At 54.1% G+C, this 68,759-nt stretch overlaps 2 protein-coding genes across 4 annotated transcripts in view; both read left to right on the forward strand.

Moving 5' to 3' along the window:
- The first annotated feature begins 3,295 nt into the window (after positions 1-3,295).
- On the forward strand, positions 3,296-54,810 carry COL16A1 (collagen, type XVI, alpha 1). The gene is made up of 71 exons (XM_011955452.1): positions 3,296-3,629; positions 5,253-5,359; positions 7,330-7,404; positions 7,515-7,632; positions 8,846-8,969; positions 9,279-9,545; positions 10,125-10,205; positions 10,337-10,462; positions 11,283-11,336; positions 11,635-11,661; positions 12,204-12,239; positions 13,278-13,304; positions 14,286-14,348; positions 14,631-14,672; positions 14,798-14,842; positions 14,944-14,979; positions 15,364-15,426; positions 15,884-15,928; positions 16,014-16,109; positions 16,302-16,340; positions 16,962-17,006; positions 17,141-17,167; positions 17,681-17,791; positions 18,451-18,486; positions 18,565-18,675; positions 19,035-19,070; positions 21,208-21,243; positions 21,352-21,396; positions 21,716-21,847; positions 22,631-22,666; positions 22,855-22,962; positions 23,254-23,376; positions 23,482-23,535; positions 23,738-23,779; positions 24,117-24,152; positions 24,239-24,292; positions 24,484-24,552; positions 26,412-26,456; positions 26,548-26,574; positions 27,330-27,389; positions 27,581-27,628; positions 27,747-27,800; positions 32,061-32,114; positions 32,333-32,365; positions 34,531-34,647; positions 34,733-34,774; positions 34,868-34,954; positions 35,683-35,727; positions 36,694-36,738; positions 38,476-38,529; positions 39,103-39,156; positions 39,693-39,746; positions 41,255-41,299; positions 41,401-41,454; positions 41,718-41,753; positions 42,102-42,164; positions 44,620-44,691; positions 44,888-44,941; positions 45,572-45,616; positions 45,809-45,853; positions 46,149-46,202; positions 46,630-46,683; positions 48,303-48,353; positions 48,690-48,779; positions 50,209-50,244; positions 50,861-50,905; positions 51,845-52,033; positions 52,478-52,544; positions 53,291-53,467; positions 53,639-53,716; positions 54,461-54,810. Exons 2-71 carry the CDS (start codon positions 5,287-5,289, stop codon positions 54,661-54,663), a joined length of 4,815 nt encoding a protein of 1,604 aa, XP_011810842.1. The 5' UTR covers positions 3,296-3,629; positions 5,253-5,286; the 3' UTR covers positions 54,664-54,810.
- Positions 54,811-62,038: 7,228 nt separating this feature from the next.
- PEF1 (penta-EF-hand domain containing 1) overlaps positions 62,039-68,759 on the forward strand; it is a 15,346-nt gene continuing 8,625 nt past the window's right edge. For 2 of the 3 annotated variants that reach the window (XM_011955454.1, XM_011955455.1), the window contains exon 1: positions 62,039-62,434. In XM_011955454.1, the coding sequence (XP_011810844.1) occupies positions 62,411-62,434 (24 nt within the window). In that variant the 5' untranslated portion in view covers positions 62,039-62,410. The remainder of the gene's footprint in view (positions 62,435-68,759) is intronic. The other variant, XM_011955456.1, reaches the window with a different exon arrangement.

Genomic DNA, 68,759 nt, shown 5'->3' on the forward strand with positions numbered 1-68,759 from the left:
TCTCTACTAAAAATACAAAAATTAGCCAGGCGTCGTGGCGGGGACCTGTAATCCCAGCTACTTGGGAGGCTGACAGGAGAATCGCTTGAACCCAGGAGGCAGAGGTTGCAGTCAGCCGAGATCACGCCATTGCACTCCAGCCTGGGCAACAAGAGCAAAACTCTGTCTCAAAAAAAAAACAAAAGAAAGAAAGAAAAGTCTTACTGGCTGCTGGGTGGGAAGTAAGTGGGTGGTGGGGCCCCATGGCAGCAGGCAGATCAGTTGGGAGCTCTTGCAACAAACAGCCCAGCAGAAGATGATCGTGGCCTGGGTGAGGGTTGCAGCTGTGGAGGTGGAGAGGAGTGGATGGATGTGGGCTGTATTTGCGGGGTAGAACTGACAGGATTAGATGGGGGTGGTAGGGAAAAGGAAGGAGCCAAGGTTTTCAGGTTTTCACCTGAGCAACAGAATGAATTATGGTGGCATTTAAAGGGATGAGGAAGTCAGGAAGGGCATATCTGCGGAAGAGTAATCAATCATGTGTGATGTGTCTGCGTGTGAGCCCATATGCGCATATGCCAGGGCCCAGGTGTGCACGTGTACATGTGGGGGTTCTGGTCCACTGTTCAAGCCTCAGACCTTCACACCATCTCCGCATGAATGCATGGGGGCTCCTGGGCCTGTCCTGGGACCAGGCCCTGGGTTGGTTCTTCACCCTGTCCCAGCCCCAGGGGCTGCCCCTGCCATACGGGGATTCCCCAGTGGGGGGCGGAGGGCCCTTGGGCACTGCCAACATCTGGGCATACTACCCCAGGTCCAGAAAGCCTTGGTAGCCCCACCCAGCAGCAGCACGCAGGATCCAGGGCAGCTGGTAGTGATTAGCAGCATTGATTACCTCGTGGTGATGCCATCTGGGGTGAGGGCACTGAGCCCAGCCCCATGGGATACCCGGATTGCTGGTGTGCAGGGCTTTCTGGTGCTGAATGCATGTCAAAGTGTCAGCATAGCTGCATGTATGCGTATGTGTACATGTGTCATTGTGTGCATGTTTCAGCTGGTGTTTCTCTGGGAGCCGAGTCTGTGTGGCCATCTATGTCTGTGTGCACACATGTATGTGCTGCAGGTCTGCAGGCTTCTCTGCTTGCATATTTGAGTAATTATGCCCTGTGGGCACATGTATGTTTGCGTGCACACATGTCTGTGTGTACATGCATGTGTCTGTGTGTGCACATTCAAGTATATGCAGTGCTGTATGCGCGCATTCTGAGAATTATGCACCTGTGTTTGGATACGTCCAGGGATATATTTCTGTGGGGTAATCTGGGCTCTTACATGTGTCTCTGTGTATCTTTTATGTGGAGGCATATCCTGTGTGTCTACACATCTGTGTGTAACTGTTTCTAGGGCCAGGGTGTGTCTGTGTGAACATGAGTGCCTATACATGCACATGGAGTCTGCGTACCCAAGTGCTGTGCTAGAACTTTACCTGACTGCGTGTTTCTGGATGTGTGCACGTATGTGTGGAAGGGAGGAAGGGGCACGGGCACATTCCTAGACTGTGTCTATGATAGTGTTTCTAGGTGTAAGGTGTGTCCCAGGCTTAGCTGTTCCTGTGAGCACCCTTGGGGTGCTGTGGGAAGGCATCTGGCTCTCCCTTCTCAGGTTCCTCCATCCCCGGCCCAGTCACCGGCCCTGTCTGGGGCGCAGGTGGGAGCTGTCAGGTTGGCACGGTGGTTAAGAGCACGTGCTGAGTCTAGGCTGGCTGGACATGAGTCCTGCTCCACCACTGACTAGCTGTGGGATCCCGGGCAAGTTGTGTTTTTCCTGTGCTGCAGATTTGAGAATAAAAATGGAATTCTGCCTTAAGGTGTCGTTGTAAAGATCGAAGGAGTTAGCATATGTGAAGTTCTCAGCACAGAGCCTGACCTATGTGTGTTTCCCACCTCTCCCGAGTGCCCACTGCTGGGGCAGCACCCTCTGGCAGGGCAGCAGGCGGGGCTTGTGCCCACCCACCCCTCAAGCCAGAGTGCTCAGAAGGCCCCACCCCCTCCGCTTCCCGCCTGCTGAGCTCAGCACTTCCCAGGCCCCACCACTACCACCGCCACATCTGGGCCGGCTCCTCACTGGGCCCACAGTGGGGCGCCTCTGTGGCCTGGTTGGGGTTTCCGCTGACTCAGCGCCTCTGGGTCTGGAGACGGGAAATCCCAGGCCTGCCCCCCACAACCTCCCCCTGCGTTAGCGTTAGCTGGGGCCACAGGGCTGGGCGCGTGGCTTCCACAGGGCCCCCCTCAATTGGGGACGCTTAGTTTCTCCCTCTTCAGCCCAGCATCTCATGGCCTCTTCAACCTACTTTGTGGATCCTCAGCCTTGGTGCCAGTAAATTTGCTTTTGGTCTACAGGGGGAGGAGACCCTTGGTGGGGGGTTCACCTTCGTCTGGACAGAACTGGAAACATTACCAACTCCTTCCTCCCCAGAGCTCCAATCTTTCAGCCCAGCTCAACTCCTCTCGCGTCCTTGGACCGTGAATATAAAGCAGGTCCCTCCACAGTGCTGGTATAAAGGCTTGAAATTCAGTCCCGTCCCCTGCCAGGGATCACAGTAATAACGATAATAGCAGCAAATATTTACTGAGCTCCTCTTATGTGCCAGACCGTGTGCTAAGTGCTTACAGCCTTTGGCCCATTCCCTGCTGACAGCAAAGGTCTGTGAGGCATATACTCTCACGATCCCATCTTCCAGATGAGAAAAAGGAGTATGGTTACATAGCACATTTGGAACTGCAAAGCCAGAGCAGGGGCCAGGGATTTGAGCCCTTTCAACCTCATGGAGTAAGGAGGAATAGGGGGACTCCCTCAGTCTCGCTTCTCTGGGAGTCAGGCCAGAGCAGAGGGGGTTAATTTAGCACAGGGGAGGGAGGGGATTCCCCCCCCTCCTCCCAGTACAGACAGACTTAGGGACTGACTGACTGGGAATGTCAGGCAGAGGAACTGGAAAAAGCTGACCACCAAGGCTTGGGCGGCAGCCACATCATGGGTGCCACGCACTTGGGAGGAGGGTCTCTACCCTTCTCCCTCCACCCCTGTCCCTCCCCCGCACTCCCCGCCCCGCAGCCTTCTGGGGGCCCAGCCAGGGACATGGAAAGGGGGGTACTTCAAACTCCAGGCCTGGCTCTTAAAGGGCCCGCAGGAACCCCTTTCCAGGGCAGCTCTGGACACGCAGGGTCCCGCCTAGCTCGAGGCTCGCTCACCTGGCGGTGAGGCAGGAGGGGCGGGCCTGGGAGCTCGGCCAGACCTGGGGCGGGACTGTGCACCCCGCAGTCCAGCTGCCTCTGCTGCTGCTGGAGCCCCCTCTCGGCCCTCCTCCTCCTCCTCCCTGGCGGGCCAGTCCAGCTGTGTTCCATTAGTGTCCCTGGCAGGTCCCCAGCCCCCTAGAACCGCCCCTCTTCCCCCACCCGGAGTGGCCGGCAGTCCCGGCAGGCGTGCGCCGGGCAGCAGACAGCCAGGAGAGCTCCATAGAGTGTCAGGAAGCTGGGGACCCGTGGCTGTCAGGGAGAGATGAAGAACCCCTAGCGGGCCTTAGGAACCCAGGCTCTGCTTCCTCTGGCTGCTGCCTGCACTGCTCAGTGAGGTGGGGGGATCCCTGGCCACCGGTAAGTGGGGATACAGTGGGTGGCCTCAGGGCTCTGGGCTGAGAGACCCTTTCTGCCAGACTTGCTGTGTGACCTGGGGAAAGTGGTATTCCCTCTCTGGGCCTTGGTCATCTTCTCTAGAGCGAGATAGGCTCTAAACTCCAGCCTGGTTCTGACTGTCCCTGTGCCCAAATCTCTGCCTCTGTGTTGGGGTGAGCCATCTCCTTGGAAGCTTCTCTGGCTCTGTCCTTGTAGCCCTCCACTCTGGCTGGAGCCTGAGGAGTGGCGACCAGAGACTAGGAGCCAGAAGGGGACAGGATCACATCCATCCTCACGCCTCCACATGCACCCACATGGCGCCACAACTGGCAGCTCTTCTATTGGCTGGCAGGAGGAAGGCCAGGATAGGGTTTGAGAGCTGGGATGTGTATATCACTAGGATGGGGGATGAATAGGTTGGGGGCACAGTTCTGTCCCAGGGAGAAGGGGGCTGGAGTCCTATCCCAAATATATTGGGGTAAGGGGCCCTTTCTGTTTTCATTTCCTATCCATGATTGAGGGAAGGAAAATTGGATTCCATTAGAGTTGGAAGGAATGCAGTCAGACTTGCATTAGAACTTCCCAAAGGAAGACCTACAGGAGGGGTGGTCATAGGCTGGCTGTGCGCATGTGGGTATGTGCAAGCTGGTGTGTCTGGGTATATCAGCGAGCATATGTTTCTGTGAGCATGCCTGTGGGCGGATAGCTTTGTATGCACACTGGTACCACATATGTGTGTCCTTATGTACGTGTACCTGTGCATCTGCGTGTGCTGTGCTGACACATGCATGGCTCTGTGTTTGTGCACGTGAGCTGCCTGTCCTGGGGGAGGCCAGATGATGTATGGCTCTGCTGGCCGCTTGCTGAGCCTGTATTGATTTATCTGGGCTGATCCATCAGGGTTTAATAAAACTAAAAGACGAGCACCCATCAGCGGGTTGGGGGGGGTGGGCAGGAGGAGGTTGGCAATGAGGTCCTGAGCCCTAGAGACCTGCTCTCCTGCCCATTGTACCCATGGGGAAAGCTTCCTTGGCCCCCCCACAGCCCTGTGGAAGCCTGTGGCCCACAATCTCAGCCCAGTCACCAGCCCCTGACCCTGTGGGTGCCTGGCAGGGCTTCCCGGCCTGAGCTAGGTGCAGCTAGTAAAGTATCAGGCTGGTATAAATACCAGGACAGTGCACAAGGTGTTAGACTATTGAAATATTTCCACGTGTCTTGATAAATAGCCTCTGCTTTAAGCCCCCATCACTATTCCAACTTCTCTGGCCTTTTAAGAACTTCTAGACCTCTCTTGAATACAGCAAGTGTCCACTGGCGCAGCCGGATGCTGCCTGGACACTATTTCAGTGCAGTAGGCAGCTTTCTGCATTGCCTGAAAGCTGGTATCCGTGCCATACCGGTGGTTAAATATTTTGAATATCACCTCTGCTCAAATCCTAGCCCAAGGCCTGTGGCTGGGCCTCTGAGAGAGACTGTTGCCTGGCCAGACCTCCTGCCACCCCAATACCAGTGCCTGGGCCCCATGGGCGGGCCACGACTTGCCCACGTGTGGAGTTGTGCTGTGTGAACTCAGAAATCCGCCTTCCCGGTCTCTGTGGTTTTCAGGTGCTGTGGCTGTAGCCGACCTCTTTGGACCAGGATGTGGGTATCCTGGGCTCCTGGCCTGTGGCTGCTCGGTCTTTGGGCTACCTTCAGCCATGGGGCAAATACAGGTGAGATGACACAGGAGAGTCAGAGTCTCACAGGCCTGCAACTGGTTTCCTGGGGTGCTGGGGTCCTTGGACATATGTGACCATGTATGTGTGGTCATGTGGGCAATTATAGCAGAGTGTGGGCTCAGGGTGCTCTGAGGTGTTGGCGCCCTCGAGCCTGTGTGCGGTGAGCTGGAGAGTGTGTGCACGTGTGTCTTTGTACGTTTATGTCTCTGAGCATCTCTGTGTTTGTCTCTTAGACTGGCTCTGTGCATTCGTATGTATTCCTGTGTCTCTGTGTGTAGCAGAACAATCCCCCACCCCAATACGTAAGCCAATCCTGTGGACACATTGCTGGTAGGACCAGTGTGAGCTCTCCATGCACAAGGACGCCGCCTCCCCAGAGAACCCCAAGTCCCGCTGATCCTTTTCATGGTGGAGACTCCATCCCTCTAGCTCACGTGCTTCTCCTCCTCCACAGCTGGCCCTGAATTTCTAATAAAAGGCCCGCCCCGAGGCCCAGACTCTGGATGAGACAGAGGGTGCAGCTTTCCAGGGCCCAAAGCCAGGGGAAGTTGACCGGGCAACTTGCCTGGACTTGCTGGGTGCCCTCTGGGCTCAGTAGCTCAGCTGCCTAGCCAAGCAGGAACAGAACCTAGGACCCAAATCCAGCTAGGAAAAGCAAAAAAACCAAGAAGTTGAGGTGAAAGGGATTGTGGACCCGCGTGAGTGTGGCTGCCTGCCCCTTGTATGTGCACATATGTGCTTCTGCTTGTGTGTGCGTGAGCTTTGCTCCCTCTCCCTCACTGGGTCCCCTGGGGGGATGGGGCAGAGAATTTCAACATCTGTAAGGAATCTGGGCCCATTGCCAAGGGGTGAGTCACCCATTGCTGCTGTGATGCTGAAGACAGTGATGGTCTTTCTGACCAGACCTGGAGGAGGGAGAGTCCAGTGGGGTCACTGGGACCGGGCCCCTGGGCCCCAGGAGTTCTTCTTCCAGCCAGTCTAGCCAGGGAGTGCAAGGCCAGCTTCTAGGAGCTGTCTTCGCTGTCTTTTCCCACCTGTCCCTCTGCATTGATGAGAAGGCCTTTTTGATTCTGGCCTCTTTCCTGTTGTAGCACCTCCCCCAACACTTCTGCTCAGTCAACCCCAGGGAGAGGGAGGCCCATGGCTGCCCACCTGTTCTTTCAGGGCTTTGGAAACCTGAATTAAGCTATCTCCTTCTCTGGGAGCCCTTACCCATTAATATGCCCTTCCTGGAGCTCCAAGGCCCTGGTGGTACCCTTAAGCTTATGGTCCCCTCAGACCGTCAGTCTCTTCTCACTGTTTCACAAGGTGGTTATTCAGGTAAATATTCATTCTGTTGGCTCATACTTGTGTCTGGCCTGCTTGTCTGATTTGGACGTAGGAAGTTCCCGTTGCTGAGAGCACATGTGCCAGCTGCACATGTCATCCCTTGTGGCATGGGCACCTACAACTCCCACAGGTACAGACATGTACATATAATTGTACATAACACACAGTGTGCATGATTCTGACGTTTCCTTACCCCTAAAGAGCTCCTCTGTCCCCTACCTGGGTGTACGTCATGGAGGGGGCACATGTATAAACACACAGCTCCCCACTCCATCTGTGCTCGAGAGCCACCTAGAGTTTCGTGTATTCTCTCCCTTGCTGGCCTAGCTCCTGACCTGGGAGTGTTGGGAGATTTGGGTTCCTGGAGTTCTGGGCCTGCTCTGTTGTTGGCTCACTTAGTGAGCTTGGCCTGGCCCTCAGTCTCTGGGCCTCAGTCTTCCCAACCGTTCGCTGGGTTGGTGGGCCTCCAGCAACCAGGGGAGCCAGGGTCAGAAGGCAGGTGGTGAAGGCAGGATCTAGCTGATGGTCCAGAGTGAGGACTATAAACTTGCTCCCTCCCAGGTTCCCCAAGCGTCCAGCCATGCAGCAACCTTGGCCTGAGCGCACCTAATGTCCCCCTGCCCCTTCTCTTCCAGGTGCACATTGCCCACCTTCACAGCAGGAAGGACTCAAATTGGAACACAGTAGTAGCCTGCCAGCCAATGTGACTGGTGAGCGCCCATCCATCTCATCCTGCCGTCCCCGCGACCTTCCTCTGGGAGTGATCTGTACCCCTCTCCGCCTGCTCAGCTGAGCTCTTCACCTGATGTCTCCCCCAAAGGCTTCAACCTCATCCGCCGACTCAGCCTCATGAAGATGTCTGCCATCAAGAAGATCCGCAACCCCAAGGGGCCTCCCATCCTGCGCCTGGGGGCGGCCTCCGTGACCCAGCCTACGCGGTAAAGGCATCCATGCAACCACTGAGAATCAACACTGACCTCAGCCACACTCCTCAGCAACTCTGGATGTGGGGCTTAAGCCCAGGGGCCTCTCTGTGGGTCATTTCATCCCACCCCCTGCCAGGAGTCAACCTGGTCTCCACCCCTGGGCTTGCGGGGTGGGCTGAGAGGCGGTACCTGGCAGACCTAGCTTCTGTCTTTCCCCTGTCTCTGGCCAGCAGTGGGTGGGAACATGTCTGCATCCCATGGGCACTGTGAGAACACAGGATGTGGGCGGGAACCTGGCAAGAGTCATGTGCGTGTGTGTGTGCGCGTGCGCACATGCATGTGAGTGTGCGTACCACGTGTGTGAAGTCCAAACTCCCACAAGCCCCTGGGTGGTCTGGCCCCTGCTTACCTCTTCGACCTCAGCTCTCAAAAGGCTCTTTTTATCTCTTGCTGCTCTAGTCATGCTGAACCCTTTCCATCTTTGTTTCAGCATCTCTCCTTCCACCCTAGGCTCAGTTATTCACCCAGAGTATTCTGGGTTCACTGGAAGCACTTATTCAAATTGCAATGCAATAGCGAAATAGTCATTCCGGGGATTCTTTGCTCATGGCCTCCCTGCCCCCATCAGACTTGAAGGCTCCATGAAGGCAAGCATTGCCTCTGTATTTTCACCACTGTGTATGTTTTTGTTGTTGTTGTTGTTGTTTTTGGTTTTTGTTTGTTTGTTTGTTTGTTTTCGAGACCAAGTCTTACTCTGTTGCCCAGGCTGGAGTGCAGTGGCATGATCTTGGCTCACCATAACCTCCACCTCCTGGGTTCAAGCGATTCTCCTGCCTCAGCCTCCCAAGTAACTGGGATTACAGGAGCCTGCCACTACACCTAGCTAATTTTTGTACTTTTAGTAGAGATGGGGTTTCACCATGTTGCCCAGGCTGGTCTCCAACTCCTGGCCTCAGGTGATCCGCCCGCCTCGGCCTCCCACAGTGCCGGGATTATAGGTGTGAGCCACCGTGCCCGGCCTTCACCACTGTTATTCCCAGCAGCCAGACCCACACCTAGCTCACGGAAGGCACTCAGTAAAGGTGTGGAGAGTGAATGAACATATATGATGGAAGGTGTGTGCCTGTGGACGTCTTGGGTAGGCTCAGCAGTCCTGCGGGCCCAGAGTGGGCAGCAGGTGGGTCCTCACTGGAGCCTCAGGGCACCCTCCCTGCTCCATCTGCAGACGAGTATTCCCTCGGGGCCTCCCGGAGGAGTTTGCCCTGGTGCTGACACTACTGCTGAAGAAACACACCCACCAGAAGACGTGGTATCTGTTTCAAGTGACCGATGCAGATGGGTATCCACAGGTGAATTTCCCCCGTGCCCTGACTGCTTCTTAGGGCATTGGGTAGTACCAGGCCAGCCCAACTTTCATCCCGGCTTGTGATTTCTGGGATCTCCCTGCTTCATCCTGTGCCTACCCTCAAGCCTGCCCCCAGCCCACCAATACCTGCCTCATTCTTTCAGGATGTATAGCTCCTTGACCCCAGCCAGCTTTCTTCTCTTCCTGGGCCTCAGTTTCCCCTCCTGTGAAATGAGTTCGAGGTCCCTGAATGTGCCTGTGCTGCCTCTGGAGCTCTGAATCTCTGTCCTTTCCCTTTCCAAATTCTACCCAGATTTCCCTGGAAGTCAACAGCCAAGAGCGGAGCCTGGAGCTCAGGGCCCAGGGCCAGGATGGCGACTTTGTGTCCTGCATCTTCCCAGTGCCCCAGCTCTTCGACCTGCGTTGGCACAAGCTGATGCTGAGTGTGGCTGGACGTGTAGCCTCTGTGCACGTGGACTGCAGCTCAGCCTCCTCCCAGCCTCTGGGGCCCCGGGGACCCATGAGGCCTGTGGGCCATGTATTTCTAGGCTTGGATGCTGAGCAGGGCAAGCCTGTCTCGGTAAGTGCTAGGTCAAGCCCTGACCTCTGTTCCTGCCTTCTGGGAACCTGAGTGAGCTTCCTGGAATCTGTATCGGAGCAAGTCCTTCTGCTTAGAATCTTCCCCTGCTTTCCTGTTGCCCTCCAAATGCAGCGTAAACATACTTACCCGGCATTCAAGGTCCTTCATGATCTGGTCCTTATAAGTGTCTGCAGCATTGTCTTCCTTTACCTCTCTCCATGCAGCTCTGCTCTGATCAATTTCATCCTAGCCAACCAGCTTACCGAGTACTTTCACACTGCCGTGTCTTTGCCTACACTGTTACCTCCACCTGGAATGCCTTTCCTTGCATACTCATCTGCTGAGTAGCTACCAGCCCTTCAAAGCCCAGCATGAATGGAACCTCCCCCTCTTTTGTTCCTCTGGGCCTCCTCTCCCTCGTTCCTGTACGCGCAGTTTTGTTCTGCCTTTGGTGACAGCTCTATTTTTGATGTCTCCCAGGTCACATCCTGGGGCGGAGACATCTCTGTGCCTCCTGGGGGCGAGGACACAGAGCTATTTGATAAAATGAAGTGAAATTGATGTATGTGTCCCCTGCAGTTTGACCTTCAGCAGGTGCACATCTACTGTGACCCGGAGCTCGTGCTGGAGGAGGGCTGCTGTGAGATTTTACCAGCAGGGGTGAGTGGCCCGGCCCTTGGACTGCCCAGGGACACACTGTGCTGGAGATGAGGGTCTGGAAGGTGATGCCTGGAGGTCTTAGGAGGAGTTTGCTCCTGTACTGACCCGAGCCCTGCTCTTCCACTGAACAGTGCCCCCCAGAGACCTCCAAGGCCCGCCGGGACACCCAGAGCAATGAGCTCATTGAGATCAATCCACAGTCTGAAGGCAAGGTCTACACCCGCTGCTTCTGCCTGGAGGAACCTCAAAACAGCCAGGTGGGTGGGCAGGGCAGGAAGATGCCAGCACAGGCAGGCACACGTGAGATACCCCTCCCCTGAGCTGACTGACGTCTGCCACCAGGATCAGTTGGCCATGGGCCCATGGCAGGAGGGGCACTGGAAGCCCTCGCTATTTGTACACCACCCCTAAATGATTCAAGGAGGCAGAGACAGCCCACTGGCCACCACTGGGTGGCCCTGTGCCCACCTACCTATGCGTGTTGAGAGTGGTACCATCTACCTCTGGCACTGCCTAGACCCTCACGGATGCCCTCCAGACTCTTCTGATGAGGGCAGGACTAAGCTTGTCCCTCAAAGGCAGTGTCTTCAGGACAGAGGTACCTGGGATCAGAGGTCAGGTCGTACTGCTTCCCCGCAGGGATGGCTCACTCTCCTGGGCCCAGGGCCAGCCAGTGCCAGACTGGTTTTACACCCAGCACCATGGCCAGGTGCCCTGCCCACTCTCAGGTTCTTTAGAGGTGGCATGGAAACCTGATTCCTCTCTTAGCCCCACCCCCTGACTGGCAGTCTCCCTGCCCGCCTGGGCATCCTGCCCAGCCTTGGGCTGCAAGAACACAGGATCCCATTGATGCATGGTCCTGTTTGCTCTGACATCACAGAGGTGGGTGGGGGGGAAGGAGGGGGACCTGTTGGGGCAGCCACAGGGGCCTGAGCGGGCCCTCAATGCCCCAGGAGGTGCCAGATGCCAGGCTGAGGGCATACCTGGGGTCCATGCCCCCTGCCTGGGTGCCCCTTTCCAGCATGAGCCCCAGAACTTCCCCCTCCTCAAGGGTTTCTCTTTGCTCTGTCTGCCCAGGTGGATGCCCCGCTGATGGGAAGAATCAGCCAGAAGGCAGAAAGGAGAGCAAAGGTAGAGGTAGGGGTGTGGAGGACCCCCCGTGCCGTCAGTCTGCCCTCTGTGCCCCTGTAAACCCCAGGGATAAGGTGCTCCATTCCCACTCTCCTTGCGCCTTTCCCACCTCCTGGACAGAGCTTAGGACATGTAGGTGCCAGCTCTGATCAAGAAGGACGGATGGGGGTGAGACAGACGCAGTGCCTGGCACTCTCTAGAGTGCCCACTCCTGTTGGCTTGGGGGTAGGGGTGTTGGAAACAGTGCTCGGCCCCCTGAGCTCCCTGCCCATTCCCACACCCCACACCCTTCCCTCAGGTCCACCGGGAGACAGCAGCCGATGAGGTAAGCCTCCCAAGGGACTGGCAGCAGGGGAGGTGCCAGCGTGAACCCTTTGGACCAGGCTTTGGGCACGGAGCCTCAGCATAGGGGTGCTGGCTGACTACACAGCTCCTGGCATTCCTTGGGGGCCTGATGCTGGGCCCTGTCTGCCCACTGCCTCTCCTTGGGTTGGGGGTAGGTAGCCCTGGAGGACACTCCTGCTGAGTTGGCAGCAAATGGCCACAGGCATCATGGGGAGAGCCCAGCCTTCAGTCACGGTGCCCTTGGATTCTGGGCCGTACTCTGCCCCAGCATGCTGTGTGACCTGGGGTGTGTTGCTATTCCTCTCTGGGCTTCAGTTTCCCCTTCTGAAAAACGGCCGTGGGGCTGGGTGGGTGGGTGGGAAAGGAGGGGTGAGGCTTGTTTTATAGGATTCCTATTTTCAGGCTCCCCTCAGATTCCACTCAAGACATGTGTGATGTTCTGTGGGCCTGATGGTGATGGAGGTGGGGAGGGCTCACCCCAGGGGCTCAGAACTGACCTCTTGGCCTGCTCTTCCCTTTCAGTGTCCACCCTGTGTCCATGGTGCCCAGGACAGCAATGTGAGTGAATGGAGGGTGTGCAGGGTGGAGCGGGCAAGAGCCGGGAGTGGACGTTGCCTAGAGCTGGCTTGGCAGCCTCCTGGGTGAGGACAAGGGGGTCTTTGTACACTTTCATACTCACTCCCTGCCCATCTCCCAGAGCCGGACTTGACCCCCACTGCCATCCCCACCAAGCCAGGGCTGTGTGGAAGAGAGCCGGTGACCTGCCTTGTCATCTGCAGTGTGTTCGGGTTCAGGGCCTGGGCATGGGGTGGTGGCCGACAGGACTGGGGTGGTGGCTGGCAGGACCAGGGCCTTGGTTGCTGATTCCAGCTTTGCACTCCCCACAAGTTCTCCCCCTGCTCTGGTGGAGGCTCCCTGCGGTCTCCTAGAGGCCTAGAGAAGGGGAAGAGCTGGCTCAGCACGTGGCAAGGGCTCCCACAGCATTGGTTCGGGGCCTGCTATCCCTTCCTAGCTGGCCCTGGTCCAGCCTTCCTCTGGCGGTCCAGAAGGGCAAGGAGAGGGGCTCAGTGTGAGGCCACCTGGCACCCAACTGTGCCTCTTCCATAGGCAGCAAGAGTCACCATTTTTGTGTAGTCTAACGTTCTGAGTTGACCTGCCACATTGGTCCACCAAGGGCACAACCCCGGCTCCTCTCAGCTCCAAGGCCCCCTGACTTTGAGGGATACCAGGAGTACCTCCTCTGCTCCCCACCCCCCTTTCAATCCAGTCCCTCACCAAATCTGGTAAGGCTGATGGTCCCCAGATGTGCAGGGGTTACCATGGAAACCAAGCAGCCATGTTATCCCAGCAACTGGGAGGCAGAACTAACCAAAGCCAGGCAGGTTAGAGGAGGTAGGTTAGACCCTCTGCAAATGTTACAGGCTGAGGAAATGGAGTCGGCTCGCTAGTTTGCCTGGGAGGCAGAGCAGGGGCTGGGATACAGGCTGCTGGTCCTGCTACCATGCTGTGTGACCCTGTCTAAATTGCTTGACTTCTCTGGGCCCCTGGTTTTCTCTCTCTACCGGAAGTGTGATACCCTCTCCTCTGTCCCTTCAGGTGACACTTGCTCCCTCTGGCCCCAAGGTGAGTCCTAATGGAGAACAGGACATTCCTGCCCTCTTTGGCAACCCCAGCCATTCCCACAGCATGTGACCCTGTGGCTGTGTGTTTATATCAGGGCCACCTAAGCCTGTATGTGTGTAGGGTGATTAGGTGTATGCGTGGTAGAGAAAGCAGGGGGTTGTGTGTGTACAAAGATGCTAAGGACTGCCCTTTTCTGAGGCCCTTCTGTGCACCAGGCCCTAGGCCAGAGCTGTGCACATTTGTTACCCTTCTGAACCCTCTCAATACTCAGCCTACGGGGGGGTGCTATCATTTTACTTCAGGGGAAATTGAGGCCCAGCTGTGCCCACATATGTCTGACTAGGTGTGTTAGAATGATTGTGTATGGGTGTGGCTACATGCATCTTTGGGACACATGTTTGCATATGTGTGGCACACAAAGGCTGGAGTAGAACCCATGTACCTGTGGGCCTAATGAGGCCGCAGAGCTTGTGCGTGACGGGGAGGGAAGCTATGCAACTGTGAATTAGGCTTGTATGTGCTGGTCAATACCGTCTTATTGATGAAGAAACTGAGGCTCAGAAAGATGACATGACCTGCTCTGAGTGACATGCTAGCAAGTACAGGGTTTGAAGTCAGGCAGCCTGACACTCAGCCAGCATGGGTTTCTGCCACCGTGCGTGTGTGTGTCCACATGCCTCCAGCTGTGCTGTGTGCGAGCTGATGTGCTTGGGTACGAGTGTGGGGGATGGGATACCCTCCTTGAGACTGTAGATTTGCCATATATAGTCTCTTGGGGTAGGAGGGCATGTGGATGAATGGGTGTGGAATCCATATGCTTGTGTGTGGTGGGGGAGGGGCGGGGCAGGACACTGCTCACATGTGTGCGTATTTTCGTACCCATGTGTGGGGGATGGGTGGAGGGGGACGGGGTCGGGAGAGCTTCCTCGAGGCTCCCATGTGCCCCTCTGGTCCTAGCTTCCATTCTGGTTTCACTCTCAGGGAGGGAAAGGTGAGCGGGGCCTGCCTGGTCCACCAGGCTCCAAGGGAGAGAAGGGAGCACGGGTAAGTGTCTCAGCCCTGCCCGTGGCAGGACCTTTGCCAGCTGTGCCCTGGGGTGAGGTGGGATGTGAGCCATCATCTCATCATCCCAGCAGAAAGCCTGCAGCCTGGCCCAGATCAGGGGAGTGGGGTGAGGGCCAGGGTCTTTCTAGGGGTTCAGGTGTGGAAGCCCCTCTTTTCTAGGGATACTTAGGACTGTGGGGTTCCCAGGCCGATCCTCCTCACAACATGTCTGGGGGACTTCCCCAGAGTTCCCACCCCTGATCCCTTGTTCCCTACCCTCAGGGCAACGACTGTGTTCGAATCTCCCCGGATGCCCCACTTCAGGTAAGACTTGGAGGTGATGCCTGCTTCAGGGCCAATATGGGGCCAGCCCCTGGGGAGGGGCTGTGTGCTTGGCAGCCCATCAGGTAACCCTGTGTCCCCGCTCAACACCATGTTCCCCTGTTCAGTGTGCAGAAGGCCCAAAGGGAGAGAAGGGGGAGTCAGGAGCTCTGGTGAGTGTGGGACCGGGGATAGGGCAGGGGTGGTGGGTCCAGGGTCCAGCCTTACCCTCCCTTCCTTCCCTCCTTTCCTTTGTCTCCCCTCCTCATCTCAGGGACCCTCAGGACTCCCAGGCTCAACAGGCGAGAAGGTAACAAGCCTGGATTTGGAGGGGCGGGTTCCAGGGAGGTCTGCAGGCTCTACAGCCATGAGCAAGGAGGAATCGGGGTTCTCTTAGGAGAGGATGTCAGTGGGCACAGAGCTGGCAGGACCCTCCTCCCTTGCCCTAGTCATCCTGCCTTGTCCAAATACCCAACCGACCTGGAGGGAAATGCCACAGATTCCCCCAGTGAGTGGCCTGGCTGGTCTGGAAGTTCTTCCTGTTGTCTACCCTCCCGTGCTGATTGAAGCCATTCACTCTCAGGCCAGACAGAGACCAGGGGTCTAGAAGGCAGTTGCCCCTCCCCCAGATGGAGCTGCCCAGCTGTCCCAGGCCTTTCCCTCATCCTGGTCACTGTGCTTCTTCCTTCCCCAGGGCCAGAAAGGCGAGAAGGGCGACGGAGGCCTCAAGGGTGTGCCGGGAAAGCCAGGCCGGGACGTAGGTGCCTGGGACCCCCTTCCCCACCACAACCCCCAGCACGGGGTCTGAGAATGCTGGGATTTAACCTTTGGAATCCAGCCTCCACCCCTTGCTCACACAGGGTGGGGAGGGGCTGTGCCCCAGGAGGCACAAGCGGGGACAGAAAAGGACCTGAGCCCAGGCCTCCTTAATCCCAGCCTCAGAGCCCCGAACCTCTAACACCCTAAGGTTGACAATGTGCTGACCTCGGGGCACCAGGGTGGGCTCTGGTTTGGGGGAGGGGGCGGGGAGGGTGGGACAGGTGGGCATTCACCTCTCCCAGTGGGTGCACTGAAACATAATACTCACTAAACATAGTACTACTAACACAGCCCAAAAACTAACGACAACCTGATCCCGTAATCTCACATGATTAGCGTGCATGATAGCCAGGCCTCAGGGCTGTTTGTACACCCTCCCCCTTATCCCCCGACAGGGCCGGCCAGGAGAGATCTGTGTCATTGGGCCCAAAGGGCAGAAGGTGAGTTGTAGATGTTTGTGGGGTGGAGATGGGGTGGCAGGGCTGGGGTAGCAGGTCTCTGATGCCCACCTTATGTCTGTGCCAGGGAGACCCTGGCTTTGTTGGGCCTGAGGGGCTGGCAGGAGAGCCTGGACCCCCCGGCCTCCCTGGACCCCCTGGGATAGGACTGCCTGGGACCCCGGTGAGTACCTCCTTGCTTCTCCTGCTGCTGTGTTTTTCTCAGAGACCCCTCTCCCACTCTGGCCAGGGAATGAAGCGGGGAAGATAAGGCTCTGTCCCAGGAGTCCTGGCTGGAGGAGAGGGTGAGGGTAGAAGGTCTCGCTGTGGTGAGAGGTCCCTGGAAACTTCCACTTGACTCTGTTTCTGCCCTCAGGGGGATCCAGGTGGCCCACCAGGCCCTAAGGGAGACAAGGTAAGCATAGATGGGAGTGTGGTCACGTGGGGAGCTCCATGCTTGACAGAAGGAGACAGGAGAAGGGGCCGGGGCAGCTTCCCACAGGGGAAACAAGTCCCAGGGAGGAGGCTGGGCCTTTGGAGGAGGAGGCTGGGCTCGACTTGGCCAGGCCCCTTGGCGGGGAGTGTCCTGTCCCCATCCCGGTGCTCACTGAGGTCGAAACCTTAGCCTGTGTTCCAGGTATAGGGATGGGCAGGTCTAAGTGTTGTAAAGACCAAAGTGGACTTTGCTGGAGGGCCCAAGCTCGTTTTAGGGCCTTGTGCCTGGATGTGCAGAAAGTTCTGGAAATTTCTGTGTGTGATGCTGTGGTTTCCCTGAGGTGGCATGGATCACCTCCTAACCTGTGCACAGTGAAGGGGCACACAGAGGCCTCCTTTTCTCTCTTCCTTTGAAACCCAGAATGACTTGGGTTAGACATGGAGGGCAGGCAATAGGAACCGAGGACATGGGACAAATGGCGATGGGGAGATTTGGCAAAGAATGTTCTGCCATCACAGAGGGGCACGGGTGGGGAAAGGGGAATGCACCGAGGTCGCATTGGCCAGGAGGCAACCCCCTCATCCTTTCTTCTGACCACAGGGCAGCTCTGGGATCCCAGGAAAGGAAGGCCCTGGTGGGAAACCTGTGAGTGAGTTCAATCCAGTCGGGGAGGGTCGCTCTGCCAAGACCTCTGGAGGGAGGGGCTAGGTCCTCCAGCCCTCAGTTGGCACACCAGCCCTCTGCCCTGGCACTGATGCCCATTGCCTCTTTTCTAACAGGGGAAACCGGGTGTGAAGGGAGAGAAGGTGAGTCCCAGGCCTGGCTGCCCAGATCGGGGTGGGAATGGGACCCCCTCTCTAAAATGACAGTGACCATCAAGTCCCTAGGCCTAGGGGTGCTGGACATTCCTCAGGGGACTCCCACCCTTTCTTCCTCTGATGTCCATGTGCAACGAGTACATAAAGAACCTGGCTTGGGGGTGAGCTGGGTTCAAACCCTGCCTCCACCACACACATGGTTATGAAAGGGCCGAGTCAATTAGCTTGTCTATTAGCCCAAGTTTCCATGTCTGTCAGTGGGACACAGCCATGTTTCAAGGCTTATAGCGAGGATGTAGTTCTGTGCCGCCCTGGAATCTTGTGGTGAATGGATGAGTCAGTTGAACAGGAAGCCCCAGCGGCATTCCTGCTGTCCACTTTGATGTTGGGGGTGGGGTTCTGGCGGACCCAACGTCTAGGGCTGGTACGTGCAAGAGGCTCCTTGCCTTCCCCAGGGTCTCAGCCCCACCCTGTCCACTTATTGCCTTTCCGTTCTGCTAGGGTGACCCCTGTGAAGTGTGCCCAACACTGCCTGAAGGGTTCCAGAGCTTTATTGGACTCCCTGGAAAGCCAGGGCCCAAAGGGGAGCCTGGTGATCCTGTATCAGCCAGGGTAAGTGCCCAGGGTGACCACGGAGGGACCTCCCCCAACACATAAAGAAACCTGGGGGCATGATCATAGAGAGGAGTTGGGCAGAGGAACTGTGTACTTCTCGTGGCTACAGAGAGATTATGGGCAGAGAGTCTAGGCTCTTATGGTGTTAAGGGGTCTGAACCACAGAGCTCAGGGCTGGGCTAGAGTGCCACCTCAGGTCTCCATGGCAACCTCCCAGGGCTTTCCAGGAGACTCTAGGATGCCTTTTGGGCAAGCTGGGAGGGATCCCACCTTTATTGTGAGTGAGGCTGTGTCCTAGGATTGGGTGTGTTTTGGGGGTGCAGGAAAGGATTGAGCAGGACTGGGTGAGCCCCCTCTCTCACAGACCCCTTCTTTCAGGACCACCCGAAAGCTGTCGGACAAAAAGGCGATAGGGTACGTGCGGGAACTTTCCACTGGGGTAACTTAACCTGGCCTCATTCCCTCCCCCGCCATGCTCCTGCTTGTTATGTGGGTTGATGAACCCTGCCTCTGGGGTGCTGGCCTTGAACCCCGTGGGACCCCTAGGTGTTTGGACGGTTTGCGTGTGTGACATTGCTGTCCTTGCATATTGCCAGGGAGTTTGGGGGTGCCCCATCATGCCCTGTCTCAGCCCACAAACCTTTCTTTCCCTGCAGGGAGACCCTGGCATCCAAGGCATCAAAGGAGAGAAGGTGAGGGAACTCCGCTCTCCTGGTTGCCTTCCTCTGCCTACCTGGGAGTATTTCTGATCCTTCCTCTTCTTTACCCAGGGGGAGTCCTGCTTGTCCTGCAGCTCGATTGTAGGGGCCCAGCATCTTGCATCCTCCACAGGGGCCAGTGAAGATGTGGGCTCCCCTGGCTTTGGTCTGCCTGGCCTTCCGGTGAGTGACTACTTTCTCCCAGTCCAGCCCAGTTCAGCCCATCCTTGCCATACTGGTGATCTCCTTGGCTTTTCAGATCCCAAGTCTCAGGGCAGGGATCAGGAGGGAGGGGAAGAGGCAGGTGTCCCAGGCCTGTCTCCTCGTCCCTCCCTCCGTCCTTGTGCTGCCCCATGCTCCTTGCCCTGGAACTTCCTCTTAGCACCTCTGGCTTCAGTTGTCTAACTGAAGAAACTGTCCAGCTACCTGAAGGACACAATTCCTATCTTACCTTTCTCTTTCTGGTTGGACACTGGGACCCGGGGAGCCTTGGAGAGGTGGGAGTGGGGAGATGCTGAGACTCTGTCTTGGTTGTTTTTCAGGGGAGAGCTGGGTTGCCAGGCCTGAAAGGAGAGAAGGTGAGACCTGGGTTAGATGTCAGGGACACTGGGTTTCTAGGCAGGGAGGCAGGGGAGGAGCGGCGCGGGCGAGGAATAAGGGTAATATAAACAAGAGATTCAGACGGTAAATTCACAGTAAAATTAATTTACTAGTGTTTTGCAGACTGGAGTCAAAGAATTTATTTCTGAGAGCCCTCATGTTCTGTAAGAGAATTCCTTAGTGTAGGTGTGATGATATTCTAAAACTATTAAGCACATTCAAGATTACCTTATAATACTGACAATATGTAACACTTCTTTATTGCTTATTATGTGCCGGGCACTATTCCAAATCTTGTAAGTGTGTTCACTTGTTTTGTCCTCCCAGATTTTATGGGGTAGGTGCTCCCTTATTCCCATTTCACAGATGAGGAAACGGAGGCACAGAAAGGCCAAGTAAATTGCCCAAAGTTACACAGGTGATTGGATGCAGAGCTGGGATTGAACCCAGGAAGCCTGGCTCCAGAGACTGTAATCTTCATTACGCTGCTGGGTCAATTTCAGTGCCTGTGTTAACGTATCTATTTATGATTGCATTGGAGACAAACGGCAGGCTTGAACTTCTAATGCAGTGTTACCCAAATGAGGGGTTCTGTGGGTGTACGAATGTTCAAGTGTGAGAAACACTGAAGTATGTGTGCAGACTCAACCCTAACAGGGGAAGCCCACGTGTCACATCGCATGTGGGGCCTCTGCACCCCCACCCCGCCTGCCACCTCTTCCCAGCTTCCCCATCTCAGTCATCAGCTCACAGCCAGCCCCTCAAAGCCCACCCTTACGGTCGTCCTCAGGTCCTCCACTCCTGACACTGTCCCCTCTTCCCTCTAGCCCCCCAGGGAGCCCTGACAGTTCTGCCCATGAGGGTTCTCTCACTCCTCCACTTCTCTCCACGCCCACCACTGCCATGGTAATCTGCGTTCCCATGGCCTCTCTCCTGCATGGTGGAACCTCCTCTGGCCTGCCCATGGCCACTGCAGCCCTGCAGCAGTCCAGTTTTCATCTGGTAGTGTTTTTTTGAGACTGAGTCTCACTCTGTTGCCCAGGCTGGAGTGCAGTGGCATGATCTCTGCTCACTGCAACCTCCGCCTCCCAGTTTCAAGCGATTCTCCTGCCTCAGCCTCCCGATTTGCTGGGAATACAGCCGTGCACCACCACACTCAGCTAATTTTTGTAGTTTTCATAGAGATGGGGTTTTGTCATGTTGGCCAGGCTGGTCTCAAACTCCTGACCTCAAGTGATCTACCCTCCTTGGCCTCCCAAAGTGCTGGGATTACAGGTGTGAGCCATCGTGCCCAGCCTTCATCCGGTAGTTTAATGTGGCTTTGTAGAAGAATCAGTATTTCCCTCCTTACAGTCCCTCTGTGACTTACTTTCTACCATAGCTCTGCTGTGCCTCATGGGACCCCGGATGCCCCAGCCCCCATCCTTCCCACATTCATTCACTTCTTCCCCTTCTCTTCTGGTTTACCGTGCTTCAGCCATGTGGACCTTCTTTCCATCATGGAATATGTCTGGACTACTCCCACCTGTCAGATTTTGTACTTGTGGTTCCCACTAGAAACATCTAGAATGTTTTTCCTTTCTACCCTCCCCCTATTCTTTCATTGGATGACCTTATTCTCATTCTTCTGGTAATAATCAGGGTTAACACCTCTCTGACCACCTCCACTTACTCTGTCTCATCACCTTGTTGATTTCCTTCATAGTACTCACCACTATTTAAAATGATTTAGAAAGTTCTGCATGTGCAAGCTCAACAGGCATTACTGTTTGTGCTGCTCACTGCTGTCTACCCACTGCCTCAGCCCAGTGCTCCGTGTGTAAAGGTGTCCAATGAAAGGCTGTTGGAAAAATGCATTCATGAATTTTGTGTTCTGAGCCAGGGCTGAGGGTGGACTGGATTCCATGAGGTGAGGCTGGGGCCAGAAATAGGGCTTCTAGCCCCTGGCTGGTCACAGACTCCCTTGGGGACCTTGGAGAAAGCCCTCTTCCTCTCTGGACGTGAGAGGGTAGTCTGGACATCCGAAGGGGCTGCTTTTATAGTTTTGGGTTTGCGATTGCTTTGGCACCTAGACCGCATCCCCTCTTTAATCATGGCTTTTGTGCTTTCTCTCAGGGTAACTTCGGGGAGGCAGGGCCAGCTGGCAGTCCAGTAAGTATGTTTGGGATGGCAACAGCTTGGGAGAGGACAAGGCGGGAGGGGCTGACAGGCATGGCCCTGGCAGCTGCTGGGCATTACCTGGAGCGTCTTAACATGCAGGGGCCACCAGGACCAGTGGGACCAGTAGGCATCAAAGGGGCGAAGGTGAGTCTGGGGACATTCTCCGTGCTGCAGCCTGGGTGAGCTTCCTAGACAAACATTCGTCTTGCTCGACTTCAAACCCTCCGGGGCCCCTTGCTGTCTGTTAGGCAGAGTCTGACTCCTTGGCAAGGCACGAGACCCCTGATCATTCAGCCCCACCTTTGTTTCTTTCCTGTTCTCCCTTCATCTTTCCCGAGATAACCCCTCACCCAGCAGAGGTGCAGTGTCAGACCCAGCGACATTCCCCAGCCCTAGATTCCAAACCTGGCTCACGTGCACTAGGGCCCGGAGGACCCCCTAACCCAATGTCCTTGCCTGGCAGGGGGAGCCCTGTGAGCCGTGCCCAGCCCTGTCCAACCTTCAGGATGGGGATGTCCGTGTGGTGGCCTTGCCTGGCCCATCCGGAGAGAAGGGGGAACCTGGGCCTCCAGGCTCTGGCTTGCCAGGAAAACAGGTGAGGTGGGATATAGGCAGGGGCCTCTGGAGAGGGGATGCAGGCGGGGCTTAGGACAGGGGAGGGGTCCTGCCTGGGTCTCTTGACTCCCTGGGCAGTTGGGGGTAGTGGGGAGGGTGTGGCGGGGTCAGAGCCTCTGTCTCCAGAAGGAGCTGCCCTCACAGGTCTCTGCCCTTTATCCTGGGACAGAGTATGGCAGAGTGGGCAGAAAGAGTGCCATCCTAGGACCAGAGAGACCTGGGTTCCAATCTTAGCTTTGCCTCTTACTAAGTCTTTGACTTGAGCAAGTCACCTTCTCTCCACCTCGGTTTCTTGCACAGAGTAAAGCCTAGTAATGACGTGTGTGAAGTGCTTAGCAGCACACCATGGGCACTGGGGAAATGGCAGTTACCACTGTGGTTATAATCACTGTTACTGCTTTCATAGGAACGGCCAGCACTGCCACAGTGGACACTATGTGCCAGGCACTGCTGCACACAACATATTAGCTTGTCTAACCTCACAGGATCCCTATAGGGCGGAAGCCTATACTATTTTTATCATCCCCATTTGACAGCTGAAGAAACTGAGGTACAGAGATAGATGAGCTAATTTGCCCATGTCACCCAGGCAAGGAGTCTGGCACAAATCTCTCCTCTGACCCTGGGCAAGATGGCTTCACTAGCACGAAAGCAGAGATTTCGTTTTGTTTATTTACTGTTGTATGCCCCGGACTGATGTGGTGCCAGGCACTTCAGGGTGGCTGGTATGAGTGAGCAGGCGCTGGAAATTCTTTATCCTCAGGGCAAGGCTGGAGAACGTGGACTGAAGGGGCAGAAGGTGAGAGGGCCTCTGTGGGCATGGGGGTGGGCACAGCATCCTCTCAGATCCCCTCCTTGCCTCCTTTACCTCCTTCTCTAGCCCCCAACCCTCAGCCCCAGCAAAGGACCGTGAGTGCCTGCTGGTCCCGGGCGCAACTTGCCCCCGGCTGGGCCGGCCTTGCCTTCCTTGAACTCCGCTCCTAACAGGGTGATGCTGGGAATCCCGGAGACCCTGGAACGCCGGGAACCACAGGGCGGCCAGGACTGTCAGGAGAGCCTGGAGTTCGGGGCCCTGCAGGGCCAAAAGGAGAAAAGGTTAGTCAAGTGGGGTGGTTGGGGTCAGGGGAGTTTGCTGCATAAAAATACCAGGTGGCGCACCAGTGAGAGAAGGACTGCAGGGCCAGCTGGGGCCTTAACGGCTGTCAGAGTCACTGAGTGGAGGCTCCTCGGGGCTTCGCCTCTGCTAGGAGTGTCAGGGGCCTGTTTTGATTTCCCAGGCTGAGGTGGGAGCATTCAAGGGGCAGAGTGTTCAGAGGGGTGCAGGACGTCCTGGCCGGGGTGCCAGCGCTGGCTCCTGGGCTCCAGGCTGTACCCATCTCTGACCAGGGTGATGGCTGCACTGCCTGCCCCAGCCTGCAGGGGACAATGACAGACGTGGCAGGACGGCCTGGGCAGCCCGGCCCCAAAGGAGAACCGGGTCCCGAAGGCGTGGGCCGACCTGGTAAACCCGTGAGTTGCCTGCCCTCTGGCCCTTCCCTGCCTGGGCTTTGCCTCCTCTCCCTCCTGTTCCCCTTTCCCCTGCAGGGACTCCATGGGCCACCTTGTGCCTTTTAGGGCCAACCCGGTCTACCAGGAGTTCAAGGGCCCCCAGGTCTGAAGGGCATGCAGGTATGTGTGAGTCTTGAGGCCCTGGGCTGCAGCTACGTGAGGGCAGGGGGTAGGATAGACAGATCCATGGGGGCAGTGGGCCTGGAGGGGGAAATGGAGGCAGGGTGCAGGGCAGGGAGGAGCTGGGGGAGAAGGGGCTGGGGAGAAGGGTGAAGGGTGACTGGGGAACCTCGAGCCAGGGACTGTCCTTCTGCCTCTTCAGGGAGAACCAGGGCCTCTAGGAAGGGGAGTCCAGGGACCACAGGTAAGTCTCTAGTCTTGCCTTTGCCTGTCCCTTCAACACTTCTATTAACCAACTACCTAATTCCATCCACTCCCAAACTGCAGGGCTCTGCCTACCCCTAGATGCACAGGACTTAGTTCTGGGACCAGGAGTCAGGCCATAACCCTGGCCTGCTGTTGCTTCTGTCAGGGACTTGCCTTTGACCCCAGCCTCTCTGACCCTCAGGGTCTCCTTGGGGAGCTCTTCTGAATTTGGGCTGGTAGATGCCCCACCCAGACCAGGTCTGCCGGTGTGGCAGGGCCAGAGGAACAGGTTGGCAGTGGCTGCTGTGTGCTAGTCTGCCCTTTCTGACTTGCAGGGGGAGCCTGGAGCCCCGGGTTTGCCTGGCATTCAGGTACGTCTGCCTGAGTCCTGGAGGAGGATAGCAGGCGAGGGGGCCATTCTAGGATATGGGTTAACTAACTGTGCTTCCATCTGCAGGGACTTCCGGGACCTCGGGGACCACCTGGCCCCACTGGAGAGAAGGGTGCCCAGGTGAGCCTCTGCCTCCATGGGCATTGGGCCTGCAGTATTCCAGAGTGTCCCAGCAGCAGGCACAGGGGACACGGGGGCCAAGTGATGCCTATCAGAGGGCTGCCCAAGACCTGTCGGGATGTGTCTTACCTGTTGGGTTGTAGCTGGCTTCCAATTCTGCCCCTGCAACCTTTGTACCCTCTCTTACACAGGGATCTCCAGGGGTAAAAGGAGCCACCGGACCCGTGGGACCTCCTGGGGCCAGTGTCTCTGGGCCTCCGGTAAGTCTTCTCTGTGCTCCATTCTGGTGGTGTTGCTGAAACCAAGGATGTTTCTGCTGGGAAGAGGGCACGGAGCTGACCCTGCCCATCCCAGCAGCACAGAGGATGGGAGGAGAGAGGCCACAGCCCAGCCTCAGACAAGGAAGACCTCACTCCTTTAAGGGAATGCTTGAATAATACAATAATGTTCACCACCATTCTTTGAGCAGTGATCATGCTGAGGTCCTGTGCTAAGCTCTAAACACAGAAATTCATGTCATCCTCACATCAGCCCTGTAAGGGAACTCACTTCATAGATCAGGAAATGGAAGGTCAGAGGGTGAGGAGGCAGAGCCACGGACTTCAGCCTAGGCCTGTCAGACTCAAAGCCCATCCCTAGTCATTAGGGACACGTGAACCGGTGCTGCCCAGTACAGCTGTCTATGAGGATGGAAACGCTGTGTTCGGCACAACCACAGGTGGCTGTTGAGCGCACCTGAAATGCGGCTAGTGTGACTGAGGAACTCAATTTTAAGTGACATTTAATTTTAATTAATTTAAATTTAAATAGCCCCATGTGGCTATGGACTACGGTATCAGACAGCACAGATCCAGACCAGCAACTACTTCCAGTGTAATTGGAAAGACCTTCCCTTTGTACTATTCCCCCAGTGGCTCCCATGTTTTAAAAGACGTGTCTATTGAACAAATTGCACGGATTAAGTAATCATAAGTGCATTTTCTCATTTTTAGTCATCAAAGACCTGTATAGTCGTCAGCTTCTACTCCACATGAACCCGCTAGAATTTTACCAGATAATCTAATTGCAGCCTAAATCAAAGGCATGCTACCTTTCAGCCAGTCTGTTCCATGCCAGGTGGTGGGCAAATGCGTAATTTGTCTTGGGCTTTTGGTAATGTTAAAAATAGCCCAGTGAACTGTATCCTATTCTATCTTTGCGGATCCCTGGAGAAATTCTAGTTCCAGTTTGGGATTCACTGATAGGAGAGTGCACCAATGTCCAAAGCAGGCGGGGACTCGCGCAAGTCCACACAGCCAGTCTCTATTGCCCCGCAGAGCTGGACAGCCAGGATTCCTGCCTGTCCCAGGGAGCCCCAGGGCAGAAGGACAGACATAGGCCAGGTCCTCAGGGAGCTTCAAGTCCCAAGTGTGAAGGTGGAGGAGCCCACATGAAGGAGCTATGGGAACACCCTGTGTGGCCAGGCTGGCCTCTCCTGGCCTGAGCAGACTCCATGCCGTTGTCCAAGCTGCTTTCCTTTCCAGGAGAATGTTCCAGACCTCTCCTCATGCTGAATTCCATCCAGCAGTCTTCCGTCCTCAGCCGCACACTTGCTAGGGGTGTGACCTTAGGCAAGTGACAGCTTCTCAACGTCTCCAGTTTTTTGTGGATAAAAAAGGGGCTGAAATCCCCTTCTCCCAGTTAGGTCAACAGACACAACTTTTGTGATAGGGAGAAAGTGTATCAAGCACTAAAGAGAGAGAGGAGAGAGCAGAGACTTCAGGCTACACACGCCTGGCTGCAGCTGGCTGCTGGGTCTATCATGAAGTTTCTTTAAGGCTCAGTTTCCTCACCTGAAAACCAGAACAATACCGTCCTGCTGGACTGGGAGAGGGGATTCCATTCAATGTTCCCTGACGGGTACTTGGCCTGGTGGCTGGCACCCAGATGTGCTCAGGAAATGCCAGTCTTCTTCCTTGTCCGGCACCTCAGTCTCCTCCACTGGAACATGGGCCCTGGGCCCTGGGTGCCAGAGGAGCCTGGCGCTGCTTCTGTTTGTCCTACAGCCCTTTTCTGCAGCAGGCCAGATGGCTGGCCGCTGCCCAGTCTCACCCTCTGACTCTGGGCTCTCTCCCTTCAGGGCCGTGATGGGCAGCAAGGACAGACAGGACCCAGAGGGACACCAGTGAGTACAGTGTCTCGGGACAGCAGGAAGCCATGGCTGGCCCTGCCTCGGCACCTCTATCTGCTCACCTTTCTGTGTTTCTTCCCTGCAGGGTGAAAAGGGACCACAAGGAGAGAAGGTGAGTTCCAAGGGCCTGTGACCCATACTCTGGGGGGTTAGCAGCCCCTCCAGCCTTCCCACCACGAATCAGGGGAGACTGTGCACATGAAGCTGCCTTGGACTGGAGGAAGGGGGTGGAGGAGGCATCCTGGGCTCCTTGCTACCCCCAGATCCCTGGTTTCAGGGGCTCCACATATCTCTAACTTCACCTGGCTGCTGGCCTGGGACTCAACCAGGATTATGGGAGACTGGAAAACTCCAAGGCCCCCTTAGGAGGGCAGTTGCATTTTCAAATGGGGGCTGAGTCAGAGGATGGGGCAGGAAGCGAGCTGGGAAGGACTAGTTGTGAGAGGGCAGAGAGGTGAGGGGCCCCTGAGAGAAGGGCATAGAAGCCAGGCTGGGCCCAGAGGAGTGGGGCTGCAGTTGTACTGAAGGCAAGATTACCTGCGCAGCAGCAGACAAGGTTATAACTGATGACTGTAACAGCAGGACCATCATTTGCTGAATAATCTCCATGCGACAGGACCCCTGTATACACGAATCCATTTTGTCTTCCTGAGACTCCATGCGCCTGGAATTACCGTTCCCATTTTACAGGCGAGGAGGCCGAGGTGCAGAGAGGTTGCACAGGTTGCCCAAGGGCAACCTCATAAGAGGCAGATCCTGGATTGAAACCCTGGCCTCTCCGTCTCTAGAGCCCCGTGCCTCTCGGATGTCCGTTTCAAGAGGCCCTTTGTCTTCATCCATGTCTCACAAAGGCTCTTGTCTTTTCAGGGTGAGCCAGGGGAGTGCTCCTGCCCCTCTCGAGGAGACCTCGTCTTCTCTGGCATGCCGGTAAGTGGCACTGGGAGAGCCTTCCCCCAGCCCGGGGGAGAGGAGCAGCTTCAGCCTCGTCTGGTGCCCAGTGTGCAAGGGCTCTGCAGGGCCGCACACCCCAGCCATCCGCCTCCCCACGCAGCCCCGCGCTTGGTGTAGACGTTGCCTATAACCTCTCCCCTTCTTTTGCGACCCCCACTCCCACCCAGGGTGCTCCGGGACTTTGGATGGGCAGCTCCTGGCAGCCGGGCCCGCAGGTGTGTCGCTTGTCTCCTCTTGTCTGCCAGCACCCCACGGCTTGTCCACCCTAAACAGCTGCTCTCAGCCATGGAGCAGAGCTCTTTGCTGGCTCTGACTCTTTCTTCTCTCCCTCAGGGTCCACCAGGTATTCCTGGACCACCAGGCCCCCCTGGAGTACCCGGGCTGCAGGTAAAGGGGGAGAAGAGAAGGAGGAGTTTGGGTGGCAGAGCTCATGCAGTCAGGGTGGCTGCTCCAGGCTGGAGCAGACATGCCATTTCTCACTCCTCTGTTCACCTGCCTACCCGGGTGGCAAGGAGGGCCCACTGAGCCTCTCGGCCAGGCTCTGCACTCCCAGCACGGTTTCAAGGAATGCCCTGTTGCATCAGCTGTCAGGAACCCACAATCTGGGTCAGATAAAAATCCCTTACCCTGGTACAGAGCCCGGCCCACTGTTTTGGAGCAGCATTCAACACTCATTCATACAACACGTGTTTTTGCACATTTGCTATTTTCCCAGCACTGTTTTAAGTGCTGTGAATACAGTAGTGGCTAAAAATAAAAGCCCCTGCCCTCTTGGAGCTTATATTCAGTAGGAAAGACAGACAATAAGCAAGATAAATAAATAAAATATAGTGCGTTAGAAAGCGATATGTACGAAGGAGAAAGGTAAAGCAGGGAGTGAGAATAGAAAATGGGACGAGGGCAGGAGAAGTATTTGCAAAATGTACTGAAAAGAAGGTGACGTTTGAATCAAAACTTAAAGGAGATGCGGAGAGAAGCTGTGAGGGAGAGGCTCTGTGGCAGAGAAAGCAGCCAGTGCAAAGGCCCAGAGGTGGCAATGTGCCTGATGTGTTTGGGGAATTGCAAGGAAGCCAGAGATAGTGAGGGGAGAGCATTAGGAGCCAAGATCTGTGTGACGCTGTGAATAAAGGGTACATTCCAGAGCCAGGCAGCCTGAACTTGAATCCCGGTTCTGCCTTGTGCTAGCTGTGTGATGGCAGGCAAGTTCCTTAACCTCTCTGTGTCTCACTGCCCTCTTCTGCTAAGTGCACCTAACTCATAGGGCTTTTGTGAGTATTAAACAAGTTAATGCATGTGAAGCGTATAGAATTGTGCCCATGACTATTATATATTATTTATATGACAAATGCTTAGAAGGCATTAGCTATCATTATTATGATGACAAGTACTATTATTATTTTACATCCATTCTTTCATTCATTTGAGCCTTACATAAAAAGCCCCCAAAGGAAGGCAGTGTTATTATTCCTAAGTCACAGCTGGACAAGCTGAGGCTCTGAGAGATAGAGTATCTTGTCTAAGGCCACCCAATTAGGAATGGACAATGCTGGACTGGGGCTTCCCCATGCAAAGCGCTTTTTGCCTTCTTCTGATGCCTTTCAGGACAGTTCCCAGTGGTTTGCATACCAAGCCATGTTTTCCAGAGGTTCTAGGTGGCATAGACACCACCGTCTGTGTGTCTGGCTCCCAGCTCCTAAGAGAGTGATTCTTACCTGAAGAAGCAGGGCAGCATCACAGGGAAGCTTTTTACAAGCTACTCCTCCTTGCCCCAATGATTTGATACATTTCGTATCTTCCCTCCCCGCTCCCGCTACCTTGGCACACCTCCCCTGCCACCGTGGGCTGGGAGTCTGCTCTAGTGAGCCACTGTTGCTGATGGGAGTCTCTGCCAGGATCCCAATTCTCTCTACCCCATTGGAAGTGCTGAACTAGAGCCCACGCCACATATTTGCAGCCACACATTTGCCGAGTGTCTGGGGCTTCCTGCCACACTGCCAGGAAACAGGATTCTGTCTGCAGAGGGCTTGCAGTTTCCTTGGGGAAGCATAAGAGTCATTTCAAAGTGACCCATTAATAAGTGAGAGCTGATGTAGTGTGAACCCTGCCAAGACATGCTGGGGAATGAGGCAGAAAAGAGTGACTGCTGAGTCTGGTCCCAGGCACCAGAGTCCTCGCCTAGTGCCAGCGCTTGAGACCAAGCCGAGGCTGCTGCTGACAGGTACCTGCCCCATGCCAGGTGGGATCCAGAAGGGCCGAGCAGCTCATTTATTCAAGTATAGAAACAGGCTCAGGGATGTACAGCACTTACTCATCCAAGGCCGTATAGTCCCAGTGCTTAGTTATCTCATTTCATCTCAATCCATTTCACAGAGGAGGAAGCTGAGGCACTGAGGTCAAGAAAGTTGCCTGAGGCAACTAGTAGGTCATTGAGCCTAGATTTCAATTCTGGCTGCACTTCGCTTCCACAGTAGGACGGCAGGTAGAACATTTAGTTCTGGGAGGTTGGGTTAAACAATTACAAAACATCAGGCCTGAACTAACACACTGGCCATGGAGAGGGGAGCAGGGGATGAGTAATGATTTAGGGCATGATAATTAACATGTTTGGGCCGTCGTGGTGGCTCATGCCTGTAATCTCAGCACTTTGGGAGGCCGAGGTCGGCGGATCACTTGAGGTCAGGAGTTCGAGACCAGCCTGGCCAACGTGGCAAAACCCCATCTCTACTAAATATACAAAAAGAATTAACCAGGTTTCATGGCACATGCCTGTAATCCCAGCTACTCGGGAGGCTGAGGCAGGAGAATTGCTTGAACCCAGGAAGCGGAGGTTTCGATGAGCTGTGATTGCACCACTGCACTCCAACCTGGGAGACAGAGTGATACATCTCAAAATAAATAGATAAATAAATAAATAAAAATAGTTGACATGTTCAAGACATTTTCCCTGTGCCAGGCACTACTCTAAGCCCTGATGGTGCACGGAGGTGCCAGCGGGTCTGGATAGTGGCTGGCTCCAAGTCTGACCCAGGCCTGGAAATTGCTCAGGGGCTGGTGATATGTTCCATTGCTGGGAGCTGGGACTTGAAGGGAGGCCATGTCTCAGAGTGCGCCAAGGAAATCCTGTGCAGGGAGGAGCAGGCTGAGCAGCGGTGCATTCACTCAACACGTACTTAATGCGCACCTCCTCCATGTCAGACACTGGGGATCCAAAATGGAACGTACTCCCTGCCTCCATGGAGTGTTTAATATGCAAACGTGCCTCAGGAATCTGCAAAGGGAACAGTGTCCGGATGACATGCATCTAACGTAACCATCCTTGCAGCCATTGTCTCCTTGAAGCCTCACCATAAACTATCCCTGTTTAACAGATAAGGAAACTGAGGCATAGAATTTTTTCCCCCAAATAAATTGCCAAAAGTTGTCCAGGCAGTCAGAATTTTGTGTCTAGATGAATCTGACTGGCAAGCAGCCACCCTTGCTGTATCCACGAGTGTTCTGGGGATGTCTGCTGAGGAATGATGCTGGAATCGTGGTTAAGAGAGGGGTGAGAAGCCAGTGATCCTCGCTTTGGACCTCAGCTCTGTGCCTTGCTCAACTTGTGACCTTTGGCAAGTACTTACTCTGGGTTCTCTTTTTTTTTTTTTGAGATTGCCCAGACTAAAGTTCAGTGGTATGATCTTGGTTCACTGCAACCTCCATCTCCCAGGTTCAAGTGATTCTCCTGCTTCAGCCTCCCGTGTATCTGGGACCACAGGTACACACCACCAAGCCCTGCTAATTTTTGTATTTTTAGTAGAGACAGAGTTTCGCCACGTTGGCCAGGCTAGTCTTGAACTCCTGGCCTCAAGTGATCCGCCCTCCTCAGCCTCCCAAAGTGCTAGGATTGCAGGCGTGAGCCGCCGCACCCAGCCTCCTCTGGATTCTTTGTGCTATTTTTAAGATGGAGAGAACAGCACCTAGTTTAACAAGATAACTGTGATGATTAAATGAGAAAGTAGGCTGGGTGTGGTGGCTCATGCCTATAATTCCAACATTTTGAGAGGCCGAGGTGGGAGGATCACTTAAGCCCAGAAGTTTGAGACCAGCCTACCAGTGAGACCTGGTCTCTACAATAAATACAAAAGAATTAGCCAGGCGTGGTGGTGAGCACCTCTAGTCCCAGCTACTCAGGAGGCTGAGGTGGGAGAATCGCTTGAGCTGAGTTCGAGGCTAAGTGAGCTATAATTATGCCATTGCACTCCAGCCTGGGTGACAGAGTGAGACCCCGTCTCTAAAAAGAAATAAAAAAGAAAAGAAAAAAGAAAGGAAAAAGAAAGAGAAAGAGAAAATATAGAAAAATGACTTAGCACAGAAATAAACAGTAGTTCCATGGAAGACCCTCTACTCAATTTCTGACTTTCCTCTGGTGTGTGGAGAAAACACTTGCTGTTGGACTGGTTTGGGGGGTCACTCTTCTGGGCTTCCTTGGCTTTCCCTATAAAGGGTCGAGAGGCTTTTGAGCTAAGAATAGATGTCAGTCTTGTGCCAACCAGGGCTCTCAGCTCTGCAGGACAAGGCGAAGAGGAGGCGGGGTGATGAGAAGGAAACAGGCTGACCAGCAGGCTAGAGAGATGGAGCCCACTCACTCGTGTCTCTTCTTGGCTACAGGGAGTGCCTGGAAACAACGGTTTGCCAGGACAGCCTGGGCTCACTGCGGAACTGGTGGGTACCAGCCAGGACTCCCTGTCCATGCCCCTTCCCTGCCTTTCCCAGGGCTGCTCAAGCTATGAAACTGGCCCGGTAGCTGCAGTGGGGGTCCCTCTTCTCTCCCCCTTCTGAGGCTGGAAGGCGCATAGCATGTCCCAAGGCTCTACCTGATCCCATAAGTCTCCATGTCCCTTCCCCTCGCCTGCTTGAGCCCACACATCTGTCTCTTGCAGGGATCCTTACCAATTGAACAGCACCTCCTTAAGGTAAGAGGGTACCCAGGAGAGAAGTGTGAGCTGGTGGGGGTGTCTCCTAAGGGGATTCTCTTAGTAAGTGCTCAGCTGTGTGGCACCTCGCAGAGAGAGCAGCAGTTTGCAGGGAATACGCGTTCCAAGCATCTGTCTAAGAGGGCCTAGCTGATGCCTGGCTTGTAACAGGCCCCCAGGCAACATTTGCTGAATGAGTGCTTAAAGGAATCCTGTGAAGGTGCCCACATGCCAGATGCTGTCGGCAGAACCCAGCCCTGAAGCCTGCCCGCAGCAGCTGGCAGTGAGACCCCGTAGCACCCTGGTCACACCGCGGCAGAGCCCAGCAGCTTCCAAAGCAAAGCAGAGGGGGTGAAAGTGCAGTGGTAGGGGGCTGTGAGATTGGGTGTGGCCTGGAAGAAAGCTTCAGCCGTTCTCTAGTCAATCCAGAAGGAATCCAGGGAGGAGATGGATTTGAGAAGCACTTCTGGTAGTCCAAGAAAGGGGACTTCGGACCTGGTCAGAGGGTCGGCCTGTGCCAGGGCCTATACACAGCCTTAATACCCTACCAGAGAGCTGGGGCCTGGTCCGGCTTCCCAAACTGAGCAGAAGTTCCTATTGGAATCAAGGGTTGCATAGCCCATCTTTGCTTAGTCACCTCTAGAAACGAGAGCACAGGAATTCCCCAGGTTGCCTTCAGGTTTTTGAAGGCGGCCCTTATGTTCCTGGACTTTCTCTCCTCTAGCTCAGCATCCTCAGGAGTCCTTCCCATGTGTTGGCCTCCAGAGCCCTCCTCATCCTGTCCACCCTCTTCTGACACTGGCTAGTCAGTGCTCTGGACATCCTGTGACCCTGATGGGTCTTGGTCAGGGCAGAGCATGGGGACTCTCTATCCCTCCCCTGCTCTGAACGGCAGATTTCTCCAAAAGCAGCCAGAGGAGGTCCGGGTAACCTCTGGGGAACAGTTACATGTTGGATTACAGCGGGGTTGTGGCAACAAAACCCCAAGCTCTTCTCCCCTCTGCTTCTGTCAATGACTGGGCGGTGATCGTGTGACTCTAAATCCAGGATTTGACATTTCTCCTGTAACATTTCATCGGCTGGCATCCTCATCAGGTGCTCTTCAGAGGATCCCAAATAGAAACTGTGCATAGTGTGGAGAAGGGGTCAGATGGCACCCCGGGGCATGCTGACCCAGAGCCCCAGCACCACCTGCACCCACAGTCCAGGACGCGTGGGGAGAGAGCGCTGGCTGTGGCCTAGGACAGGCCCACACCAATCCAGACTCCCACTTTCCTTAGACAAGTCACGCCGCCTGTCTTGAGTGCTGGCTTTCCCATCTCCACAATGCTTATAGATTCCCTGCCCCCCTGCACCGTCACGATGGGATGTGATCATGTGCAGGGCTTATTATGTACAGTGCCCAGCGTCATGGGTGCTGCGTAAATGCCAGCCATTATCCCTGGGCTTGGTGGTGAGCAGTGAAAGTGAGCAGGGGCTCCTGCCTGGGCATCTGTGGACACCACACTGGCCACAAACAGGCTCCAGGCTCCTGAGTCCTCAGAAACTGCAGGCTGGTTTTCACTAGTGGGTTTGATTTTTCTGGGAAAAGGACCCACAGCTTCCATCAAACTCTCAGAGAGGTCTGTGACCCAAAGAAGGTTAAACCCCTTCCTGTGGGGAAGACAATTCTGGTGGCGCAATCTGAGCCAGGAGCCTGTGAGCAATCCGAGATCTGTCCCAGGGGCTCCTGGGAAGGGCCTGGCTCCTCCTGCAGCTGTTCCTTTGCTCCCTTGGGCAGAGAAGCTGGCATTCAGAGCCAGCCTTTCCAGCCTCGCTCCTCGTGGCTTGTCCTCGCAGTGGGTGCAGGTTGCAGGAACAGCCGGGACAGATGGTCCCTCTGCGGGCCCCTCGCCTCCGCCCACACGCCTGTCTGGAAAGTGGCTTTGGCTTAGCTCTACCAGAGCTGCCTCCTGGAGGAAACTCAAAGCCAATTGATGGGAGTGGGTCCCCCGAGGATGGAGCAAAGCTACCGTAGGGATGTGGCTGGGGAGAGAGGGAGTGTGGGAAGAGGGAAGACTGCGGGGCAGGGAGCCCCGGCTCTGGGTTCTCAGGTGGGCTCCCCAGTTGGCCCATCGTGGCCATCTCTGACCCAGACCACACTCCTCTCCCCACTCCCTGATCAGAGTATCTGTGGGGACTGTGTCCAGGGGCAGAGGGCCCACCCAGCGTACCTCGTGGAGAAGGGAGAGAAGGGAGACCAGGGCATCCCTGGTGTGCCAGGCCTCGACAACTGCGCCCAGGTAGGGACTGGGCTTGAGGCCGCCCCTTGTGGGAGGGCTCCCTGGCTGCCTCATCAGACAGAGTGCCTCTCATTGTCCCTTGCAGTGCTTTTTGTCGCTGGAGCGCCCAAGAGCCGAGGAGGCCCGGGTGAGTGCCTCGCCTTATCTCCCCTGACCATGCCCCATGCCCCACAGGGAGAGGCCCTGATTGCCCACTGTCACCATCTCCATCCTTTTCCAGGGCGACAACAGCGAGGGAGATCCCGGCTGCGTTGGGAGCCCAGGCCTGCCTGGTCCTCCGGGATTGCCAGGCCAGAGAGGAGAAGAGGTAAGACCAGGGATGAGGCTTCATCCTTAAGGGGGCTGGGGCCCTATCTGCCTTTGAGACCTTCTGGGGGCCTCCGAGGCCTCACGTGACTGATGCCCTTTACCACTCTGGGCTCATCTGCTCTCCTGGCACATGGCTCCTCTGGAATACACAGGACCCAGGGTAGGACACACTCTTCCTTCCCAGTGCCCAGCTCTGTCCTCTGCCTGCAACACCCTTCGGGGCTCCTTCTTGCACTCCTTCAGCTCTGCTCAAGTGTCTCCTTCTCAGACTTCCCCTGACCACCCTCTTTAAAATTGAACACCACACCAACCCCAGAGCCTCCAGTCCCCTTGGCCTGAATCATACCAATCACCCTCCAGCATCCTGCCTATTTACTTCATTCAGGAACATTCCACAGGTATCAACTCAACACCAACTATATGCCAGCTCCTGTTCTATTTGTTAGTGTCCATGTCTCCCCTAGAATGTAACTGCTTTGAGGCAGGGGTTTTTATTTATTTTGTTTATGCTGTGATCCTAGCCCCTGGATTATGCCTGGTACATAATAGTTGCTCAATAAATGTTTGTAGGATGACTGAATGAGCCAAATGAAAGATTGTTCTGCTTGGACAACAGCTGCCCTCTGTTGACCTTGGCCCTGGCAAGCTGGGAGGAAAGCTGCTGGAACCCTGGGGGCTCTATGGGGCCTGGGCCTCTTCATCCATTTCCCTTGGCTTCCTTTGCAGGGTCCGCCTGGCATGAGGGGCTCCCCAGGTCCTCCAGGCCCTATTGTAAGTATCTGTGGTGCCCTGGCCTGTTTGAGAGGCTCTCAAAGGGGTCGTTACACTCAGACACCATCCCGCAGCCTTGTCCCCAAAAGGCTGGGCAAGGCAGGAGGAGGGAACTTCCACTGCCCTCCCCGTCCCTCCGCAGAGCATCTGCAGGAACTGTGCTCTCCTACCACCAAATGCCCTGGAACCACCCTGCTCTGCCCACTGCTTATGGTCCTGCTCAGGGGAGGTCCTCAGAGGCACATCTTTGCTTACCTGTCCCCACCCCCTGCTGCGCTTTCCACAGTGGCCCCAGGCTGCCCTCAGCAGGGGGCCTAGGCTTCAGGCTCACAGCCTCCCAGCCAGGGAAGCATGCGGCATGCCAGCCAGACCTCTCCATGCCCCTGTGATGCCAGTTCCCACAAGGGCTCGGGGCTAAGATGGAGCTGTCCTCCATTGCTCTGTAGGGCCATCTCTAGGGTAAATCTACAAAAACCAGACCAGGGCATCTATTCTGGAGTCCTCTGTGACGTTGACATGGCAGGAAAATAGAAGTGACTAGGAAAGATTGAAAGAACTGAAAATGCTTTCTTTGGAGAAGAAAATGGCTGGTGGGAGCTGTCTTAGAGCCAGGGAGCCCCCACTCGGGGGACAGTTGGAGGTCGAGTGGCAGGCATGGTGGGCAAGGCTGAAAGAAACGGGCTTCTGCTGCAACCGGGTCTTCAGTTAGACTCCGGAAGACTCAGGAAGCACTCTGACTCTGGAGCTGTTCCGCATCTCTGTCAACGGAGGAGCCATTCTTCCTGGAGCCAAGGGAGGAACAGTTGTCTTTTGAGCCAGGACTTTCAAGGAGTCTCTTTTCCAGCTGCCTTGAAAATACTCCCATGACCTCCTCTCCCCATGACCCCCAAGCCCCAGACTGTGCCCTCCAGGCTGTCCCAGGATTACTGTGCCTACGAGATGTGACCTGCCTGTTTCTCCCACCAGGGCCCCCCAGGTTTTCCTGGTGCTGTTGGCTCCCCCGGATTGCCTGTAAGAACCTAGCGCTGCTCGACCTCCCCTCCCCCCCGTCAGCCAGGTCTCTGTGGCTTTTGCTTGTCTCCCTCCTGTCGTGCCTTCACCTCCGTCCTCCGTGTTTGTTGTCCCCCTTCAGGCACGGTAGCTAACGACACGGGTTCTCTGAGGTCCCAGCAGCTTGGACATCCTCCCAGTCTCTGACTCCTTTCTGTTTTCTCCTCTCCCTCCTCTCCTGCGTTCTTTCTCTCCTCTTCTCTCTCTTACCACGTTCTCCATTTCTCCCACCATCCTGCAGCACTCCCGCAAGTCCTCCTGAGCTTGTGAACCTCCCTCTTAAGCTGGTGCCTCTAGGGGGCCCCTCCATTCCTGCCTTCTCACTCTGCCTCCTGCTTCTCACCACCTTCGGTGTTGCCTGAAGATTTGCTGAAAGTAGTTCTTGGGACCCTGCCAGGCACCTGGCTCAGAGCCCAGCAGAGATGCCAAAGCTTTAGGGCTTCACATTGCAGGCTGGCACAGGTTTGCTGCCCTGCTGCTTGGCAGGGCTGTCCAGAGGCACCCAGGGATTTAAAGGCAGCCCTTCCTGCACCTTTTCCATCGTCCTAGAGGAAACTCTCAGCTGCCTCCTCTTCCCTTCCTCTTCCTTGGCTCCAGTCCCAGTCTGCTCCAAGGCGGGGCATGTGATACCAGCCAGTTGGGTTTCTGGGTGTCGTGCGGCCCTGCCCCTCTGTGCCCGACACCTTGGCCGGCTCCTTCTGCCAGGTGTCGTTAATTGCTCTGCCTTCGTCATCGTCACAGGTGTGTTTACATCACCCCCAGCCTCACTGTTGCTCCCTCCTGGGTCACGGAAACTAACCTCCTGTTTGTCAGGTTGCGTGTTCCTGGGGCCTGGCTCCTCTCCTCCCAGGCCTGGTGATGGAGGCTCAGGGAGCAGGGCCCCTCCTCGTCACAGTTCCATCTGTCCCCACCTCCTCATCTGTGGCCGGGCCTTGTCTGTTTCTGCTTGCTTGGGTGAAGGGGCCATCTGTCCGTCTAGCCATCTGTCTTGTGTCGTGGAAAGGTTTGGGCGCCGTCTCTTGAGGGGATGAGGGAGAAGGGGGCACAAAAGATGCCCCTAATGGTGCGGCACCCGCAAAAGCCAGGGTAAGGAATTAGGGGTGGGGGCTGTAGCTCTCGTGGAAAGTGACGTGCCCTCTCACCGTACAAAGTGACAGGGACTGCTCTGGAGGCAGCCTTCCTGTGTCTCTCCCCTGCCTCCCTCCAAGAAAATGATTTTTGGCTTGGGGTGGGGGACTTGGACAGGTAAGTGTTGGATGTCGATGAGGTGATACACTTTGGTGGCAGCATCCATCTGGGGTACCTCTCCTGATGGTTGCCCCTCAGAATGAGCACACATCTGATCTGTCAGCTTCCTAAAGGTGTACCCCAGTCAGTTACCATGGCAGGGCATACCAGTGACGGGCAGCTGAGAGGTACCCTCCCAGAGTCACCCCCACTGGAGGGCATATCTCTACAGTTACCTGTCTTGCAGAGTATCCTCCTGAAAGGCACCCATATGTGGGGGTTCACACCCCTACCACTCATCCTGCTGGAGCACACCCCTTATGGGTCACCTTGCTAGGGACACTAGGAGAGCCACTTTGGCCTCCACATTTGCCTGGAGTGGGAACAGAAGGCAGTGGGGCAGGGGGAAGGAGTCAGGGGCTGGGTGGGGACAGCCCGCTCCTGCAGTTTCTCATGATTTTTCTCTCCAAGGGCCTTCAAGGAGAGCGAGGCCTCACAGGCCTGACTGGAGACAAGGGGGAGCCGGTAAGGGGAAGCTGGCAGGGGCTGGAAAGGGAGGAAGAGCTGGGGAGGCAGAGCTTGGGCTCCGAGGGGTGGCTGCTGAGTGGAAGCTGGGAGGTGGACTCCTTATGACTCTCTGCCGTTCTGCCAGGATTCCCTCAGTGTGAGGTTTGCACACTCCCCCAGGAGCAAAGGAGGCCGATCTCCACGTGCCCTGACTCCCTGCCAGAAGCATGCATAGCCCCGGTCCTCCAGCAGCGTCCCTGAGGGCTCCCCTCCCTCCCTCGGCCTTCCTCACTCAGCATCCCTTCCCACCCCCTCCTCCCTGGTCCTCACACCTGCGCTGGAATCCCTGTTCCGGCTCAGCTCTCAGGGTCTGGGCCAGGCTGGGGTTCACATCCCCAGCCCAGGTCTGTGGTGGAGGTCACGACCAAGGGGACCTGGGGCTTGGGGAGATGGCCCAGTGTGCAGTGCTGGGGCAGGCTGGCACCTGCTAGATGGCAGCCCCAGAGGTTTTAGCTTTGGCTACCCTCTTACCCAGCGAAGGGAGAAGAGAAATGTTAGGGGGCTATCCATCATGTCTGCCTTTCTTTGTAGGGTCCTCCAGGGCAACCAGGTTATCCAGGTGCCATGGGCCCCCCAGGACTGCCTGTGAGTACGGGGACCCTTGCTGGGGAGTGGGTGCTGGGTACTGGAGGATTGGCCTGGTGGTCAGTACAGAGCCAGGCTGGGCAACCCTTGGCGGGCTCCCCATTCATGGGCATTTCAGCCTCTTCCTTTGCCTAAAGTCCATGCAGCCCCCTCTCCCCATTGTAGGCCCCCTTGGCAGCGTGGCTTGGTCCCACCACTCTGCTCAGGCCTGACTCTCAGAACACTCTGCCAGGCCCAGACACGGCAAGAACTGAGATCTGCCTCCTGGGGGTGGGGGTTTGGGAGATTGGAGAGACAGCTTAGAGGCGCCGCCCCCACAGAAGCTGCTGCGTGGGCGTGTCCTCCTTTTCCAATGGGGGCTTGGGGGACACGGTGGCTGGTGGGAGGCACGGCAGCTTTGGAGCACCCAGCAGTCCTCCCAGTGCCATCCCCCCAGAGCCGGTCTGGGTACCAGCTGCAGTCTCCACTCCTCGCATTAGCGCCGTGACGGGCTAATTCTGCGGGGCTAATTCCACTGTCTCTTTGCCACTTGTCAGGGCATCAAGGGGGAACGTGGCTACACCGGGTCAGCGGGAGAGAAAGGAGAGCCGGTGAGTCCCAGCAGCGCGGGGGCGGGTGCAGGGCTGCACGTGGAGCCGCACAGCCTCCGGCTAGAGACTTGGCAGCAGCCTGTGAAGGGGAGGACTGTGACCCCTGCTGCCCGCCGCCCCCCCCCCCCGCCCCCAAGCCTGCAGCACAGGCTGGGCCCTGCGGAGGTGGAGGCTGTGAGGAAAATCCCCGCAGGGCTGCCAAGGGGAGGGGGCCAGGAGGCAGCTGCAGAAGCATTCCTCTGCCTCATGTAAAGGAGGACCTGGGACTATAGACCCCCAGTGGCCCCCAGGCTCCCCAGAACCACCCTCCAGAGCCAAGGCCTGCCAGGCCCCATGTTGAGCACAGGAGTTGGGCTGTGACCAGATGAGGACACTGGGGCCCCCAGAGTGACAAAGCTGAGACTCACCCAGGGTCCCGAAGCTAGTGAGTGAGTCAGTGGTGGAACCTGGACTTGAACCCATGTCTATCTGGTGAGAAACCTCACAAACCTCAGATCTAGGATCAGTCAAACTGGGACTGCAGCCTTACAGAGTCACCAATTTCAGTGAGGTCCCCGTAGAATTCAGCAAACTCCATCAGGCATTTACTCAGTAACAGATATTTCTCAGGGGCCTGCAGGGTGCCAGGCTCCCCTCTGAGGATGTCTCCGTGAACAGAGCAGGCAGTTGCCCTCTTGCCCTGCCATGGGGGAGGCAGCTGCCAGATGAATAAACAAGTGCCTAGGAACGATGAGGGCTGGGACTCCTGGAGGAAGTGGGACAGGGGGGAGGGGCTGGAGAGGTGTTTGGGTACCATCGAAGCGGAGGGGCAGGAAGGCCTCTCTGAGCAGGTGGCATTTGAGCTTAGAGCTGACTAGCAGGAGGGAGGGATCCCTGTGGCTGTCTGTACTGGGGAATTCCAGAGGGAGAGGCTGGGCGGGGCACTGCAGGAACAGCTTCCAGCCATCAAATGATTTGGCAAGAGTTCAGGGGACCTAGAACGGGGAGAAGGGGGCATTCTAGGTAGGAGGGAAAGCTGTGCTGAGGGTGCAAAGGCCTGGGGGTGGGAGGATATAGAGTGTGTCAGAGAACAGCAGTCTGACTGAGCAAGGCGGAAGATGAGAAGGAGAGAGGGAGGAGAAGTGGGAAAGGGTGGCTGGTGCCAGATCACAGGCTGCCTCAAAGATCAGCGTTGTTGGAAAGTGTGCACCCCACTCAGAGGCAGGGGAGCCACACAAGGTGTTTGAGCAAGAGAGTGACATAATCAGAGCTGTGCTGGAGGAGAAGAGGGCAGCCATTTGCTGGCTGACTTGGAGTGAACCAGGAGGTGGCAGGACAAGTTAGGAGGCTGGTTCAGCAGCTCAGGCAAGAGCAGGAAAGCCTGAGCAGACCAGGCAGAGGGGGCCTGCCAGCTCAGGGGCCTCCCAGCATGTGCCGCCTCTGTTCTGGGCAGACCCCTGTCACATCCCCCTATCTCATCCTTCACCTCCCCAGGAGGAATGACTGATTCTGTTCCTTTGTGTCCTCAGGGCCCCCCAGGATCTGAAGGCCTCCCAGGCCCCCCAGGCCCAGCGGTGAGTGAAGGAGGGCACGGGGAGACGTGGTCCTGGTCTTGTCCTGGGATCTGAGGGCAGGAAGATTAGGTTTCGGCTGCATTGTTCTCTGTGGGTGACAGGGTCCCAGAGGAGAGCGAGGACCCCAGGGGAACTCGGGTGAGAAGGGCGACCAGGTGAGTGACGATTGGGACCCAGCTGCAGGGAGGCAGAGAAGGGGCTGGGTCCCTGATGATCACCAGCTCTAGTCTCCCCACCCTACCTGTCCTTGGCTTGTGACCTACCTCATGCCCAGAGCCTTACCTGCCAGCCATGGTGGGCAGAGGGGAGAGCAACGCCCCTGGGTTTGAGGGTGCCCCACCTGTCACTCTTTCCTCCTGGGCAGCCAGGCAGGAGAGAGGGGGTGGCACAGTACACTGTAGCTTGCTTCTCGCCCTAGGGATTTCAAGGCCAGCCAGGCTTTCCGGGCCCACCGGTGAGTGAAGAAGACATAAAGCCGGCTCTGTCTGATGTGGTCTCAGCGGGAGGGGCAGGCCTGACCAGGCCAGGCTAGGGGAGGATGGTCCTGGGGAGAAGAGGGGAGAGGCAGGGGAGAACGGCCTGGGTGGCCAGGCCTGATTCCAGGAACCAGGACCTGGAGAGCCCAGCCTCTTGGGTGGGCCCCAGCCCGGCAGGCCAGGCAGATGTAATGCTCCCAGGGGGTGCTTCTAGGAAGTCAAAATGAATTGCATTAACAACAGTGCATCACACACAGGAAGAAGAAGGAAGGGAAGCTCCCCCTCCAGCCCCACTTTCATTCCTGCCTGCCCCTTTGTTGATACAGGGTCCCCCTGGATTCCCAGGCAAAGTTGGAGCACCTGGCCCACCTGGCCCTCAAGCAGAGAAGGTGAGCAGGACCCCGGGTTGGCCAAAGTCACAGATCTGAGCCATGCAGTTCCCATGCCCTTGTTCCACCCCTAGCATCAGGCTTTCAGGAAATTCCAAGACTGACCCAGTTGCATCAAGGCTGGGAAAAGAGGCCTCCAGGATGGGCCAAGTGACTACCGGAGGCTGACGGGGCCTGCAGCGGACCAGTGGGCTCCTGAGGATGTCTGCTTGGCCCAGAATGCCTGCGGCCTCCGTTCAGCCCAGGCCCTTGTCTGCTGGGATGGGGGGGAAGACAGGGAGGTAGGTGGGGAGGAGGCGGGGGTCTGATGGAGGACTAGAATGCGACAGGCAGCCCAGGCCACCTTCGTCTCCTGGGTGGGAGGACGAGCAAGGAGCTGAGAGAAGGGGAAGCACGTCCTGAAGGAGGACACCAATGTGGAAGGGGAATGGGCTCCTCCTGGGTAGCCATGCTCCAGTTGTCCCCAAGGGCCCAGAGAGGGCAGGGGTGGCCTGTGTCCTGCCTGGTGGCAAGGATTGGGGGAGCAGCAGTTGGGGGAGCTCCTATGCCGGCTGCTCTTGACTTTGGCTTGATAAATGCTGGAGACATGGCTCTGCCTTGGTTTGGGGCTGACATCCCTGTCTCGGCCCAACCTCTGGGCTCCCTAGATGTGCTGAGTGGGTGGTATAAGAAGCCCCAAGATTGACTTCTGAGCTGGGGGTCTGGGGGATCTGGGTCCAGAGGGACAGGTAGGAGCCTACAGCCTTGTGGAGATCCTCTTTTCCCTGAGAGCACACGCATGAACGTCTCACTGTGCAGGTGAGGAAACTGACGCCCATAAGGCTTGGGGCAGCCCAGAGGCACACAGTGGTGTCAGCAGCAGAGCTGAGACTTCCTTCCCAGCTCCAGGAGGACCTGGGACGACCCTCACTACCTCCCCAGAGCCCATGCTGATCAGCCATGGTTGGGACAGTGGTGGTTGCTAGCTCTCTTCACTTCCCTTCCCTGCAGAGGACCTGAGTGGCAGCCCCTGCTCTCCTTAGGCTGGTCATTGCAGAGAATCCCAAACCTCTGGCCAGTGGTTCTTCACCCCAACTCCCAGTGGGGGCTAACATTGGTTGGGGCTGTGCTGACCCCTCCTGGTGGCTGGTGGCATTGCAATGCCCCCCAAGTTCTTTTTCCCCTTTGCTGAGTCTCTCTAGCAGGATCCCTTCCCTTGACCACCCTACAGCCACTGATCCAGGGCAGCCACCCTCTCCACAATGGGAGAATGCAGCAGCCTTCCCTGCTATGCTGCTTGCCTCCCACTGCCTTTTCTGGTAAACTCCAATCCATGCATCAGTTCTTGTCACTCTTCTGCTTTGAACCTTCAATGGCTCCCCAGTGCCTGTAGCAGAGGTTTTTAGACTTTATTTTGTAGTCCCAGAGCCTTTTTATCACATAAAAGCAAATGTAAAAACCTCAATCTACAAAACAAACACAAGTGGAGTTCCCTGGCTGAGACAACGGTGGGGGTCCTGGAGTCCCCTTCTTCAGTCCCCACTTCATGACCCCAGCTTCGAGACTCCCCCAGGAGCCCCAGCACTCTGAGAAGTACAGCTTAAAAACCACTGACTGTTTGATAAAGTTTAGCACAGCGTTCAGGGCCCCCACTCATTAAGGTGACTCTTCCAGCCTCTTCTGCCTGCTGGCCCATCCCACAGGCTCCCCCAGACGCCCTGGCCAGGCCAGGCATGTGGCCACTTGCAAACCTTTATCCTTCTCTTAGGTTCCCTTTGGCATGTGCTTTTCTCCTCCACCTGCCCAATCCCAGAGTCTAGCATCTGGTGACACCTCTGTGACACTTTCCCTGATCCCCAGCCAGAGGGAACTGCTCCCCGTCCTGGGCTCCCTCAGCTCCTTTCCACACAGAACACGTGGACTGTTGTATTGCCCCTGGTTGAGTTGGGCCATGACCCTCACTGGACTGTGAGCTCCTCGAGGACAGGGGCACCCACTTTTTCATCTTGGGGGATCAGAGCCCACATGGCACTGGGTGCGCTGTTGACGCCTTTGTGCAGCCCTGGCCCATGTCTACTGGGATGCGGGGGAAAGGCAGGGAGGTAGGTGGGGAGGAGGCAGGGGGTCTGATGGAGGAGTAGAATGCAACAGGCAGCATTCGCAGCGGATTGAAGCTGTGCTTTCAGTTCAGCACATGCTACTGAGCCCCTGCCATGCCAGCCCCTGGGTCAGCACTGGAGAAGATGCCCTGTGCCTTCCTCATGGGGCAGCAAGGCAAGGGGATGCTTTGCAGATGAAGACAGATCCTCCTGGGGAGGCGATGAGTGGCACATATGCAGTTAGACAGGGACAGACTGGGCCCAGAAGCCAGCTGTCTTGATTCCAGCAGTCACCAGGACCCTTGACCCAGGGCCTGGTCTCCACAGCGGGGGCAAAGCCCTGATGACTTTATTGGTTGTGGGGGGCTGGTTTCCAGGGCAGCGAAGGGATTCGAGGCCCATCAGGCATGCCTGGTTCCCCTGGGCCACCGGGACCTCCTGGGATTCAGGTGAGTGTGTGCCCTTTTAGCGTGGCAGGTGTGTGGGGTGTGTGCGCATGTGTGTGGTGCATGTGTGTGGTACACGTGTGTGTGTGCTGGGATGGGAGTCAGGGGAGGGGTGGAGAGAACTGAGGGGCTGGGCCAGGTCTCCCACCTCCTAGGACTCTTGCACCAGCATGCAGAAATGCCTCTTTCCTGTTTCCAGGGCCCCGCCGGTCTGGATGGTCTGGATGGGAAGGACGGCAAGCCTGGCTTGAGGGTGAGATGATGGGCCGGGAGGGCAGGCATCCCTTCCCCTCCTTTTTGCCGGGGGAGCCAAAGTCAAGGTAACCTTGATGGAAAGAACCAAAGTATCCCCATCTTTGTCAGGAGGCACCCATGCCCTCCCTTGGTCTGTCTTTCTCTGCACTCCAGCTCCCTGATGGCATCACAGCCCCTTGGCTTCCCAGTTCTCCTAGTGGCCTTAAGCAGGTTAGGCGAGCTAGGTCTCACCAAAGGCAGGATGGTGAAGGCACTATGTATGTAGAAACTCAGACAGCTGAGGAAACCAGGCTGGGCTTCAGGAAGAATCAGGGTGTGGACATGGAAGGACTTGAGCAAGCCCTGGCTCCTTGGGTTTTGCTGGGGAATCTGAAAGGGCTGGGGCCATGGGACAGAGTAGAACATCAAAGTCAGCCCCCTTATATATCCCAAAGAAGGAAAGCTAAGGCCCGGAGAGGGGCAGGAAGTCACTGAGGATCCACAGCCAGTCAGAGGCTGAGCCGGGTTTGGATTCTTCCCTCCATCCTGGGATAGCGGAGGAGGGCTTGAGAGAGGGGAGGACAGTGATATGAGTTGGATACAAGCTGAGCAAAACTCTTGTCTCAATCCTCCTTGTCTCTTTCCCTAGGGGGACCCTGGTCCTGCTGGCCCCCCTGGACTCATGGGACCACCGGTAAGTTGAGCTAGAGGAAGGAGTTGGAAGCTGCGCAGTTGCAGCTTCTGCCTGGGTGGTTGCAACAGCTCAAATGCAGATCTTCCGTGGACCATGTTATGACTTTGGATTGGTTTGAACTGAGGACGGAGGAGTGGGAAGAGGCCCCCAGCTGACATGAGGGACATGAGAACTCCCTGCCTTTTCTTTCAGGGCTTTAAGGGGAAAACAGGACATCCTGGCCTCCCAGGACCTAAGGTAAGGGCTGGTGACCTCTGCCAAGCAGGTTGTGTCTGCTTTCCTGAAGGCCTGCCCCCAGGCGGACATGGCAGCCTATCCTGGGCAGAGAGGCCATCCCAGCATCAGCCTCCTGGGGCCACCGGTGCCTGGCAGCAGACTGGGTCAGGGTTTCTCTGTCTACCAGCTGGAGGGCATCAGAGGGCCTCTGGCCAAAGCTGGGGCAGGTGGCAGGGCCCCTCTGATGTGAGGTTGACTTAGGGTAGGGATGTCAAGTGAAGGTCTGGTGAGCTCCAGCTGCTCCTCTCTCTTCTAGGGTGACTGTGGCAAACCAGGTCCCCCTGGCAGCACTGGCCGGCCTGGCGCAGAGGTGAGGACCAGGGATCCACACGGCTGCCTTCAGTTTGCCTTTGGACTCTGAGGAGTCTGGGATGCAGCTGCTTCTTCCTGCTCACTGGCAAATTGGCTGCTTTCTGTCCTCAGCCTTCTGGGAGGGGTGTCACCCAACACTGCATGTCTTGAACTTTCTCCCTCCTCTTAAGGGTTGTAACTGGTTCTGCTCCCTGGAGGTTGCTGGGTCACCAACCTAAAAAGGCAGGGCCTGGCCTGCTCAGGCTGAGGGTCCACCTTCTCTACCTAACTCTCTGGGAGACTTGGGTCTGGAGGCTGGGAATTGGCCCCGCTCCTTTGGCCGCTGGCGTTACCACCTATTCTGCCCAGCCCCCTCCCACCCGACAGCCACATGGTGCAAGCCAGTCAGTTTCAGTGTCATTTTTTCCTTTTCCTGGCTCCTGCAGGGTGAACCTGGTGCCATGGGACCCCAGGGAAGACCTGGTCCCCCCGGCCACGTTGTGAGTTGAACCACTTTTGTCTCCGTCTCCATAAGAATGAGCATTTTGGCGGGGTGGGTAGTGGCGCGTAGGCTGTCATGACCTGAGAGAACTTGCCAGAGGGACTGCCCCAGCCATGGGAGCTAGACGGGGCCACTGGGGCCACTCCTTCTGTGGCTTCCAGGCTTTTTGTTATTTTCTTATTTTCTGGGCACATTCAAGTTCACTTCTCAGATGAAGGTCATTCAGTCAACAAATAATCGTGGAGCCCCTGCGCCATGCCAGGCTCGGGGGACTTGCTGATGAGCTGGATTGGGGCCGGGGAGACAGAGTGACAGAAAGAGAGGAACCAGGGGTGACTTCTGCATTTGGCTTGGGCAACTGGGTAAATAGGTGGTGTGTTTCCCAAGATGAGGTGACTTGGAGAGGACATTTATCAAGCAATAATGCATTTCCTGTCTACTTTACTCATCACTAACACAGACGACTGCCAGGCAGCGCCTTTGATCAGTGTGACGGCACTGAGCTGATGCGACTCCAGAGAAAAGCGAAGATCCTGGCATTTTGTTGCAGCCCTGTTGTGGCTGGCTGCATAATAATTTCCAGGAGGCTCTTGGAAATGTTAAAAATAGTTCACGACCAAAAAAAAAGAACTCTCAGGCCCCCATCACTATTTTTATGCATCTCAAGGGGTCCAGAGGCCCTGGATTGGGAACACCATATTGAGCCTGGTTCCCCCTCACATTGCAGATGACAGGGGGAGGCGCACTCAGAAGTGTGGCCCCGTCGGAGACTCAGTGGGGCTGGGGCCAAGGGGGTGCAGGGTTCCGCCTCTCACTTCTGTCCGTCTGGCCCCGTCGTCTTGCGATGTGGCAGTCTCTGTGCTGGACACTTCCACCCCAGGAGACTGGAGACGAATAGAACACAGGCTGTGGCCTCTGGAACGTTCCCCCTGGGGGTGTGGAGGGAAGCGCTCTGAGAGAGACCCAAGTGCGGGGGGTTCAGAGAAGTTGTCACTCTGACCAGGGAGGTGACCTTTTGCACCGCAGAGGCATCAGATGTAGGCATCAGAGCTAGAGGAGGGCATTTTAGATGCCACCCTAGTGCAGCAGCCAGGTCTATCTGGGTGTTGGAGTCCTGTGCACCCCAGTGTTCGCCAGTGAGTGTTGGCTCCTTGTCACTGTGGATGGTGGGGTCAGTGCCAAGCCCCTGCCCCTCACCCCCTGCTACACAGACCCCCAGCTCCTGGTCTTCCCTTCTCCATAGACCAGCAGGAAGTGGGCTGCCTTTAGGGAAGCAGGGGTCTCAGTAGCCACCTAGGCCAGGGAGTAACTCCCCCAGGCCTTTCTCCACTGCACTTAGCCTCTGGCCATGGCTTTCAGATCATCTCCCTCAGCACAGCCCCAGATGCTCCACTCAGCCTGCGTTGGAGGGAGGGTCCTGTGTGCCCAGGACCCCCAGGCCTCAGCTCTGGGCGCAAATCTTGTCAGAAGCTCAAGTGCAAGACCAGAGCGAAGGAAGGTTTCCAGAGGAAATGGAGCTGCTGAAGTTTACAGCTTGCTCCTGCTGTCAGGCCCTGTGCCTCCCAGGGGTCTTACTGTTAGAACCTGTTTCTATCCCACTGACTCATCTCTCTTTAGGGGCCACCAGGGCCTCCAGGCCAGCCAGGACCAGCTGGGATCTCTGCAGTGGTAAGTAACACACTCCGCTCCTTCCTCCCTCCCAGGAGTTTTGCCCTGCTTGGCTGTGAGCACCATTCAGAGCAAGCTGTGGGGATGCAGAACAGTTTGTCTCATCCCCTACTTCCCTGGTGTCAGCCTCTCCTGCCTCCAAAGATCTCGCCTTCCAGGATGTGGTAGAGGGCTTTGGAGAGGGCTGGAGGTCATCTCAGAGTCCTGTTGCAAGTTCAGGCAGTGCCACCTCTCCTTGTAGTCCCTGCCACAGGATGGGGTGTCTGTCTCTGTCTACATGGGGGTCCATTTTGCCTGCTTCCCTCCCCTCTCACTGTCCCCCTTCCTATTCTCTAGGGTCTGAAAGGAGACCGAGGAGCCACCGGAGAAAGGGGCCTTGCAGGCCTCCCAGGCCAGCCCGGCCCCCCTGGACACCCTGGCCCCCCGGTAAGATCCCACATCCTACAGCACAGCTCAGGGGGAAAGAGTCAGTTGGCTTAAAGCCCGTTGAGCACAGCAGAATATATCTGGGGTCTCCAAGGAAGGAGGGGCCGTCAGCATGGCAGGACGGCAACGTGGTGCTCAGGCCTGAGGATCATGCTGAGTTTGGAAGGACAGGCCCTGCAAGGCAGTGCTGTGCCAGGCTGCACACGAGGTCACTGCCTGTGACGGTGCCACAGCATCAACCTTCTGCAGACCCCTCAGCTATGCATCCCTGTTCTGCCCCTGCCCCTTCCCCGGGGGAGCTTGTCGGTAACCACAGAAAATCTTGCTAAATGTCAGGAAGCAGAAATGCAGTGCTGTTACTGTAACTTCTCAAGGTCCTCGGAAACCAGGACTCGGTCTCCGCTCACGTTTAACACTAAGAGCGCTGATATATCGGTCATCAATGTGTGCCGAATGGTGGACTAAGTGCTTGCTGTGCATTTTGTCTTAATCTGTGCTGCAGCCCCATTTAGTGGATCTGATTGTCCCCGTTTTACAGATGAGGAAACGGGGGCTCTGCAAGGTTAGGCAGGTTGCTCGGAGTCACATAGCTAGTGAGTGGAAGAGCTCTGACTTGACCCCAGCCTGCCTGATTCCAGAACTTGGTCCTTAGCCACTCTGAAAATCTACCTCTCTTAAAAGTTCCAGACAGGTGAACCCCATCAGGTGCAACTGATTGCCAGGGTCAGGGATGAAAAGTCTCCTGGGAGAGCAGAGGCAGGGACCCAGGTCTCCTGGGACCCATCAGGATGCTTTCCATCAACGCAGACTTTTTCTGGGGGGCAGCAGCAGTGACCGTGGGGCTGGTGGCCTGGGCTGGGGTGTTTGACTCCAGTTAGCCCATCTGCCAGGAGGGCCCAGTCTCACCATGCCTATTCGCCCTGATTCCTGCCAAGGACCCTGCTTCCCTTTTTGCAGGCTCAGGAGCCTCCATGGCCCCCGGATGAATCTCCCACTTACCTAGCAATCAGAGTCCTCTTCCCCAGCAGCCATCAGAAGGGGGCTGGCCAAAGGAGGCAGCCTTGCTGGTCTTGGGGAGGGGTCTGGCTCAGGCTGCTCATGTGTTCATTCAGCAAACGTTTAACATAGATTCAGAGCCAGGGAGTGTGTAAGGTGCCAGGATCCAAGCACACAGCAAGGCAGGCACGGTCTGTTCTTCCCTTGTAAAGCTCTTGTAGATGGGGGCTGGGAGCTGTTGGGGCTCTGGGATCAGGCTGGAGTAGGGGTGGGGGTCTGAGTTTCCATGGCCCAGAGTGTCAGAGGGTGAGGGTTGGAGGATCATGGCCTCTGGGTGGAACAGGGGGCTGGGCATGCCCTGTGTACACGGCGAGGCATCTGACACCAAACTGGGATGGAGCTCATCACGTCTCCATTGCTCTCTCTTCCCCAGGGCGAACCTGGTACGGATGGTGCTGCTGGCAAAGAGGTACAGTTGTACTGGTCTTCTCTGTTTCCTTGGGGATGCTTCTCCCTCCTCACCTTGCCCTGACCCCTCTTCATTTATTCAGTAAACATTCCCTCTATGTACGGACTATCTCTGGACAGATATACAGGAAATTGTTAACCCTTGTTGTCCTGGGGAGAGGAATTAGAGACTTGAGGCCAAGGATGGAAGTGAGATTTGTTTTACCATTTTTTTTTTTTAACTCTGTACCTGGTCAAAAAGAAACAACAACAACAACAACAATAATAATGATAATAATGAATTTCAAACAAACATCTCCTGGGCACCAGGTCTTTCCAGGCCCCCCAGTATGCCACAGACTGGCCCTCTCATTCTGACTTCTTCTCAACTCTCTTCATCTGTGATGGGGGCCCAACCAACATGCTTAAAAAAGGCCATGCTCCAGAAGACATTATTTTCCCTTCCAGCTGTCAGCCCCTCTGCGGACAGGGAGGCTGCAGTCCTTTCTCACACAGAGCCTGGTTGGACACACTTGGGGGCCTCGGGCTGTGGAAAGGGCCTCTTCACTGCTCCTCCCTCCCCGGGGAGCCTCAGAGATGCTGCCCAGACTTCAGCTCTGACTTTTGCTTTCCTCTAGGGACCCCCTGGAAAGCAGGGATTCTATGGACCTCCAGGTCCCAAGGTGAGTGGGCACTGGCTGGGTTTGAGAGGAGAAGCTCATGAGTGGATGAAGCCCAACTCCAAGTTATGACTTTAGCCACAGAGAGGAGACACAGGAAGGCCAGTGGGCAGGGTAAAAAATTGCAGAACTTGGAGCAGCATAGTGTCTGAAAATTTCTCCTATGGGGTCATTACCCGGCCCCCCAGGTAGGTTTTTATTGGTTGTGAGGAAGGAAATCTCCAATTCATTTACACACTGATTGACTGATTCATTCATTCATTGTTTCCATTTCCCGAGTACCCCCTTGTTCCTACTCACATTCCAGGCCCTTGTCCTGGCCTCAGGTAAACAGAGGTCCCTGAACAATAGGTGCTCACAATAGACCAGTCACACTTACACTAGGGATTGGCAAGTTTTCCAGAAGATGATGAGACATAGTGCTGTGGAATGAGAGGGAGGAGCACCTAACCCAGCCTGGGGAGTCGGAGAGGCTGTGGAGAGAACGGGAACGGGAGCTTCAGCTCTGGAGGGGTGCACTGGGTAGAGAGAGATGAGGAGAAAGGGATTTCAGCCCAGGAGGACCACAACAACACGGCAGAAGCAGAGAATTATCACCAGTGAGGTCTGGCGGGAGGTGGAGGGTGGGGAGAGGAGGCTGAGGAAGGAAAGATCAGGACCACATCATGAATGGCCTTGCATGCCCAGCCAACGAATGAGTGCTTTATCCTGAGGACATTTGGGAGCCATCAGAATTTCTAAGCAGGGAGTAAAGGGAGTAACACCAGGAGAACTCTTCTAGAAGGACCACTCTGGGGCAGTGAGGCGGAGTGACCTGTCAGGATGCTGTGGCCACAGTCTAGGGGGAGACACTGGGGGCCTGGTGGGAGGATGGAGAGAAAAGGGCAGATTGGTGAGACATCATGATGTAAATTTGACAGCACTAAGTATCTATCTTTGTAGGGTGATCCAGGAGCCGCAGGACAGAAGGGCCAGGCAGGAGAGAAGGGGAGAGCCGGCATGCCTGGTGGTCCTGGCAAGAGTGGTTCCATGGGGCCTGTTGGGCCACCAGGCCCTGCAGGAGAGAGAGGTCACCCTGGAGCTCCAGGGCCTTCAGGGAGCCCTGGCTTGCCTGGTGTGCCTGGCTCCATGGTAAGGGGGAAGGCTGGCAGCTGTGGGCACTGTCCCATAGAGCAGGCATGTGGGGTGGAGCACAGATCGTCTTCCAAGCTCCTGCTGACATTCTGTGGGAAACAGCCTGGCTCCCACGGAGGGTGGCTCTTAACTGTGTGCGGAAGGGTGGGGAAGACAGGACCCTCACCCCAGAAAAGTGCATTTAAGCACAAAATGTTCTGTACCATTTCTGGGTGGTTAGGACTTTGGATTAAGGACTTACGGAGGTTGCCATGAGCCAAGATCGCGCCACTGCACTCCAGTCTGGGTGACAAAGTGAGACTCTGTCTCAAAAAAAAAAAAAAAAAGAGAATCTGTGGGAGGCTCCTGGGACCTTTGCCTTCCTCCTCATCCTTTATTTCCATAGGGGAAAGTGCCAGGCTTGGAAGTATAATTGAGGCAGATTTTCTTCTCTTTCTTCAGGGAGACATGGTGAATTATGATGAAATCAAGAGGTTCATCAGACAAGAGATCATTAAAATGTTTGATGGTAACTGGCAGCCAGCTGGGTGGCAGTGGGTGCTGCCTGCCCTTCCTGCGACTTCTCTGCCCTGCTTTGGCCTCCTTTTCCTTAAAGCTCAATGTCCTCCTGCTCTCACCCTCCATACACTCACAGGCCTGAGGTTGACAGGCAGATGTTCAATTATCCTTCAGACCTTCCTTGTCACCTGCTCTGTTCAGAGATAAAATGATTCCTTCCCGCGTTCCCCGAGCCCCTGCTTGAGCAAAGGAGACAGACAAGAAAATTGGTATCAAACGAGTCTGCCTGAAGTGAGCTCTAAATACAGGGGCGAGTGGCACTGGAAGATGGCTGGGGTGGTTTCTTTGAAGTGTTTTTTCTGTTCATTTGTTCATCCAACACTGATGTGCCAGGGACTGGGGGAAACATAGGCCCTGTCCTGAAGGGGCTGAACGTCTTGCTTGGGAAGCAGACCTTGAATGCCAAGCAAGGGATCCAGGCTTTATTCTGAAGCCAGCAGTGAACTAATGAGGGCTGTTGGAGCAGAGATGCCATAGTCAGATCTGTGCTTTGGAAGGATCTCCATGGGGAGCGATGTGGAGGCCAGGACGTGGGACCCCCCTTGGGAGACCGACTGCCATACTCCTTGCCCTGACATCCCTGTGAAGGAAGGCTGCTGTGGACTCCATGCTGGTGACCTATATGCGGCATCTGCAGTCATTCTGAGTCCCTAGGGGACCTTCTGACCTGTCCCTGCCCTTGTCCTTTTTTTACAGAGAGAATGGCTTACTACACCTCCAGGATGCAGTTCCCCATGGAGATGGCAGCGGCTCCGGGACGACCAGGGCCCCCAGGGAAGGATGGTGCTCCCGGCAGGCCAGGCGCTCCAGGGTCACCTGGGCTCCCTGGTCAGATTGGCAGAGAAGGACGGCAGGGCTTGCCAGGAATGAGAGGTAGCTCTGCCCTACAGTTTCCAAGGGACACATGTAGTTCTTTGGGGCAATCCTAAGTATTCCATGAGGTCTGTTGTGAATATGGGATATGTGTGTGTGTTTCAAGTAATCTGACTGGCTGTGTCATTTTTCTGCTCAGGGATAGGACTTGTTTTCTTTCTTTTGTTCCAGGACTGCCTGGTACCAAAGGTGAAAAGGGGGACATTGGTGTTGGCATTGCAGGAGAAAATGGTCTTCCCGGCCCCCCAGGTAGGAAATACCACCATTTGAGACCATGAATCCAGAGCAGCAGAGACCCCTTTTCTTTGTTTCTTCTATGACACAGCTGTGTCAAACTCCAAATAATGACAGGCCAGTCAACCACATTTATAGTAATGCCACTGTGTACAAGACACTCTGTCAGGGCCTGTGGGGATGTGGGGGCGGAAGACTCAGTGCCTGTTCTTAAGTCTTAAACTGGGCTAGCGTGACGCAGTAGGAGAGACCTGCATGGAGTTGGGGCCGAGGAACTTGAGTTCAAGTTCTACTCAGCACCTCACTGGCTGTACACCTTGAAGAGGCCATTGAAACCCTTTGGAAGTGCTCTCTAAGATGCATGCTTAGCTGTATAGCCTGAAGGAAAATGGCCAAAGCCTGATGACCTGGCTCTGAGACCCAGCATCACAACTTAGCAGAGGTGCAACCTCTCTGAGCCTGTATCCTCATCTACAAAATTAGAAAATAGGTTCTTTCTCAGGAAATTGTGCAGATTCAATGAATAATGCATCAAAAGCACTGAGCCCTGTGCCTGGCACATGGCAGTTCTAAATAAAACTTGCCAGCAGTATTGTTATTGTTGAATCAATGTGAGGATCAGACTAGGTCTTCATGAAAACATGTGGTAACTTGAGAAACAGTCATCAAATGTAAGTTATTATTTGATGCCATTATGGCTTTTTTTCCCCTTATGATCTGGGTCTTCTGATTTTCCCTCTGTGGCCCTTCCCTCCCTAGGTCCTCAAGGTCCTCCAGGCTATGGCAAGATGGGCGCAACAGGACCAATGGGCCAGCAAGGCATCCCTGGCATCCCTGGGCCCCCGGGTCCCATGGGCCAGCCAGGCAAGGCTGGCCACTGTAGCCCCTCTGACTGCTTTGGGGCCATGCCGATGGAGCAGCAGTACCCACCCATGAAAACCATGAAGGGGCCTTTTGGCTGAAATCCCCACCTGCCTTTGGATGAAGGACTCTGTTGGGAATAAACGGCCAAAGCTTATAGGACTCTGTGACAGGTTGTGAATGTTTTTGTTGTTGGTGTTATTTTTAATTGCTGTTAATATTTTTTAAATAATAAAGAAACAAAACTATCTGCCCTTTCCCTTCCAGTGGGTTCCTCTGGTGCTGCAGCCAGAGCTCCCTGTTGCCCTCCTTTTCTCATTTAGTCCCAGGATCAAAAAAGAGCATTTTGGGTACAGGGGCACACACCTGTAATCCCAGCTATTCAAGGGGCTGAGATGGGAGGATCGCCTGAGCCCAGGAGTTTGAGACCAGTCTAGGCAACATAATGAGACTCAGTCTTAGAAAAATAAAAATTAAAAAATGAAGGGTATTTCCCTCCTTGCTTGTGGTCAGCCAGTGGCGCTGTGGGATATTGCTGGATCAGGGCAGCTGATGATCCTTTGCTCCTCGGGATTTTGTGCCCTGTCCTTCATGCCTACGTCTCGAGTTAGAGAAGGAGCATCATTCAGCCCCTCCTCTCAAGTGAACCAAAGCACACTGGAAGGCCCCACTTCTGGCTTTAAAGGTCCCTCCCTATTTGATTCCCTAAAGAAACCAGTGTTCGGTACCCCACCCACTCTTTGCCCATCCACTTCACCTTGTCAGTGTGACCCAGAGCCGGTCCGGGTTGCACCCTGGGAAAATGCTACCCGGTGCTGAGGTGTGTTCATCTGCCTGGAAGCCCTTCCAAGCATGCAGGCGCTTCTTGATGCTCCAGTAATTCTGTGATTAGAAAACCTGTGCAAACAGGAGAGAAGACAGGCTCCAGCTCTGTCCTAGGCAGCCAGGGAATGCTTCTCTGGGAAATGAGATGGAACTTTCTGCCTGTACCAACGCATGGCCCCGTCACTAGCTCTCTGTAAGTGCTTCCAGCAATGACTTTCTGGAGGGCAAATAACATCCCCTGTTATTCTTCATTATTCTAACGTGGTACTTTTCCTGTACATTTTAGCCTAGACCTTTAGAAACAGCCAGGTTGTATCAGTACAAAGGGGTCATGGGCAAGCCACGAGCAGATCTAAGCTCACGCTCCTCAAAGTCCACTGGGAGTTTGGTGATCTATCTGTTGTCTCCTTCTCCCTATGTAAAAAAGGCTAGGAAGGGGAAAAAAAGACAGTGAACTGAACATTATAGAAACATTCTCTCTTGAGCTTCTTCATTCTCTACTTTTTAGATCGCTTGTCCTGATGGGCTGGATGCCCTGCGAGAAAGCAACAAGGCATTTCCAGGGGGATTTCCAAAGAAAGCTTTTTCACTGGCCCCAGTTATCTGGAAGGTTTATTCAAGTTGGATACACTTCAAAGGACTCACAGAGCAGGCTCAGAAATGTACCCAAAGTCTAGATGCTTATCCAAACTGCCTGAAGCCTTCAAACCGGCTGTCAAATCTCTGCAGAGCTGGTATTTCTAGCACATTTCTGAAAATTCCCTTCTCTAGTTGGGTCCCAAATAACAGGAGACCAGCCTATTGATGGCTTTTCAGAACCTTTGCCCTGTTTTTTTTTTTTTCCTGCCAGGAGCAAAGGGGGTGGTGGCCAGGAGAATGAAATCGGACTCCTGAGCACGCCCGAGTGTCTCATGTGATGTTTTTAGATAAAGGAGGAGCTGATTCTTTTTTCATTCCTCCCCAGCTATTCTCAGTGAACCCTGGTTCTAACATAAAACATTAAAAAGCAAAGGCATCATTTTTGCATTGAAGTAGTGGCCAGGTTTTGGACAGTGGAGGAGGACAGATGTTAAAGCACTCCCATTGGAAGGCCAGCTTCCTCTTTCAGCCTAGTCTGCCGAGTACTAACTGATGATAGGCCTTATGATGAGGAGCATGTTGGCGCCGGCAGAAAGAAAGAGAAGCAAGGACCAGCTGTGGAATTGAGCAGGTTGGCTTTGAAGGCCAGAGGGGAAAAACTGCTATGAGGAAATATCAAACTCATCCCCTTTAAGGGTCACCAGGGAATCGATCCTTATAGAGTAAATGATGCCTTCTTCACTTTTCTTCCTGAGTCAAATTCATGCTACTCTTAAGGGATTCTACGACAGGCTAGGTTTAAGCTTTCATGATTTGAATGCATGTCTCCCTGGAGTTTGAAATTGCTGTATTTTCTTGGACCATGAAGAACCAGATGGAAAGCTGAATTTTATAGTCTCTTCTGTTACTGTGGTCAGCAAAATATCCATGGATCTTGCTCATCAGTTCGGGAGCTGGGTAAGCTGAAGAGAAAGCAAGGAGGGGCAGGTGTTGTCCATTCCTCTTAGGCAGCTTTTGCACATTCCAACCCCATTATCCTTCTGTCTTCACTTCTTAATCTACTCCAGACTTTCGAGGCAGCACACAGATCATTCCGATTGGAAAAGTCTAACTTGATGAGTCCATTCCTTTTCCCACTTTGTCCCAGGGACTGTACTAAGGCTCTGGGGATCCCAAGGCAAACTACACAGATATGGTCCCTGCCCCCACAGTGTCCACAGGGAGAGCAGACAGTTAAACAAGCACTTACAATAAAGTGGGATGACAGGGCAGTGCCAGGTACCAGGGGAGTGCACAGCTGGGGAACCTAAACATGTCTAGACAAAGAGATGGATTCAGGCAGAGGGAACAGCACATGCCAAGGCCCAGAAATGACTGGGTGCAGCAGGCTGAGTGATGGGAGACAGGATAGTGTGGTTGGATTTTGGAGCATGAGCAGGGGAGACACAGTGTGAAGCCACTGGTGGGTTTCTCACAAAGGTGTGTCAAGTCAGGTTTGCCGAGTGGGGAGTTCGCTGATTGCAGTGTGAAGGATAGGACTGGAGGGTCCTTAAGAAACTCTCTGCTCAATAAGATGGAGAAAAGGCTGCTGTGTATTTATTCTGCAGAGAAAAATCTAAACTTTGATGCTTCTGGAATTTAAATCTTCCTTTTTGTCATAGTATTTTCCTCTGTCACTCAAATTCAACAGAATCTAATTAGACTCTTTCTTCATTTGGGGTCTGTTAACCCCTTTACAAGAATAGATTTTTTTTTTTTTGGAGGTGGGGGGATGGAGTCTCACTCTGTCACTCAGGCCGGAGTGCAGTGGTGTGATCTCAGCTCACTCAACCTCCGCCTCCTAGGTTCAAGTGATTCTCCTGCCTCAGCCTCCGGAGTAGCTGGGACTACAGGCGTAAGCCACCATGCCCAGCTAATTTTTGTATTTGTAGTAGAGACAGAGTTTCACCATGTTGGCTAGGCTGGTCTTGAACTCCTGACCTCAGGTGATCTACCTGCCTCAGCCTCCCAAAGTGCTGGGATTATAGATAGACGTGAGCCACCATGCCCAGCACCGGATTTTTTGTTTTGTGGTGCTAGAGATCCCAAAGGACTAGATCTTTTTTGTGGCTGTCCTGAATAGTTTATGGGAATAGACGATGACAATGTACTCTCCTTATGATCCCATAATGGAAGGGAAGTGTGGCCAAATTGCCACGTCTGCTGTTCTCATTCCTCGGTTGCTTCTGTGGAAAGTTGCAAATCATCCTCTGATCCACAGCATCCAACTGGAATTTAAATTTCAGAACTGGATCTAGTTGGAATCAAAGAGAATTAATTCCATAATAATTAGGTGGGTGTTGGTATTCCTTCTCAGTAAGCCATACAGAAGCTTGGTGCAGAGCCAAGTGGCTCTTGGGAGGCTGTGTCTCTAGGGGAGGCAATATTTTCCAGTGGATGGGCCTTTCATTACCACGCTCTGCCTCACCTCTAATGGGTCAACCGCAGGGCTTCCACCAACTCAGGAAAGTGCTCTGTGCTCTAAAAAAAGGCTGGAATCCATGCTTTCCCCCTGGGCTACAAGTGAAACAATAACAGGAACTTCTCCACCCACCTCTGTCTGCCTCAGGTAGTTGAGGTTTTGGAAGTGAGTTGATTGTTTTTCAGTCTTAGGAAGATCCTGATCTCTCTTTTATCCAGCCCCCTCCAAAACAAACATACCTGGGCCTGTGTGGGTCCTCAGAGGCACAGCCCCGGCTGTTGGCTTTGGCGGGTCCCTGACTCCCTAAGAGAAGACGTGGATGCCCCATCCACAAAATAGCACAGACCTCCCACAGATAGTCCTCCTAAGCCCTTTGCTAGGCATAGGGGAATGGGGGCAAATAATTCTCATAGGAGCTGGATTCTCATCACCTAGAACAGAGCCTGGCAAGAGGTGGGAACTCAATGGGATAATATGTTTATGGAATAAGTGAGTGTGTGTCACATGACTCCAGTTTGCAGGCCAGCTTGTCACTGTTCTCTCCCAGGCAAATATACCCCCTTGACCTTCAACCTTCTTCCCTTCTGAAGTTTTGCAGTTCAATTCCACCAACATTTTTTGAACTGGGGGGTTAGAAAGGTAAAGAAGACACGACTTACTATTAAATACTGAGTAGTTAAAAAAAAAAAATGCAGACCTGGGATCAAGTCCTACTTCTCCATTTATCTTTTTTTTTTTCCCCAGACAGAGTCTCTCTGTTGCTCAGGCTGGAGTGCAGTGGTGCAAACACAGCTCATTGCAGCCTTGACCTCCTGGGCTCAAGCAATCCTCCCACCTTGGCCTCTGCAGTGGCTGGGACTCCAGACACATGCCACCACGCCTGGCTAATTTTTAAAAACTATTTTTTGTAGAGACAGCATCTCACTATGTTGTCCAGGCTGGTTTTGAACTCCTAGGCTCAAGCGGTCCTTCCTCCTGCTCCCAAAGTGTTGGGATTATAGGTGTGAGTCACTGCGCCTGGGTTCCATTTATCTTTTTGATAACAGGAAGGTCACTTAACCTCTCTGAGCCTCAGCTCTTCATTATAAATGGGTAATAGTATCTATCTCAAAAGACTGTGGTGAAAATTAAACAACACACAGTACTTAGCACAATGTCTGGCACCTAGTAAGCACTCAATACATGAAGATAATAACTACTAACACTGAATTCATGCTAAGCACTATTCTAGGTGCTGAGGTTAGAGGAACACAAAAGAAAATGACAGTTCTACAATATACATGTAAACAAATTGGATAATTCAACTAGTGACACGTCTTATGAAAAAATAAGATAGATGATGGGAATGTGTGGGGTACAGGGTCAAGAAATGCCCCCCACCCCAGGTGATATCTTAACTGAGACCTGAAGGATAAGGAAAAGCCAACTGGTGAAAAGTCAAGGGAAGAATATCCCAGACAGAGGGAAGAGCTAGTCCAAAGACCCGGAGGCAGGAATGAGCAGGCAGGCAGAGATCAGCCAAAGCCAACATCCAGGAATGAGCTCTGTACATTCCAGGAGTGGCACAACCAGGCCAGCATGGCTGGAATGAGGCAAAGGGGACAGCAACAGCAAGAAATGAGGCTGGAGATGCTGGTATGTGTGGCCATGAATGTCATTAGGATGAGTTTAGCTTTTGTTGTAAGAGTGATGGGAAGTCCCCAGGGTGTTGAAGTCAAGGAATAAGATAACCACAATGGCTGCCTGTGGAGAAAATGAAGTGTGCGGAGAAGAGTGAGAGCAGGAACATTAGTCAATCGGCTATTGTAGTGATCCAGGCACGGATGATAGTGTCTTGGACTATAGTGATAGTGCAAACAGGGAGAAAAGAGCAGATGTGTACATGTTTGAATTAGAGCAAATGGAGATGAGGGAGGTGGGCGATTGTATGAAGAAAAAAAGGACACACAGGAATGATCTTAGGTTTTTGGCCTGACAGACTGGGTGGATTTTCTGAGACAGAGAGGAATGGGTTTTGGGGAAAACATCAAAAGAAAACCCTTATACAAGGTAGGTTGGAATATGGCACAGTGACAGTACCAAGTGCAAAGGGGGAGTGGCAAGAGAGAGAGTGGCTAACTCTGGAGCTAAGGGGAATGTGGGAGGGTTAGGTGGAGAATGGAATTGGAACTGAGACTTGCAGGACTGGAGATGGGAGGGCTGCTGGTCCAGGTGAAAGGAGTGGTTTCAACCTAAGTTTGGGGCATGAGCAGGTACAATAAGCTCATTTTCAAATTTACACATGTGTTCCTGTCAGCTAAGAAAGCTGAAATTTAGAGAGGTTAAATAACTTGCCTAAATAAAATGTGGTAGATATACATCAAGGAATACTATGCAGCCACAAAAAGGAACGAGATCATGTCCTTTGCAGTGACATGGATGGAATTGGAAGCCATTATCCTCAGCAAACTAACACAGAAACAGAAAGCCAACCACTGCATGTTATCACTTATAAGTGGGAGCTGAATGAAGAGAGCACATATACACACGGGAGTCTGTCGGAGGGTAGGGGGAGGTGGGAGGAGGGAGAGCATCAGGAAGAATAGCTAATGGATGCTGGGCTTAATACTTACGTGATGGGATGATCTGTGCGACAAACCACCATGGCACACATTTACTTATGTAACAAACCACATCTTGCACATATACCCCTGATCTTAAAATAAAAGTTAGAAATTAAAAAAAAAAAAAAAAACACTTGCCAAAGGTGATACAGTTAGAAAGTGATAAAACAAAGATCCTCCCTCCAAAGCAGAAGTGCTGAATGGTGGAACTGAGCACAGAAATACAGAGTAGCAGAACGGGCGGTAAGATTGGAAAGGTGAGGTTGGGCCAGATTCTGAAGGGGCCTGGAGTGCCAGAATGAAGAGATTGGGCCTTATTTTGTAGGCATGGATGAACAGCATCCGTTGTAGGCTGTGCAATGGGCAAGTGGCATGATCAGCACTGTGATTTTGGAAAGTGCACTTGGTTAGATAGATGGGCTAGACTGGGTAACACTTCATAATAATCGTGTCAGTTGCTGTGCTAGATACTGAAGTTATAATGACAAGCAAAAACAGACAAAACCTTAGCACATGGAAGAACTTGACAAAGTAATCAAATAAGCACACAAATAACTGTACAACCGGAACCACTGAGTGGCAAGTACATGGTGCTGAGATCACTCAGTCACCAGGATCTGACCTGCGATGGGGACCAACCTAGACTTCCCTGCTGAGACCTGGACATCCATTGACCCCGGTTCTAGGCCACCCACTGTGAGCTAGGGCAAGTCAATTGCCTCTCTGGACCTCAGTTTCCCCATTTACGAAGAAAGAGGCACTAGATAATTCAATTTTCCTTCAACTCTAACGGTCTGGGATTTTTTTCTCCAAAGACCACAGATCGGTATCCCACTACAAGGCTACTAACTGGTACCCAGTGTTTTGACATTAGAAAAGTAATTTCGCCATCCCTTCTCCCTACCGGGAAGAGTCGGTCGGTTCCCCGTTGTCAGGGGAACCGCCTGCCCACCGCCCCTCCTCTCCTTTCCCGCTGCTCCTCTACGGAAACTCAGGAGCTACGCCAGCAATTACGTCACTATCATGCGTCCCACTTGCCAGGTTATAACATGGCTACCGCAGCGACACCCCACCCAGGCTTCTCACTAAATATCCCAACCTGACCACCGCTTGGGCCCACTCCAGCTCAGGAAAGGGAGGAACATTAGCGCTGGCACAGCCGCCAAGACTTCCGGAAGCTCCATCAGTCACTTAGCTCCCCTGGTCTCTCGGGTAGGCATCCTCCCACTGCCCCATCGTCACTTCCGTCGGCCGATAGTGCCCAAGATTGACAGGCATGGACGTCCAGTCAGATGCGGGTCCAGCCCCAAAGCCGAGGCGAGGGGCGGGTTTGAGAGCGGAAAGCCCCACCCCTTGCCTGCGTGTGACGTCAGAATCGCCATGGCCAGCTATCCGTACCGGCAGGTGAGTGTGTGAGGGACCCGCGAATCCAGGTAGCGGCCGTGCCAAGCGCAGGCCCGGCGCCCTCCTGCTCTTTTTCCCCGCTTTCTCCGCGCCCTTCCCACGATGGGTTCGCTTCAGCGAGGCCTTACGCTGTAGAGAACCGAAAAGGGACCGTCGGTCGCGCCCGGCTCACGTCATGAAGGACCGCACATTCGCGAGGTCGTGTCGCGCCCCCTTGACGTCGCTCACGCGAGGATTTGGGGACCTTGGACCCCACAGGTCCAGGCTGGCGCTGGCCTGGGCTCCACAGCCTCCCAAGGCCTGGGGGCCTTGGGCGGGGGCATCAGCCATGACCGGACGTTTAGAGTTCTGGTTCCGTCGGTCTCGTTTGGGGCGTCGGATAAAAATCCAGGCTTCCGGACCCACCCTACACTGCATCAGAGTCATCAGGAAACTTTGGTTGTAGCAGGCGCCACAAGTGAGCTGGTTTGACCACTGACTTAGTTCAGCACCGCCATTTCGCATGTAGAAAAGTGAACCCCGAGAAGACACAGAATTTACCTGAAGTCACCAGGCAGTTAGGCAGCAGGGCCGAGGTCAGAACCCGGGCTGTCTTCAGATTCCTCTTCCCCAGCGTATATTCAGTGAGGAATACCACAGCAAGGTGATTCTGTGGCCAGAATTCTTTGTTGGGTGATAGTAGGGTGTTGAAGTGCACTTTGGAGTCAGAGGTAGGTTCATACCTTAGCTCTACCACCTAAATAGTTGTGAGCCCTTGAGCAAGATGTTTTGCCTTTCTGAGTCCAAGTTTCCTCCTGTAAAATAGGGCCGAATAATAGGATCTGCCTCATAAAGCTATTGTAGAGAGTCAGGAGGTGATGCTTACGAAGCGTTTGGTACCTAGTGAGGTGTAACAAGTGTTGCCCTTTAGCATTTTGATTTTTACTAGACTTCTAAAAGGCCAGTGTTCGAAGGGTCCTCAAAATAGACCCCTCATTTTACAGAGGAGGAAATGAAGCCCACAGAGGCCTGCAATCGCACAGTTATTTAGGAGAGGAAACCCATGCAGGAAATGTGGGAAAACGAAGTCAACTGGTATATTACACAGTGCTCAGCTGAGTACAGTCACATGCCAAAAGATGTAACAGCCCTTCCAAGGAGTGCGGTCTTGTACGGGTTACACAGTGTTCGGACCTCCATTATCCTAATCACGAAGGCTCTATCGGCAAGCAGGTATTATTACCCCTAATTAACTGCTAAGGAACAAACCCAAAGAGGTTAAGTGGCTTCCCAAAAGTCACATGTAGTAAGTGAGGGTGAGGCCATGACCAGAGCTTAGGATTTCTCTTATTGCATCCTTAGAGAGAGGTAGGAAAGAGGCCACTGCAGGCTGGAGTTAGGAGGAAATGTAACATAGCAGTTGTTTCCTAAAGTGCGTTCCATTTGCTGAGTCTTGTGAGGTGTTAATAGATATTGTTAATATAGGAGGATTCTGTAGTTAACTAAAGTTTTGGAAATACCCTTTGTAGTTAACTAAAGTTTTGGAAATACTCTTGTTAAGTATAGCTGAATAAGTTTGTTGACCATAAACAATTTCAAAATTCTTAATTTGCTAATGTACATTGTAAATCTTCCAGAAAGAAATATAATATGCAGTATTTCTTAAACATATTTAACCATAGAAACTCCCCCTCCCCTCTTTTCAGATGTCTGGTCACTTTTTGTGACTCTAGTATTTCTGAGCAACACAGGCTGAGAAAGCATTCATAGTGCCTTGTTTCCCAGTGGCTGGTCTTCTGCCTCAGAATCACCTGAGAGCTTGTTTAAGAAAGCACACTTTCGGGTCCCACTTCAGACCTGTTCTGTACCCAGGAATCTACATGCTAATAAGCATTAGGGACAATTTGTGTGCATCCTAAAAGCAGTGACAGGTTAGACAGAACTGTGCTAGAATCTAGCTGTGTGAATAGTTACATACCCTTGGACAAACTAAGGGCTCCAAGCCTCAGCTTCCTCACCTGTTATATAAAGGGAGAAATAATACCTGTGAAAAGGGCTAAAATGAGGTTGAAATGCGGGGAGCCTGGCACGTTGCTAGTGCCTAGTACGTGCCAGTGTCTGGTGGCAGCTCTTGCTGCTGTGACTGCTCTCATGATGCCATGCTGCCTGGGCTATTCTTGGAGTGAAATACTGAAAAGGAGCACAGAGAGAGGAGTCTGGAATAGAAAAAGAAATGTTGCTTTTTTTCCTACCATACCCTTGTCCGCCTCCTGGTCTCAGGTGTTCCAAGAAAGGAAACGGGTTGTTTTAGAGCATCTCACTCAGTGCTGCCTCCCCTCCACCCACTACATAGCTTTGGAGGATTCCAGCCTATTGTTAGGAGTCAGAATTCCTGTAATTTTCCACTGCTTCCAGTTCAGGGTACCCAAGCAGGGACTGGGTATTGGAATAGTAAAATTCAGGCACCCTTTGGTCTTATGGGGGAACCACCTTGGTGGATTTCAGTGCTGAAGAGCTTAGTTTCTGAAGCCAGAGAGAGTTGGTGTCAAATCCCTGCTTTGCCACTCCTTTGCAGAAGTTTGTTGCAAAAGTCTGAGACTCAGTTTTCCCTTTTTTAAAAAAACATTTTTATGTATTTATTTATTTTTGAGACAGAGTCTTGCTCTGTCGCCCAGGCTGGAGTGCAGTGGCACAATCTTGGCTCATTACAACCTCTGCCTCCCGGGTTCAAGCAATTCTCCTGCCTTAGCCTCCCAAGTAGCTGGAATTATAGGCGCATGCCACCACACCTGGCTGATTTTTTTGTATTTTTAGTAGAGATGGGGTTTCGCCATGTTGACCAGGCTGGTCTCAAACTCCTGACCTCAGGTGATCCACCTGCCTCAGCCTCCCAAAGTGCTGGGCTTACAGGCATGAGCCACCACGCCTGGTCTAGTTTTCCCTTCTTTAAAATGGAGTCGTAATAGTATCTACCTCAGAATTACTCTAAAGATTAAATACGATAATCCATGTAAAGTGCCAGGTGTGGTGTTGGGCATGTAGAATACTCCCAAGTGGAGGAGTAATGCAGTTATGCAGATTGAAGAGGCAATGTGATAAGTATTAAATGGGAGTAAGTGTAAGGTACAGCACCGGAGAGTGAGATACCTAACTCAGTCTAGGGGTGCATCAAGCCTTTTTAAAAAGAGGTGATATTTAAGCCAAAAACTGAATCACTGGTAGAAATTAGCTGAGTGAAGAAAGGAATGATATTCCAGCGGAGGAAATAGCTGCACAAAGCTCAGGAAGCAAGTAAGACAGCCTAGGATTTTGGAGGAACTTTAAGAAGTTCAGTGTAGTTGTAGTGATGTGGGGGAAAGGGGTAGGAAATTAGACTAGAAAGGTAAGCAAGGGCCAGATCCCAAAGGGACTTGTGTGCGTTTTGGGGGAGTGTGGCTTCATCCTAAGAGTAGGGAGGGAGCCAGTGAAGTGTTTTGTCCCGTTTGTACTTTAGAGCGCTTACGGTGGGGTGCTGTGAGAACGGATTGAAGCAGGAGAGACAGGAGGCAGGGATACCGGTTTTGACGCTATTGAGGTAATCTAGGCTAAAGAGAACTGTGACCTGGTAGAGGAGATTTGAGAAGCACGTAGGAGGTAGAGTTGAGAAAACTTGGTGCCTGAGTAAGGTGACAGAGAGGAAGAAAGAGGAGGTTCCCAGGAGGGCACTAAGGCTTTGGGTTTGTATGATTAGGTGGAATGGGACTCCATTCACTGAGATGAGAACACAGGGAGGCATGTGTTTGGAGGGAAGGTCCAGGAGGCTACTGGATATGTGGGTCTGTAGCTCCGGAGTGATGAAGCTGGAAAGATTTGAAAGTGTGAGCACAGAGGTAATTGAAGTCTGGGGATGGTTCTTGGCTCATTGTTTATTGGTTGCATACTTCTCTCCTATTTCAAGTGGCTCTGCTGGTGAATGCTTGAACCATTCCTTTTGTCTTGTGATTGTTTAACCCCTTAGTTTGGGCTTTCCACCTCCTCCCATGCACTTGAAGAGTAGCTCTGGGTTGCAGACCTATCCTTGCAATGCTCCCTCCTCCATTCGTCGTCAGGGCTCAGCTTGGAACAGCCTTTGATACCTTTGAGCTTTACAGGGTCTTGAGGTTAGAAGAGTGAGTCCTCAGAACTGGAAAGAAAAAAAAAAACAAAAACCCGGACTTTCTGAGATGGTTATTTGGGAGGAGATAAGCTCCCTACTGCTTGCACAAGTGCAAGTAGAGATTCCAAGTGGTGCTGCAGAGATTCCAGTATTAATTGAGAGGTTGGACTGAAGAATCTTTGGGGTGTCTTACAAAATGTGGCTCTCGAACTGGGTCTAGGTGCTGGGATGAAAATAAGATTTTTCCGAGACTCCCTGATTTCTGGGCTTGAAGGCTCTGAGAGATCGCCTAATCCAGCCTTCCCCCTCTACCTCTGTCCGCGGTAGAAATTCATTGTATTTGACAAAGACATGTAGCACAATCCCTCGCGCAGACACATGCTAGGCTCTCACTCATTTATTGAGTGAACAAACAGGAAGGGGTAGAGTCATGCAGACCCTGACTTGAATCCCAGCTCGCCCATTTTAGCTACCTGATCTCAGGTATGGTATTAAACTCTCTGCCCCTTAATTTTCTCATCTGCAAAATGAAGGTGAGAGTGTTTACCTCACAGGACTGAGGATCAGTGAGAGCTGATTGAACGGGAAGCACCTAGCAGAACCTCAATAAATGTTCATTGCCCCCACTCCCCCAGGGCATCAGATGTAGCTTATTTGCAATCAGCCAGAGCCCTAGAGATAGTTTTTCTGTGTTGCTTCAGAAGCTGCAGTTACTGAACTCTTCCTTTTTTCTTCCACTTTACAATCTTGTGTTTATCGTTATGAAATAACTCTTGGAAAAACTCTAAAAAGGGCTAGGAGCATGGAGTAGTGTAAAAGAACATGGAGTCAGGGACACTGTTTTTCATTTCTGGTTCAGACCTTTGCTGACAACTCAGTGACACTGGGTGACCCTCTGTAAGGCAGGGACCACCTCATCTTCTTCCCCAAACTTCCTGTGTAGCCTGGATTCTGTCTCAGTTGGCTCTACCTCCTTCATCTTGTGCAAGCTAGAAAAACCCGAGTCATTCTAAACACTTTCCTCACTCCTCCATCTCTTTCCTAATCTAATTAGTCACCAAGTCATGTCTGTCTGGTCTATCTCTGAAATAGCTTCAGAATCCATTCCGTTCTCTTCATCCCCCAGTGTGCTGTCTGGTTCATGCCCTGCCTGCCCAACACCTGGGCTACTGCCTCCCTCGCTGGCTCATCCTCCACACTGCTGCTGATTACTTCCCTAAACAAGGTTCTGATCACGTTCCTCTCCTATTGGAAACCCTTCTGTAGTGCTCTGTTTTCTCCGGCATAAAGCCCGAACCAAACTCTTTAGAGTGGTGTTTATTTGTTCAAATATTTGTGGAGACTTGCAGGTGCCAGGCACTGTGCTGGGCCCTGGGGTACTATGATGAGTGAGGCCCAGTGTCTGTCCCTGGGGAGCTTACTGTTGGATGGGGGAGATGCTAGACAGACAGAAACTACTCTTAGACACTGATACCTCACAGCTAACTGAAATGCAGTGGGAGAGGTGCTCAGTCAAGGAGTGTATAAAGGGCCTGCCTTTCTGGGTTCACACTGCCTTCTTGGCTCTGCAGTTTAACTCATTCCCTGAATGCACTATGCTCACTCTGAAGTCTGTGCCTTTGTCTTTCTTCTCCCTTCTGTCTGGAGTGTCCTTCCCTGCCTGCCTTTTGGAGAATGCCTATGCATCCTTCAAGGACCAATTCCAATATCACTGCCACTTCCTCCAGGAAGCTTTCCTTGATCCACCTCATGTGTTGTTCATTTATTCATTCTTCAAACAGCACAAATTCCTCCATCTAAGCTTCCTTGATAGCACATAAGTAGATTTTTCTGAATGGCACTGATCAGATTGTATCACAATTTTCTGTGGGCTCCTTAAGGGCAGGACTTCATTTAGTTGTGTCCTCAGATCTACCACAGAGCCTAGTGCAATATCATCACTCTGAAAATGTGTGCCAAATGAAGTCCTTTAACAGCTCTGTGGCTTAGTTTCTTCATCTGTAAAAGAGGCCAACTAACATCTTCCTTTTTTCTGTTAGGAGGCCATTGGCAAGATTGTGCCAGTAGTGTTTGTGTTTGTGAAAGTACTTTGTAAACTACAGAGGAGGTCTTTAATGCAGGACGGAAAGGAAAGGGTTTAACTGCTGCCAGACTGCAATAGCCGAAAGGGCAGGAGACCTGCCTGGCAGCACCTGCTTTGTTGGCCTGGGG

The sequence above is a fragment of the Colobus angolensis genome, unplaced genomic scaffold (assembly GCF_000951035.1).
Source record: "Colobus angolensis palliatus isolate OR3802 unplaced genomic scaffold, Cang.pa_1.0 Scaffold4, whole genome shotgun sequence".
In the NCBI taxonomy this organism is placed as follows: domain Eukaryota; kingdom Metazoa; phylum Chordata; class Mammalia; order Primates; family Cercopithecidae; genus Colobus; species Colobus angolensis.

Bases quoted from the DNA above. Each gene is read 5' to 3' on its own strand.
- COL16A1 (XM_011955452.1), top strand. From the start codon at position 5,287: ATGTGGGTATCCTGGGCTCCTGGCCTGTGGCTGCTCGGTCTTTGGGCT. The intron at 16,341-16,961 runs GTAAGCATAGAT...TTCTGACCACAG, and splicing joins CAGGCCCTAAGGGAGACAAG to GGCAGCTCTGGGATCCCAGG. The intron at 18,676-19,034 runs GTGAGTGACTAC...GTTGTTTTTCAG, and splicing joins TTGGTCTGCCTGGCCTTCCG to GGGAGAGCTGGGTTGCCAGG.